The following is a 72,089-nucleotide window of genomic DNA, read 5'->3' on the forward strand; positions in this document are numbered from 1 at the left end:
AATAAGGCACAAATTTACAGAAAAAGTAGGCCTAAGCGGTCAATTCCTTGTCCCACTTCCACTGATAAACCTAAAAGAAACATTAGTAAACTTCATGGAAGTGTAATCTCCAGCTCCTTTAGGCTCCTCTGATACAAGAACTGGGTTTTCTAAAATCCAATGCTTTTCCATCAAAACACGTTTTTTTTTTATCGGATTCGAAAACAAAATTCAAATAGAAAAATGTTTGTCTTAAGAGATTCAACCTCAAAAAGACCTTTTAATTTCACAAAATATATTGATTGCATGAATGACAGATTCACATGGAATTAATCTAATCAAGATTTAGCAACAAGGCCCGTGCCAATCAATAACATATAATACAATATCAATAAATATACCAAGTATCATTATGCTTAAACGGTGAACTTACCACAAATTTTCTCTAATCTTCGATAGAACCCAAAGATACTCTAAACATGTTCAATTATGTATAATTTTAAATTACATAATATCATATGAAAAGTTTTTATTTCGATAAAACACAGTTGCCAAATGATCTTTTTAATTTGTGTGTGTGAATGGTGCAGTCGGAGGATGATGGAGCTGGAGGGAGAAGGAAGAGAAGGGATTCTTTAGATCAATGTACGAAACAGACTGATCATGATATGTTTTCGCCAACATTTGTTTTTCCTTGCCTTTGAAATTTTTCTGGATATTACTTGTTGCAATCGTTGTTTGATTCATTGACAAGTCAATCATCAAATGCTTTACCCCTTTTGGTGCATATCATATACCATAATAAACTAATTGAAAGAACTATTATCTAAAACATTGATTGAAACCATGTAAGTCCTTTGGTCGACCAAACTACTAGATTGTGGGATTCTTTTGCCAATTTAAATGACCGAAACCATGTGAAAGTACTTGGTCAATGTATTTGGAGGACTTTGTCTTTGTTGCAAACCATGTGTTCGACAAAATGCCTTCAAGAGTGTTGAAAGCTTGTTAAAATGCCTTAAAGTGTTAAATTAGATTGTGGGATTCTTGCATTATGTGTTTGATAAATTAGCATACTTGTTATTCTTTCTTTTTCCAAGTTTACTGTAGTTATTGTTTTCTTATTGTTTCTGTATAATCTTTGTAATTTCAGAAATTTGAGAAGGAGAATCTTGCACAAGAACTTATGACTAATCTATGGCTTACAATTAACTTGTGTATTTTCATTGTTATTTTTCAATTCTGTCTGCATGTTTCATATAAAAGAAAAATTAGGACAATCACCATTTGTTCACTGAGAAAGTATATCATGCCATTTCACAATTGGATGGTTCAAATATAGGCAATAAACTTTGGTGGTTGCTGAATGGAGAAAGAAAATAAAATGTTTTTTCTACTTGTTTTCGAAAGTTGAGAGAACATTTAGTCTATTCTGTCTAGACTCTTGGAGGAACTATTTCTAGTGCTTATAGATGTTGCAGAATCAAACCTTGAACATATGACATTCTCCTTTTCTAGAATTTAAATGGAATATGTGAGTGAAAATTATTCTTTTGACTCTAAGAAAAGGTCAATTTTCTTTCGTTTGTTGTATTACTAAATCCTTTTTGTTTGCTATCCTGAGAAGCCGTTATGCTTTTGTTTTGAAACAGTGGTTATGCATGGCTTGAGGTCCTTACAGGTGAGTGTTCGTCTTTTCTATTTTTGTTATATATGTATATATATATATCTTGGAACTCTGCATTTGGCGTATAAATGTAGTATCTGATTTGCTAGTTTGCTCTTATTAGTTCATACTTTTACTAGTTGTAGAAACAATTAAAAATCACTATTTCTTTTCCTCTAAAGTATATGAATCATTATGTTATCGTGGAAGGATTTCTATGCTTGATTTGCATATATGTCATACATGAAGCCTTTAATGGGCTATTACAGATGGTGCTCTTTTGTTTTATTGGCTTATTGCTTATATTGATGACAATGGATAGCAGTGTAATTTTTTTTTTTTTACTAATATCGCTCTTGGCCAAGTTCTCTCATTTATATTCTTTTCCATATATTTTTGAAGTAATATTAGCTTTGCTTGAAATATACATCTAGATTCTTATTGCTTTCGTATAACTATATTGCACCATAGGTTGATGCCAAAATATATAAATGGAAATGGAACACTCGTATTGTAATCCCAGATGTGGATGGGACAATTACAAGGTAATTCTTTATAGTATTAGTACCCTTCTAATTCTGTTTGAAAAATTCTAATACATCATATAATAAAATATAATGGATTATTTGGAGAAACCTATTACTTGATTAACTTCAAGTTCATACAGAGGCATGCAGAGTTAGAAAGTTAGTCTATCATCACCCTTTTTATCAATAAAAACTAGATTCCATTAGGCATTAGAAAGTCTGAAGGGATCTTAGCTTGGTACTCAGATCAGATGTCGCTGTTTCAGGAATCTTTTCTCCTTTTACCAATTATTGAAGGCCTTGTAAATCAAGTGTATGTTTAATCCTTGCATGAATCAGTTGCTGTTTATGTAATTCAAGTTTAAATGAAGCCATATTTTTCCTTCCATATTTCTAATGAACTCTCTATTTTGTTCTCATTCTATAATTAATTATATATATATATATATATATATATATCTTTTGGGTTGTCTTCCCTCAGTTATTAGAAGGACTCCTCATGAGTTCAAGATTTCATGCTTGGAGGTTGGCTTTTATTTGGTCCTATAACTTCTTATTTATTTATGTATTACAAGAATTATATATTTATTCATTTGATTTCTTCTAGTATTCTTATAGCTTGCGAGTCTTCGATTTTTGGCTGTCCCATGTTGATTTTGTGTATAGCGCTCTGAGGAGTTTTCAACTTTTTCTGCTGTTCCTTTAAACAAAAAAAAAAAGAGTGAAGATGATTACAAAAATGTCAGATGGTTTTATTGAAGTAACATAAAATCCAGAGTTTTCAGGAGTCATTTAATATATGTGAAAATATATTCAGTTGGAGGGAGAGAGAGTGCATGGAACCATTTGCTATAATCCAATTATGATTTTCCATTATGTCATATTTTATATATTTCTTTGGAGTAGAACCTGTTTTATGGTCTCTACAGAGATTTCTTTGTATTAACTAGAGTTTTCCAATTTTCTCAGGAAATCAAATCCTTGTTTCCTGCCTGTAGTAATCCTACTACACAAGACTCAACAATTTAAAGGTTGATCAAACACAAATTAAAGAAAAACACAAGCTGAAATCAAACATAATGCAACAACAGAAAAGCAAAAAACAAGAGAACAAAGAGAATTTATCCTGGTTCGGTCCTCAATTCAAGGCCTACTCCAGCTCTCCCCCAAGGAGTTTTCTCCACTATAATCAAGCTGATTACAATCTCCAATAGTTGTAGTGTACACCTCTTGAAACAACACAGAAAGAAATCCCCAAGAACTCTCACACCCGAGCTCACAAAGCCATACAATGGCTGTCACAATTTCTCTCTCTGTTTCACTCTCCCAAAAACACTACTCCTAATCTCTATATTTGTTCTAACCTTTATAATGAATAGGTTAGAGCCATAAATAGAGTTACAATATGAGCTAACTAACTGAAATGACAATCCCAAGGTGTACAACTACAAAAAACTGATTAGTAACTAACTTAACAGAAATTGACAAAAGCTGTTAAGTTATTATAACATATTTGATTTTCTTTGGATTACCAATCCTACAAATTCCACCTTAATCCAAAGAAAAACAAACTAGAGAACATCACAAGGGGGAGTGGACCACCATCTTCAACCTGGTCCAATGTTAAGCAGTTCCAAACAATGTTGGAATCTGCCTATGGAGAGAGCTTTGGTCCCTGCATCAGCAGGATTCTCTTCACTAGGTACCTTTTCAAGCTCTATTTCTCCTTCTTCTATCTTGTCTCTGATCCAAAACATTCTTATGTCAATATGTTTTGATCTTTCATGGTAGGCAGGGTTTTTGCTCAAGTGTATTGCAGATTGACTATCTGAATACACAGTTGCCTTGCCTTTCATCAAACTCAGTTCCTTCAGAATTCCTTTGATCCAAACAACTTCCTTGAATGCTATAAGAGGGATGACGAGTTACTCATCTTAAATATGAAAAAAACATCGAATTTGAAGAAAAATAAGACATGATCTCATCTTATAAGCAATTGTAAAAAAAAAAAAAAAGTATTGAAGAAAAGGAAGAGAAATACTTCATCAAAAAAATTAGAAGAAGAATTAACTATAATTTTAGTAACATAAGTAACCGGTTACCATAAAAACTTATAAATATACATATATATCAAAACATGGAGGTAACCAATTACCTATCACATATTTAAAGTTAAAAAAAAAGCATATCTAAAGAAAACAAACGGGATTTGATCTGCAACAAATCAAGAAGAAAACATATTTGTAACAATATAAGTAATCGTTTAGTATTAATAGAAAGGGTTTCAAAGAAGTGAAACGAGAGAACCAGTCAAGATAATCAACAAACACACCATCTTTAGAAGAAGAGAATGAAAGATCTAGATAGTGCAATTTGGTAAGATTTCCAAGCTCGGGAGGAATAGTTCCACTAATTGAATCACCTGATAAAAGGTTGAGTTGTGTAAGATATTTGAAAGAAGCAATAGACTTGGGAATTCGAGTAAAGTCATTCCCAACTAGACTCAAGTAATTCAAATACTACAACCAATGTCACCACTTCAGAAAAAATAGAGTGTTGAAATTTGCCCAACAATCAAGAAGGCTTCATGATAATTGATTATTGGACATGTCAAGAATTCTTGTTACCTCTTCTTTGCTTCACATAGAAAGTACATAATCATGGAAGAGATTGGAGTTGTTAGCAAATCAAATTGGAAACATGAATTTAGAAAACAATGTTGTTGAGGTGAAACCATCAGAAATGTTGTTTGTTAAGACTTCTCTGCCGGATGAACCTGAAGTTTATGGTAGAGAGAATGACATGGATGCTTTAATGAAGTCTTTGATATCAGATGATGTAGGCAGTAATCAAAAGATATATGATGTCATTCCCATAGTGGGAATGGGTGGGATTGGAAAAACTACCCTTGCTCAAACCCTTTTCAATGATGAAGAAGTGATGAAGAAGTTTGAACTTAAGGTGTGGGTGTACGTTTCTGATAAATTTGACGCCATGGCTATGACAAAAACCATTCTTCAACAAGTAGCTCCGGATGATGCTCGTAATGACATGGATTTGAATTCGCTTCAAGTCAATTTGGCAAAGAAGTTAATGGGAAAAAAGTTTTTGATTGTTCTAGACGATGCTTGGGCGAATGATTATGTTCAGTGGAAGGAAGTGATGAAGCCTTTCAATAATGGGGTAAAAGGCAGCAAAATAATAGTAACAACAAGAAACAAGACAGTTGCGGATAGCATTGGAACCGTTGATCCACACTATCTTAAACAATTATCAAAAGATGAGTGTTGGGAACTGTTTGCGAAACACGCCTCTCGTGGAAATCTTGATATGTTTATTGAGAATCCAAAACTAGAAAGTATCGGCAGAGAAGTTGCTAAGAAATGTAATGGCTTACCTTTAGCTGCTAAAGTTCTAGGAGGGCTCTTGAGATCGACGTGAATGCTGAGAGATGGGAACAAGTAGCAACGAGTAATATTTGGGAGATGACTGATAAAAGGAGCAAGGTTCTTCCTGCGGCCTTAGAAGTGAGCTACCGCTATCTTCCTGCACACTTGAAAAAGTGTTTTGCTTATTGTTCAATATTCCCAAAAGGCTGTGAATTTGAAAGACAGGAACTTGTCTTAATATGGATGGCAGAAAATCTTGTGATGCATTCGGAGGGGAGTAAGAGAATGGAAGAAGTTGGTGATGAGTATTTTGATGAATTAATATCTATGTCGTTTTTTCAACCGAGGACCAATTACAATAATAAGTCGTATTTTGTTATGCATGACCTTATAGTTGATTTGGCTAGAGTTGTTTCTGGAAAATATTGTTATTTGTTGGAGCATATTGAAGATATTGATAAGTTTGAGAAGAAGACTCGTCACCTTGGATGTGCCACGGAAGTCCTTTGTTATGGCGATAAGATATCTTCTTATGATTTTAAAGCTACTCGTTTGCGAACCCTTTTGTCAATAAGATATGGTGATTCATTGGTTCCTAAGGAAGTAGTGCACGATTTGCTGCCGAAGTTGAAGTGTTTGAAAGTTTTATCTTTTCGTGATTGTGGTATCACTGATTTGGATGATTCAATCGGTGATCTAAAATATCTTCTCTATTTAGACCTTTCTGGCACCGAGATTGTGATGTTGCCCTAATCTGTAACTGTATTGTACAATTTACAGACATTGAAATTGGAATATTGTGATCGACTTGAAACTCTGCCTAAAGATATGCATCATCTCATTAATTTGAGACATCTTATTATCAGCACAGCTAGGCTAGTAGAGATGCCAAGCCAAATAAGTAAATTGAGGAATCTCCAAATGTTGACAACATTCGCTGTGGGAAAGGATAGTGGTACTAAAATATAAGAGTTGGCAAAACTTTCAAGTCTACGCGGTGAAATTTCCATAGAGAAGTTAGAAAATGTGGCCAATATTACCAAAGCATCGGATCAAGTCAATGTACTGGATAAGAAGCTACTTGAGATATTGAGTTTGGAATGGACTGCTTATGTTGTTGTTGATCCAAAACATGGAGAGAGTGTGCTTGAAATGCTTTCACCTAACACAACGTTGAAGCAGATCGAGATTCTTGGTTATCCAGGCACTAAATTTCCAAATTGGATTGGGGATGATTCGTTCAACAACATTGTTGACATAAAGCTTAGTGTGAGTCGGCATTGCTCCAATTTACCAACACTTGGGCAACTGCCTTCACTAAAAATTCTTCACATTTCAAGTTTTGATTCAGTAACGACTGTGGGTGCTGAGTTTTACGGGAATAGTTCTGCGAAGAAGAAGCCATTTTCATCATTGGAAACCTTAAGCTTCAGCTTCATGTCATCATGGGTGCAATGGCATTCAATGCAAACTGAAGATGCAGCAACATTCAAAAAGCTCAAAACACTTGAGATTTCTAATTGTCCTAAGCTCATCGGGGAATTGCCTCACTTCCTTCCTTCATTAACAAATATTGAAATTGATGCAGATGAGCAGTGTGCTTTAAAAATCCCAAGATTACCTTGTATCACAGAAATGAGAATTAGAAAATTGGAAAATGTGGAATCATTGTACGAGGCAATAAAGGCAATGTATCCTTCTTCTTTGACTGGAAGTTTGCTTACCACTCGCACTCCTCTTCCGTCACTTACTTTGAGTTATTATGGGTCATCCTTTAGATCCTTCCATATGGATTTATTTCCCACTCTCCGAACTCTTGAAATAAACAACTGCCATTACTTTGAAGCCCTCTCAATGTCCGATGGTCAATGTCAGGAACTAACTTCTCTGTCTATCTCTTCTTTTCGTAGCTTTGTGTCTTTCCCAAATGGTGGACTTATTGCTCCCAAGCTGAGAGAATTTCGGATTTTTCTTTGCCCTGAATTGAAGTGGTTGCCAGAGAAGATGACTTCCCTCTCATCTTTGAAATCTTTGACAATCGAAAGTTGTTCATTGATAAAGACTATTCCTGAAGGGGGTCTGCCCATTAGTTTGTCTACACTTAGGATAAACTATCATCAACTTTTGAGGATGAAATGGAATCGGTAAACATTACCCAATCTCAGGAATGCTCCAGTTGAAGGAGATGAAGAAGATTTGGAATCATTTCCGGAGGAAGGACTACTGCCTGCCACTATCACCTCTCTTTCTATCCTTACATTTTCAAAACTTAGAGGTCTGGACAAAAATGGGCTGACTCAACTCACCTCCTTGCAACAACTTTACATCTCGTCGTGCCCTGAGTTGCAGACATTATCAGAAGAAGGGTTTTCAACATCCCTCAGCTCTTTGAGTATACTTAATTGTCCTCTGCTAAAGAAAATTTACGACACAAAGGACAGTGAAAATAAGGAGTACTGGAGAAAGATTAGTCATATACCCCATGTCGAATTTTGTTGAGCTTGCATTTACCATACGTCACATCCCAATCTTTCACACAACTACTCTGAATGTTAAATCAAATAATTGAGGTATGTATTTGCTCTTTTTAGGCAATCTCAATTAATTGATTGATCTCTTGGAAGGCATTGGGGGCATAACTTCAGGCCGAGGGCAACCACGATTCATCAATAACTAACGTAAGTTTTGCTATCTTGGTTGACACCTTTTGCCAAAACATGCTTTTCACTTTCAATTCATGTCAATTTTAATGTCTCTATGATGCAGGGAGGTTCTTCAGAAAGGCAGGAAGAAGATAGTTTTCTCAACATGAAACAAGCAATGTTCTGAGGGATCTAAGGACAGGTACATGAGAAACAAGCAATGTTCTGAGGACTCTAAGATAGTTTTCTCAACATGATCCATATTTGTTCCAAGTCTGGCTTACCACAATCCCAGGTTTGTTTTACGTCTTCGAATATTATTCAATTTTTATAAAAATATTTACTTATAATTGTATGGTAGGGACCTGTAGTAATTTGAGATTATTTTACATCTCTAAAGATGGTTTTTCTTCTTCTTTTCTTTTCAATTAAAGCTTCAGCTCAAGTGCACGCTTTTCTTCTATATGAGGTATTATAATATGAACTCAGTCCACTTTTTTGCATATTATTTTCAATATATATAGTTTGTTATGGTTGATATTCTTATTCATTGCTCACTTTGTTTTGACAGACTTTATGTACACTGAAAATCTGAGACTGGAATTGTTTAGAATTCTATATTTCTGAAAGAAGCTCTTGATTCCCAATTATGATGATGATGATGTGGCACAGTTGCAAAGAAAGCCTCTGTTTTGGAAGACTGACTGGAGTTTCATTAAATGCCCAGTTTCCACAAGTTTTATGCTCTACTAAATTCTTCAGGTGTGTTTAATTACTATTTACAGTTTGGGTTCACACTGGTAAATCACTTCTTATGTGTTTTTCTATATGTATTTTTCTCTCTAATGATCATGAAACTATAAATTATCTAATATGAGGGTCTTGTAACATTTTCTTGGAATACTTTATAAGATATCCAAATTATGCAAGATCTGTTAATTGTTGTGGATTATAAAATGTGTTATATAGCCTTATACTTTATAGCTTTTATGGCTTTCATCATTACACAGAAAAAAAAAAGCATATAATATAATACATATCATTGTACTGTCTTCTTTTTGAGAAACACAATACATTTTTTCACTGTATTATGATTTTGAAAGTTTCAATTCCATGTCCACATGCTGCATTATGTTTTTTATCTTCACTGTCTTTCTTATTTTGTTACCAATTTCCTTTTCTTCTATGTTTGTTTTTTTGCTTCAAAAATAATAAAAAAAATTGTTCACTTTGTTTTGACAGACCTTTTGTGTACTGAGAATCTAAGAGTGGAGTCATATGTGCATAGATTGTTCCAAAGAAATTATTCAGCAAATGGTGTGGAGTGCATAAGATACTTGAATCAGTTTTTACCATACACTGATTTATGTTCTCAAGTCTATGAGTTGAAATTCTTGAATCCCTTTTCGGAAAATCTGTATGATTGGGACAATCATTGAGGGCATCCTCTAATCATCATCAATGATTTAGGCAAATTTCACATCTTGGTTGACAACTTTTGCCAATACATACTTTTCACTTAAAGGCAATAAAGAGGTAGCTTTCGCAACAAGAAACAAGTAATGTTCATGTCAGATTGTAATTTGGTTATTTGGATTTTCGCGGGTTTAGGCTTGTTTAGATCGATTACTATTTTCAGAATCATCTTGTTTCTTCTTATTATTTTGATGTTTGAGTTGAGATGTTTTTTTATTTTATCTTTATGTAATTTTCTAGTGTCTTGTTTGTTACCACTGTTTTCCTCCGCCATAAGTGAGGGTTTTTAATAAATTTGGGAGGAAGTCACTCATGGACTGGTGACTTTCGTCTTTTTTTAAAATAAAATAAAAATGTTTTATGGTCTACGATGAAAGGCACTCGAAAAAGGAAATTTTTTATTTTTTTTAAACATTCTATTATATAAAATTAGTAATCTGCTGGTTAAATGGAGTTAGTTTTATGCTTTATAATAGTTCTCTATATGTTAATGAATTCTCATGTACTAATCACAGCATTTTGAATTTCATAATTAATTGGTAGTTCCAGCCTAAAGATTTAGAGAGGAAAACTTTAATAATTTTGATCAACTTCAATAAGAAATATACAGCTAGCTAGGATGTATATATATATATATATATATATAGATCAGAACATGGAAAGAACTATAAATACTCAAGTGTTGCACTTCAGTTTTTCTTTAATGATTTTGGTTTCCTGTTTTACTTAGATACTTTCTTTGGTTAGTGTTTGAGCATGTTGGTGATGATATTCTTGGCAAAATAATATCCTCACAAAGAAGTTGTTCTCCTAAGGAAGTCTGGGATTGAATATCATATTGATCCTTAAGCAGCCCAAACACAGGTGTTAGAGTCCATGTTTCTGCCTAATTACTCAAATGATAATTTCTATGAGTGTAAGTCTTTACTTTTCCATTGCAATTCACAATTTTATCAGTTTCTATCATTAATTCAAGAGATGGAAGGCACTGTGGGAAAAGATAATATCATTATCATTATCATTATCATCATCAATAATTTAACGGTCTTAGAGAGCAACTGTGAATTGGTCAACTTATTTTTACTGTTTTATTACAAATAGGGAGTAGAGTACAAAAGATTGAGAGACATTAAAAAGTTTCCTTGTAATTGTTTCAGAGCCATTTTGCTGAAGTGAGATACGATGTAGCAATGTCTAGAGAACAAAGTTAGGTGAAGAGTTGAGATTGAGTTTCAACCTTAGTTGCAAGCAATCCGATCTATATGAATTAGTAGCAATGTCTAGGAATGAAAGAAATAAATAAATTATATGGGTTGGTTCGGAAAGAGTTAAAAAAACCTTCTTTTTCTTAGCATGAAGATAAGACGGCAAGAGAAAAGGACAGCTCTATTCTTATTATTATTGTTATTTTAAGACCCAAAAGAATCCCACATTTAAGATTCTCTTGTTTCCACAGGCAAAGACAAGGTTGGCAGTGGCACTATAAGTAAGTTGCTCTTATAGCTAAGATGAGATCTATTGTTAAATCCAATAGAGACATCATCATGTGAGGAGCAATTGATTTGAGATACTTGATAGCTATGTTCTTTTGGCAGTTGGTTGATTTAACCTAAAAAAAAAAGTAAAAAAAAAAAGAAAAGATCAAAACTTTCCACCAACTCAGACTCATGTCCCCTTCTATTTGCAATTAGCAATTTATAATGTTTTCTCAAAAAGAAGAAGAAAATTGCATTGATTAATGAAAAAACAATGCAATATCCTATCTATCAGTCAAGCCACTAATCAAACTTTCTCTCAACAATTATGCGTCTAGTTTTATAAAACAAAAAACTCTCAAAGGAATCTCATTCCCAAATACCCTTTTACAACAAATACACTCAATGAATTTTAACTGATAAATTATCACTCTTAAACCTGCAGATTACTAATTTTAGCCATTCTATGGTGATATTTTGTAAGCCAGAAACTCTTACATTATAGAATGCTTAAAAGCTCCTCCCTTTGATTTTTCTTGTCTCTTTCATGTTGTGGATGCTATCTCTTTCCTGCCTTTCTAAACGACCTCCCTGCATCAGATTCATTCAGATAGACATTGGGAATAATTAAAACTGAAAAGCATGCATGATTTGGCAGAAGGTGTCAACCAAGATTGAAAAATTTACTTACCTTAATCATGGATGATGAAGTAGTAGTAATCACAAGGATAGGATGTTTCATATCAAATATTATTGATCCTCATATCTAATACAAACTAGTAAACATCAAACATAATAAAATTGCTAAATCCAACGAATTAAGTTGAGTAACATTAAAGAATGGAACTGACAAGATATGATAAATATTAAATTACTGGAATCAAACTATATTTGCTCTTAAGAACCATTTCATGGAACGGCATTGTACAGGGATTTCTTTGTAGAGGGAAGTGAGAATATTATAGAAGAGGGTGACACCATTGTTTTGTGCTACCATTACAGATTAGTGCAGAGGAGAAGAACCAGCTCTATATATCATCTTGGTGTTCGCATTCTATTATTGTTCGAATATTCTCTAGTTCAATACTGTTCGAATTTCTGGTTTGAACAAGTGCTGTCAGTTTGGCTTTCTTGGTTGTATGCATTGTCTATTGCAGGTTAGATTGAAGTCTAGAAGATGTGTACTAAAGAGAGGTAGGTGTGGTGTTTGATTGAGTGACTATATAGGGACCTTGTTGACTCTGCTGCCTTGGACGTAGGACCTGATTATTTGGTCTGAAACAAGTAAACTACTTCTCTTGTTCATCTTTTACAATATACTAAGTTGTACTTTTGTTAGATAACTAAGGACTCGAAAGCTTTCTCTTCCTGATTCTATCATCTTTACTGATATTTTGGTTTCTATGATAGTTTGCTAATTGCAAAGCTACCGTTCCTTTTTGTCGAACAGGGCTGTGACTTGGTTTTGCAGGAGTTTAGAGAGGAAAACTCTTAAGAATTTTGATTGATTATCGGAAAAGAAATATACAGCTAGCTATAGGATTTATATATATATAGACATGGAAACATATTGCCAATGTAATTAATTTTTGCTGCATGTTACTTATAGTGTGACTGCATACAATGTCGTAACGCTTTAAGATTGGTCCTCATAATATTTGTATCAGATGATTACGTAAAACTTTATATGTGATGGTTGAAGTAGGAGACAATGCAGCATACAAAGACTATGCAAATGATTAGTCTGTTCTTTCTCTCTCATTACTGATTATCGAACTCTTGTATAGCCATATTTGAACTTGAAACTACTTTATAGTTATTAGGTATAACAGATTATTGAATCTGTGGGGTAATCCTTGCAAACTAAGTAAATGACAACTTCAAGATTCAAGAAAGGGTAACTGTTTTAACGGTTTTAGAGGGTCTCAAGCGGATTGGTCTACTTACTTTTACTGTTTTATTATAAATAGAGAGTACAAAAGATTGGGAGACACATGAATAAGTGTCCTTGTAATTTTTTTCAGACAGAGTAATTTTTGGTGAAAGCGAACTTGTTGAGAGACTTGGAGAATTGTGTTGATGTTGTGTATTGAAGCAGAGCTAGTTTGCGAGTCAGCAAGTTCTGGTGCTAGGCAGGTAGCCTGTTGAAGTTGTATCGTCTTTGAGATTTAGTGGACGAGCTCGACTGGATGTAGGTCATTATCTTTGAGGCCGAACCAGTATAATTGTTCTGTGTTGATTTGTTTGTGTGTGTGTGTGTGTGCTATTTTTGTGATCTGTTTTTCTACTTGGTCTTCTGTTGTAGCTTATATTGTGAGTCTTGGTGTTGGATTGAAACCCAACAGAATCCTTGTATATTGAATCCTTGCTTTTGGACTTGCGCTGTATCCCCTGTAACTAATACAAAATACATTCAGGTTAGAAACCAGCTTTATCAACCAGAAGTAAGTTTAGTAAAACATTGGTAAATTTAGCTACTTCTTATTTATGTATATATGTATAGACACATGTTAAATTGCACTGGATTGCTGTATTGAGTATCTTGCTCAGTTTTTCATCATTCTAGTTTAATCTGCTATGCTAAAGAAGAACAGTGCTTTTTTTGTGTTGGTATTTCATCTTAATTAAGAAGCTAGTAAACTTCTGTGGTACATGATGAAACCTTATTAAATACAAATCAATTGATTCCACAAGAAATAGAGAACAGGATTGAAGTTGTGTAACGTCTAAATTAACTCAGTGTTGTCAGCAATGAAAACTACTACAACACAAAATTTATCACAAGGTTCGTACTTGATCATCGACACCACTCTCTCTGAGTTATTGTTGGTTAAGTCTTGGCAACATCTCAAACTTTATTGACACAACATTTGGTACAATTTCATATCAGATTCCACATATTTTGTTTCAAATTTGAATATGCAGAACCCGATATTAAATTACTTAATCACTTTATGCCGCTTCATGTGGTATAGAATGTCATATAGACTCAAGTAATTCAAATACTGCAGCCAATCTCACCACTTCAGAAAAAATAGAGTGTTGAAATTTGCCCAACAATCAGGAAGGCTTCATGATAATTGATTATTGGCATGTCAAGAATTCTTGTTACCACATCTTTGGCTTCACATAGAAAAGAGCTGCAACTAGTGAAATTATTATTGGAGAGATATAAATTGGTTGCATTGGAGAGAGAGAAGAGGGAATAGAACCATAGAATTGATTGAAACTCAATGGAAAATGTGGTAAAGTACTGCAAAGAAGATTGAAAGACATATTTCCAACTGAAATGAGGGAACCCAATTGGAGTTAATTTCAATCTCAAGCCTGAAGAGACATCTAAAGCCTCAAGATAAGAAAACTCACCAATACTCTCTCTTGAAGTACCATTCAACTTATTGTTATCTGAGTCATCTTCTTTCAAGTAGTTCCTTATTTCAATATGATTTCCAGAGAAACCAGGAATGTAGACAGCAAATAAAGGTATCAAGTCTAGAAGTTCTTCTCTAAAAATGCTTCAAAATCTACCACATGTACATATCTATTTATTAAGTGGATTTAGTGTGTTACCAGATGTTCTATGTGGTTTATTACAGATCAAACAGCAGAGGAGTCTATGGTGTCTATTAATTTGAAAAACTTTCCATCTCATTCTATTTAAGTAATTTAATTTGTATCAAATTTGTGTAATTAAGTGGTTAGAAAGAACTTAGGACATGATTGCAGATCCTTCCAATATAAGGTTTGTTTTAGATAAATGCTAAATGTGACATAATATGGCTCAATTAGATCAGTGGTGTTATAGTTCTTTATATTAGATCACCATCACCATTTTTCATCTCAGGTTTACAAGATTAGATGTTTTCTTTTGTTTTGGATAAGTCGTAGACTTAATAACAGCTTCAAACTCAATGCATCTCATACTAAGAAACTGCTCACAGCTTCAAACTTTAGGTCTAACAATATTTGTGAAGAAAGTCTTCATAACATTATAAGTGGTAATGAGTTATTTAGGACTCAGTTGAACATCAAAGTGTTTGAATCTCTGGTTTTGATAAAGACTATTAAGAGAAAGTTAATCTTTGTTTGGTAAGTGTAATTGTAGAAACAAAGTTTACAAACTTACTTAACAATAGTCAAAAGCATCAGCTACTAAAAACAGTATAGAGATTCAAATGCTTCAAGCTTGACCCTTTAATTCTGTTGCTTTTAAACTTTGAACTCTTAGAATCCTTGCAGCCACTAAGTCTGATCTTCATCACCAGAGGAATCTACTTAAAAAAGTAAACATGGAAGAAATAATATGAGAGAAAACATAATTTAGTTTAATTTTATACACTCCAAACTTACTTGGCCACTTGAAATACAAATTTTAAAGGCACTGACAAAACAAGAATTATTAAATAAGAAGGCCATTTTTTTTAATATATACATAAATATATAAAATGAATAACTTTTTTTAATATAAATGGTGGCCTGGCCAATATAGATTCATATATATTTAAATTTTTTATATGAAAGAAAACCTTGTATTAAAACGTTAAAGAACACCCCTATAGATTCATAAATATACTTTTCCTTCCAAATAAATCTATATTGCTGTTAAAAAAATAGAATTAAGTTGGACACTAATGAATTCAAGAATCTTTTATCTAATAATCTAGTCTTTTACAGGAAAATGCAATGTCTACCCCTATAGTGGCTATTGCCTTTTGGAACATTTCAGAAATAATATTTATATATAATTAAATTAGACTGAATTTTTGAACAAAATTATCATGTAATAATACTAACCTGTCAATTGCAGTAAGCTTTCTTCTCAGCGCAGTGCCTTTGATAGCACATTTCTTAGGCTATGCATGAAATGCTTTATCATCACTAAATTGACACAAACTCCACAAAATCCTATAGTGAATCCAACTCCAATTCCTTTATAAAACCATGACAACTCAAACCACGTTTCATCTTCTTTATCATGAGCTGAGGCCAAAGAACCTTCTTGCAAAGTTCCATCTTCATGACATGAACTTGTCAGAGGAGGTCCGCAGAGTCCATGGTTCATGGTATATGTAGAAGCATGGAAACTTTGTAGTTGAGTGCTTGTGGGAATTTTTCCTGACAATCGATTGTTTGACAAATCCAAATGATTCAGAAGAGACACTTGTGCCAGGCTGATGGGAATTGCACCAGAAAGCTTGTTATGGGACAGATCCAAAGACTCTAACTTAGTCAAGCTCCCAATCTCTTTAGGAATGTTTCTACTCAACTCGTTTCGTGATAGATTTAACTGAGTCAATTCCAAAAGACGAGTCATGTCAACAGGTATCTCTCCACCCAATTTATTACTCGATAGATCAATCAGTCTTAGCAAACCAAGAATACTCTTATATTCATACTCTATTCCTTTCCAAATAACCCGTGATGCAAGACTTTGATACTCTCCCATGTAGTCAGGACCATATGTTATCAAAATGTTGGGACTTGTAGCGCCAGTGTTCTGAACCATTGATGTGAAATTTGCAAAGCAAGAAGGAATAGCACCACTTAGATTATTTAAGGAGAGATCCAATATTTGGATATGAGAAAGATGACAGAGATTCAATGGTATGTTTCCTTGAAATTCATTTGATTTCAGATTGAGAAAAACCAATGAAGTAAATCTTTCACCAATCCATAATGGTATTATTCCTTCCAAACTATTCCATCCCAAATCCAAAACTTGTAGTCTAGTGCAGTTTTTCAGTGTAGAAGGCAAAGGTCCCAAGAAGTTATTGTGCTCCAACTGTAGAGATTGAAGTTTTGTCAAACTTCCAATGGAAATTGGGATCTTTCTTGAGAATTCATTGCTGTCCAACTTCAGAAAAAATAGAGTCCTATTGAAATTCCCCCAACAATCAGGAAGGCTCCCTGAAAATTGATTATTGGACATGTCAAGAATTCTTGTTACCACATCTTTGGCTTCACATAGAAAAGAGCTGCAACTAGTGAAATTATTATTGGAGAGATATAAATGGGTTGCATTGGAGAGAGAAGATGGAATAGAACCATTGAATTGATTGAAACTCAAATCAACTGTATAAGCACCCATCAATGGAAAATGTGGCAAGGTGCTATAGAGAAAATTGAAAGACATATTTAAGTACTCCAAATTGGATGATATATTACTGAACCAATCAGGAACAGCACTAGAAATGTCAGAATTTGAAATGTCAAGATAGGAGAGTTGTGATTGTGTTTGCAACCAACTAGGGAACTGTGGACCTAGCTTGCAAGATATGAGGAATATGGTTTCCAACTTAAATGGGGGAACCCAATTGGAGTTGAATTTCAATCTCAAGGCTGAGTTATAGGAAAAATACAGTCTCTTCAATTTGGGACACCTTAGGTTCACTCCAGAGATAACCCCATCAAGAGAGTTTGAAGAGACATCTAAAAATTCAAGATAAGAAAGCTCACCAATACTCTCTTTTGAAGTACCATTCAACTTATTGTTACTTGCTTTGAAATTTATCAAGTTTGGCATTGATGAAAGATCAGGCAATGGTCCTGTGAACTGGTTGTCATTCAACCATAAAATACGAAGACTTGGAAATCGACTTAAGCGGCTAGGAAAAGTACCTTCCAACCGATTATTATCAAGATATAGCTCTAGCATCGATGGGAATGTCTTCTCAACATCCTCAAGAATTAGTCCTCCAAGTTGGTTATAATTCAAATACAAAACCTCTAATGACTTCTTGGCAGATCCTGACAGATTTCCCAAAACACCATGCAAGGCTCCACTAAAGTTGTTTCGAGACAAATCTAAGACTTGCAGGTTGGTAAGATTCCCCAATGACTTTGGAACTCCATTTTCAACTTCATTTCGGGTCAAGTAAACGCTTGACAAAAACTTTTTTCCCCCAAAGGAATCTGGAAATGAACCATCTATGATGTTCTTTGATATGCTGAGTTTAAAAAGGTTACTACTAGAGTTTAAGAGCCAAGTAATTGCAGTGGGATGTATTGAATTATAAGAAAGTCGAAGATATTTGAGAAAATTCGACGAATAATTTGTAGAGTATGGAGATGAAAGATCTACCTTGGGAATTACAGAATTTGATATTTCGAAGTGTGATAAGAAAGGTGCCACTCTAAGTGATTGGAACACTGCTTTTGTCAAATTTGCATTCCTCAACACAAAGCTCTTCAAAGAAGTGAGACGAGAAAGCCAGTCAAGATTATCAACATATATGATGTTGTTATAAGAAGATGTTGAAAGAACAAAATACTGCAATTTGGTAAGATTACCAATCTCAGGAGGAATAGTTCCACTAACTGGATCAACTGAAAGATAGAGATGTGTGAGATGTTTGAAAGAACCAATACACTTGGGAATTCGATTCAAGTCATTCCCAGCTAGTTTCAAGAAATACAAATACTGCAACTCAACCAAGGAGCAACCGATCTCACCACCAACACCATAACCATAATAATCAATAGCAACAACATGATTGGTTTGGTTATCACAAGTGATTTCTTCCCAGTTACAACAGTTTTGGTTGGAACTATCAGTTGCCCAAGAAAGAAGGTTACCTGGATCAGCAACTCTCTTAAAGCTGAGGAGAGCCTCTTTCTCCTTCTCTATGCACTGACTGTCTTGTTGATCACCATCATCACACCGTACATGAGCAGCGGTGGTAAGCAAGAAAAGAAGCCACACTACTAATACTATCATTCTCGTGATTATGGAATAACAAGAATATACTGACACTAAGGAAAATGGAAATATATATATATAAACACATATGTATCTGTATATATATCTAAACTACAATCTTAGCTGCCAGCCTCAATCTTTATTTTCTAAAACAACGTGCCTCGAAAGAGCCCATTGTGAACACTTGGTCTCGGTCTTTGTCGCCACTTCACCTAATATTCATAATTGTCACTCTTTGTATTTGTTTTTTCTTTTATTTTATTTTTTAATTTTGCACTCTTAAATACTAATATTCTTTTTTAAATAGAATTTATTTAATGCAGCATATTAGAAAAATTATTTGAATCTCTTATCTTACATTATTTTTTTATTTTTTAATTTGTTGGATTTTTATTTTTAATATAGGGAGTACATAAAATATATGATACAGTATGTAAAAGAAAAAAAATAATGGACAATAATATAATAGGTAATTTAGTAATCTTTAAATTAAGTATGTACTGAATCACCATCTTCGTATATTTATGGTGATTTTTTTACTGTTTTTTTTTTATTTATATGGGAATTTAAAGTTTTCCACAAAATATGGTCACTAATTAAGTACCAATAAGTATTTTGTTTTTTTTTTAAAAAACCAATAAACATTTTTAAACATTTTTTTAGGGAATTTTTAAAAAATATGGCTTTTATACTATTAATGTGCAAAAATATGGAATTATATTTTTCTTAATTTGTATGAGAAATTTATTAAAGAAAAAGTTAAAGTATGAAAAACACAATTAGTAGCTAACTAAAATATGAAAATGTTATATTTTTTTATCATAGTTATGTTTTCTTTGATTTTAAAGATAATTTTATTTTTTTCTATCATTTTTTTCTTTTTTTTCTTCTTTTTCCTTACTTGTTTTTTCTTCCATTTTTTCCTTTTTCTTTTTTTTTTTCTACCAATTTTTTCCTTCATCTTTTTTTCTTTCAATTTTTTCATTCTACTTCTTCTTCTTTTAATTTTTATTTATTTATCTATTTTTTTTCTTTCATTTGTATTATTTTGTTTTTTTTCTTCATATTTTTTCAGTTTTTTTTCATTCTATTTTTTCTTCATTTTTGTATTTATTATTTTCTCTTTCCATTTCTTTTCTTTTTTTCACACATATGAGCTTTTTTTTCTTCTTCTATTTTTTCTACCAATTTTTTCATTCATATTTTTTTTTCTTTTCAGTTTTCCATTATTTTTCTTCTTCTTCTTTTCATTCTTATTTATTCATCTATTTTTTTCATTCATCATTTTTTTTGTTTTTTTTTATTTTTATTTTTGTTCTTATTCTTTTCTTTTTTCTTTTTTTTCACACATATATTTTAACATTACATAATTATTCTACTATTTTATTTATTTATTATATTTTATTGTTGTAATTTTTTTTATAGTTTTTTCCACTATATGTAAAAAAAAATCAAATCAAATTTTCAGCATTTTCTTTTTATTGTAACACTTATAGGAATACCAAAATTTGGAAAGAAAACTAATAAAAATATGAAAACGTGAATGGGTAACTGATTACCTTCACATTCTTTGTATGTATATTTCTAAGGGTAACTGGTTACTTTCACGTTCTGGTGTGTGTGTATTTATGGTTTCTTTATGGTAACTAGTTACTTATGTTACTAAAATCATAGTTACTTCTTCTTCCTTTTTTAATGAAGTGCTCTTCCTTTTTTTCCTTCAAATTTGATGTTTATTTTCATATTTAATATGAGTAACTCGTCACCCCTCTTAGGTAACTGGTTACCTCTCTTATGGCAGAAAGTTACTCATCTCAGGATAACTGGTTACCCCTCCTGGTGCATGTTATTTAACCTAGCTCTAGGATTTTTTTTTAAGATCAATCAAGTAACTGGTTACCCTACCCAGGATTTGAAAAAAAAAAACGTACAATCTTAAAAAAAAACATGTTTATAATAAATAAATAATAATTTTAAAAACAATTCATATTACAAAAAAAAATTTGCAAAACAACCAAAGAAAAATTTACTATAAAATTAGTCATATAAAAACAATATAAAAAAACAAATAACCTAAAAAAATAATAATCAAATTACAAACATACCCTTCCAAATTTGATTAAGAGTAAAACTATGGCATAAACCAACTTTTATACAAAAATATGGGAAAATAAACCCATAAAAGTAAAAATTCTTAAAAAAAGCCATAGATTAACTTTTTTTGAAAAAAAAAAGCCATATTTTTGCACACTCTATTAAAAATCTCATATAAAATGTAATTTCCTCTTTTTTTTATGGTATTTTAGTTCCAACATTCCCATACGGCTCAACAAAACAAAATAAAAAAAATTGAAACGTAAGTGAATTATCTATTAATAAATCAATTGGACATGGACCATTATAAGAAGATAATCAATTAACGTGGGCATACTAAGTCATTTACAATAATTAATAGAAATAAATTCGTACATAGACCTTAACTAAAAGTCTAATAAGGCACAAATTTACAAAATAGTAGGCCTAAGCAGCCAATTCCTTGCCCTGCTTCCACTGATAAACCACAAATAGGTAGGTTATGTAATTGGATCCGAAAAGAAACATTAGAAAACTTCATGGAAGTGTAATCTCCGGTTCCTTTAGGCTCTTCTAACACAAGAAATGAGTTTTCTAATATCCAAGGCTCTCCCATCAAAACACATCTTTTATCGGATTCAAAAACAAATCTAAATAGAAAAGTGTTTGTCTTAAGAGATTCAACATCAAAAGGACCTTTTAATTTCCCAAAATATATTGACTGCATGAATGACAGATTCACATGGAATTAATATAGTCAAGACAACACAACTGAAGTCACAGTTAGTATAACGCAAGTTTAGGTTCTTGATAAACCAACACTTACCACAAATTTTCTCTAATCTTCGATAGAACTCAAAGACGCTATAAACATGTTCAAATATGTCCTAGGACCCTTAGCTCATAATCTCCTAGGGTTACACTTCAAAAGTCATTAATAAAGGACCCAAAATCCCACTGCCAGCACGAATTGGTCGACCGCTTGCCTCAAACTGGTTGGCCAAAAGAGCCTATCTACCAAACCACAGGTTGGTCGACCGATTCAAGTTAGAGAGCTAAATCTCTGCGATTTTCAAAAACTCAAACCTATCCAAACTCGTCCCAACCTGTATGTAACTTAAAATTTATACACCAAAACAGTTATACAACACAAGCAAGTTAAACAAAAATATTTTTAATATAATATATGACATGAACATATTAAAAAAAAATTAAACAAAAACATTCTATAATTTTTCTTTTTTTAAAAAAATTACTTCATATATATTTCCATTTAAAATTAAATATTTAAATGCTAAAATATATATAATATATATTGATAATAGTACTTCTTAAACTTTTTTTTATATATTTAAAAATTATATATTCTTTTCAATATCATATAAATTTTAAATAAATAAAAATATCATATATTATACTAATATCATTATTAGCTATGCACATGCAGATAACATTATAATTTTATACTAATATTAAATAATTAATTGAACTATTAATTTATGGTTATATTTATAATATTAAATGTATAAATTATAAAATATAATTGTATGAATATCATGTGAGTAACAGTTTTTTTTTTTTTTTTTTGCAGCAATATCATAGACAAGTTGAATACAAATATTCCAGTAATCAAAATAAAACACAAAAATAAAAATTATAGACACCACAACTTTGAAAGTAAAAGAGAGTGGCTACCTTGTGTATGGATTAATCCAAAAATTTATCTAACTCCAAAGACTTTTTTTGACAGAAGCCATAATATATTTGTAGATGGGTTTATACATTTTTAGACCATGTGTTTTGACTCATTACCTGTTTAGACTTGTGTTTTGATAAATTATTTTTTGGACCCTGTGTTTTGTAAAATGATTCAAATAGGCCCCTAAACCTGATTTTGCTAAACAAAAAATTGAATATAACAACACAGTGTTTAAGCAGAATGACTGTATTTTTGTTATGAGTTGTTAGTTTAATGAATTATTTGTGATTTTAGTTAAAAAAAAAACTTTGATCAAAATCAGGTTTAGGAGTCTATTTGAACTATTTTAGAAAATACAAGATCCAAAAAATAATTTGTCAAAACACAGAGTCCAAACAAATAATAAACCAAAATACAGAGTCTAAAAAAATATAAATTATTTGTAGATTTATTGTCATAATTTTTCTTGGTCGGGAAAAATCACCCTCAAATGTATACTTGTTTGGGCTTTTAGAGAGTCAATACAATTTGGCATGCAATTGCAAAACACTTATTTTATGTTTAATGTCTTATTTATTTGTAATTTGTTTTTTTATTATTATTTTATCTTTTTGACATTGAGTCAGTTTATAAGTTAATTATCACTATGTGTAAATGTAAAGTTTTGACTAAATGTGATAGAATTACAATTCTATTTTTTTTCATTATAATTTTAACTAAATGTGACAGAATCACATCTCCTTTTTTTTCTTTATAATATTTACTAAATGTGATTGAATCAAGGTGTTGCATACACAATTATATTATTTATAAATTTCTTTAATTACTAAAATTTGAATTTAAGGACCCAACAAAAAAAATAATTGAATTTAAGGTTGCATACACATTTATTTTCTTTTTAAATTATGTACAAATACTAAGCATATATTTTATTTTTCTTTAGATTATTATGATTAATATTTACAAATATTTGGTTTGGTGACATACAATTTGATTAGTCTAAATTAAAGGTTACCTACTTTTGTGCTATTAGTGGAAAACCCAAAACTCTAGATTTGTTTTCTTACTAAAAAACAGAGTAGGAAAAAATCAACTCTAGATTCTTTCCCTTAATCACATATAATATCATTAAGCTTCAAAAAAAAAATTAAACAACTTGTGGCACTAAATGACAATTTTTTTAAAACTTCAAATAACTACTTTTGGCACTAAAATGACAAAATAAGCTAACCAAAATTGAAGAGAAGAACTAGTTGTTTTATAGATATTTACAGATTAATAGATACTCTAATCCTTTCTCCCCTGGCCGCCTCAATCTTTATTTTCTATGGATGCCAAGTACACCATCAAAATGACCAAATTACCCTCCCAGATATTGTAATTTGTATATTACATCCAACTATCATGTGTTGACCAAACCACCCTCCCATAATTGCCATGCAAGATATTAGATAATTTATTTGTACCTCATATCTTAAACCATTTTTAATACATAAATACATTTGGTAGTAGATAGGGGTGTTCACAAAATACCAAATCCAAATTAATGTACACTTAAAAGTGTTAAATGTTAATCACTATTTTTTTTAATATAAGTTAGGTACAAAAAAAAGAAACTAGTAAATAAAATAAAATTTTAAGAAAATAATACAATTAGAAATCAAGAATGAAGAATTCTAGGTCTTTAATTTCCCCCTATGTTCTTCCACAAACATATTTCATCATCTTTAATTTAATGTTCTAATTGCTAGTCTAAGGTTCCTAAATATTCAAAAGGTTTTCCCAAATCACAAGTGAATCTAACTAATAAATTAATTACAGTATTCCTATAAATAATTTAAATTTATCAATAGCATTAAGTTTAGCCCTAATTTGACTACCTTGGGTGATTAGGTATTGTAACGACCCACTAATCTAGACTACTTGGACCATTAACGAATCTATACATAAAACTTACATTTTTGCGGAAATACCATAATTTTATTGAAAACTTATGGAAACAAAGGTTACTTTCATAAAATAAGTAGGATATGGGTACCCATTGTCTTTAAAACAAAAAAAACAAAAAATACTTAAAGTAAAAAGGGTTACATAGAAAATGCGGAAAAATACATTTAAAAACCATAAAAACATAAATAAGACTACATCCTCGAATCGAATAACGCTCGGCCCCTTGACTCCATTCACCATCGATACACATCCTCTAAGCGTCACGAATCTTTCCGCCTCTAAAGCTTATTTCCTGCACATAAACAGAAAGGAATGAGCCTAATGCCCAGCAAGGAAAAATCTAACACATAGTCATAAACATAAACATAATTTCATAATAACGTAAAGACATATCATAACACATAATTCACTTATTATAATGGTCATTATTACTTGGGGTCCCATAGACTAAACAAGCTTATGCCCGTGAGATTAGTGGGGTCCTACCAGCTAAATAGGCTTATGCCCACAATCTTTTTGGGGTCTTGTTAGTCAAATAGGGCATATGCCCAAGCCTACAACATACACATGCACAACATATTCATAACATACCCATATCATATCATAACACAAAAGATAACATAAACATAAACATATATATTCTAGCCTATTTTCCTTACCAAAGTTACCGGGATTATGGACTGAGTTGGGACTTTTGGAACACTCCTAAAACCATAAGAAAGAGGCAAAAATGTAAGTTTTATGTATAGATTCGTTAATGGTCCAAATAGTCTAGATTAGTGGGTCGTTACAGGTATATTTCTATCGTAAACACAAATCAACATAAACTACATGTCAATCCAAGGTTATATTGATTAGATCTAATTTAGATTTATACTTTCAAATTCTACCTTAATTTCTAATTCAATTTCAAAATTGATCACTCTTTGAAAAGCATTAAGCATAAACCAATATAAACAATCAATATGAACAAAATACAAAATTAAAAAGAAAACTTATTTACAACACAGTGTTTGTAGGACTAAAAAGTGGTACGTAAGCAAGAGGTCAAACTCAAAGAAATTGCGTAAAATTCAAGAAAAACCTACTTATTCTAAATTGTTTTAATTCTAACCTAGTTCCAATAATGATGAGATTTTTTGTAACAAACTAAACATTTTAAGATATGAAAATAACCAACTTAAAGATTATTTTAAAAATTTGAGTAAGAATTATTAAGATTCCAGATTCTACCTAAATATAAATAATAAGATTTATTGATATATTGATTCTCATAATTAATTAGATATCAATCTAAATGTTTTTCTATAAAATAGATTTTCCTTTGCTTCAAAATTATAACTTCTAAGTATTAAATATGAGACAATTTAATTAAACTACACATAATCAATATATATATATATATTCTTAGTAAAATATAAAATCAAGCTTTAATAATTTCTAACTATAAAAATACTTGATATTAAAAATAAAAAAATTATTGAGAGAAGCAAAAATCATTAATATTGGTGTTGTTTGGTAACACTTAAAAAAATAGTTTTTTATTTAATTAATTAAAAATTAAAAAATTAAACATAAAATGTGTTTGGTAACTCTATTTTTATTTATTATTTTTTTAAATTTTAATTAAAATTTATTAAATTTTGAAAATATAATTTTTTCACTTTCAATTTTTTTTTAAACAGTTTTCAATTTTTCTTTTCTTTTTTTCTTCTCTTTTTCAAATCAACACATTATATTGTTAAACAAAAAATAAAAATAAAAGTTATCAAACACGTTTATTATTTTTTGTTTTTAAAAACAAAAAACAAAAATAGTTACCAAACATATTTTTATTTTTTAAAAATAAAGATACAAAAATAAAATTATATTTATATTTTTGTGTTTAAAAAATTCAAAAACAAAAATTTTACCAATCGGGCCCATTATATTAAACTATTAAAAATTAATACAAAAATAAATACCTAATTAAGTATACTAAGCTTCATCATCTATCTTAATAATAAGAAAACTTAGGGCCTGATTGGTTCGCGATTAGAAAACTGTATTTTTGAAAAGTGAGATTCTAAAATGAAAATCTGAATTTAGTGACTAAAATCATGTTTCTGAAAATGTGATTGGTTCAATGTCAGTAAACTGTTTTTGAGTTTTAAAAAAATGAATTTGTGATTGGTATTAAATTTGAAAATATAACATAAACTGAATATGTGATTGGAACAGCTGAATTTGAATATTATTTTAATTTTATATATTTTATATACATAGGTTGTATAATATTAAATTTTGATTTATCAATAGATTTAATTAAGTAAAATTTAATTATATTGATAAATTAAAATTTAATAATAATTATTGATTAAATTTATAACAATATTGCATTGTCATCTATAAAAATACCAGCACAACTTATTTTTGAATTGTGCATAAATATCATAAAATGTTCCATAAACACCTTATTACTAGTGAGAACATACTCAAGTCATAAAAATTGGCAAAAAAAATACAAGCAATAATACAAATGATAAGAGTAGAGAGAACAAACAAATCCTGATTTTGATTTTAAGTTTTTGGAGAAAAAATCACAAAACAGAGAAAACGCAAAATTGATGTATTCTAAATTACAACACAAAATTAGAATTCTGATTAAGATATAGTTTTAAAAAAACAATCTACCAATCAAATATTTTTGTAAGTCCCACAAATTTTAAATTTTCAAAATCATAAAATCATTTCCAAATCAACTACCAATCACACCCTTAGAATCCCATAACAAAAAATAAATAAAAAAGATATCTATGGGCGAGGAGAGTATTTTCTCTAGATTTCTTTGTTTGAAACTGTATATATTTTCTAAAAACGTAAAAGGACTAAAATTGAAATAAAATCTACTACAAATTGCATTGGGTAATTTTGTAATTTAAAAATATTAAATTCGAAGTGAACACGTGGCAGCTTGTCATTAGTTCAAATGGGCTCAACTTGCACGTGGCGGAAGAGAGAAGAGGGAAAAAAAGTACTTCTGGACAGTTGCTTTGGACGGTGGAGACAAAGACCAGTCGCAGAAAGGGCGTGTGATTTAAACACTTGGCTGGTGGCAAGCACGTGCTTCACACACGCGCGTTGGACGAGTGAGCACCAGGGGACAGGCGGGTCCCAGCGGCTGGCATGCGCAGTACACGACACGTGGCACTAGGGGGAGTTTGGGTCTTGGGCCGTGTGGGCCTGTTGTGGTTTTGGGCCTTCTCTTCTTTGCAAAAATACCAATTTCTTTGTTTTTGGGCCTCAATTTTGTCATTCTTTAATTCCTTTTCAAATTTGCCATAAATGTTATTTTTTTTCTTCAAACAAATATCAAATTACATCTAAATAAAAATATATCATATTAATTCAATGAAAATATTAATTAAAATTTATTTTATTTTGATTTTTTAAAACAATAACTATGCATTTTTGAGTATTTATCAGCGTTCAATTAAAGCCCTGGATAAAAAATTTAGTTCATCATCTCAAAACAAAATATCAAACAACAATAACAATTCATGGTCTAAAATTCAAAAGAATAAGATAAACTAAAGAAGAGGAAAAGATGAAACTAGTGTGTAATCCAATCCATCTTCAATATTCAAAATTCTCCTTTCTCTTGTGTTTTTCTCTCCAAGAACTTGCTCTCCTCTTTCAAATCTAATCTCTAATGATAACTCTAATGAAAATTATTATTTCCTCCTTACATCAGCTTCAAAAATGCTTTAAATTAAGCCCTAATCACACGTTCAATTATAATCTCTAATGATAATTTAATAAAAATTATGATTTTCTCCTTATATAGGCGTCAAAAAAGCTTTAAATTAAGCCTTAATCGCGACTCCCCGTGTCCATGTAGAAAATTCACGTGCCCACATAAAGTTTGTTGTCCAAAGTATTTTTCCTGATTCAATCTTTCTCAGCAAAGCAGACATAACTTTCACATTCAAATTCCAAATGATTTAAAAAGCTGAAAAAGAGATCTACAACTTTTATTTCACGAAGTTTTCTCAGAAAATGACGAGAACATGGTAAAAAATAGCGTTGAATTTTCAGCTTTCCGCAACACGTACCGAACCAATACAAGACTTGAACAAAAAATGTATGCTCGACTCCAAACTTCATACATTTTCCTAAGATTTACAATCATAAACACTAAATTAACTATAAACAATTAAACATATAGAAAATAAACCTAAAACATGCTATACTAATCAAAATCTTTAGTAAAAGTATTAAAAAATAATTTTATTTCATAAAGTTAACAATGTAGGTTAATATTATAGTATGTTTGTAGTGTGATCGAATAATGCTATAATTTTTTAGATAAGTATTATAACACCCTATTATGTTTTGTTTGCATGTCTATTGTGTGTTTTACGTCTTTAATGGATCTGTGGGCCCTCTTAACAGGTCAGGCCCATCCTGAGCCCAATGGACTGGAAAGGAGGAAATCCTGGCAGCCTTACACACTATCGAGCCCAACAACATTCAATGGGCGCGAGCATAATGAAGGAACCGGGGCTGAGATGCAAGCCCAACTCATCTTCTTGACCACGACCAACCTACACCATCCGGGATGCTAATTAAGGTGGCAGACTATCCGTTCACTAGAGACGGACCTTATCAAGAATCCAGGGGAGATCTACAGTGTTACGGTGTCCACCTTGGCAAATGAACCCGAGTCCTGGTGAACGAACCAGGACTTCGGTAAATGAACTGGGACATTAGTAAACGAACCAAGACCAGACGTCCAGATAAGGCAAGCCTAGTTTTCCCCGATGCTGACCTGTCCCCACGAAATCCAGCTGTTGGTCTCATCAAATAACCTACAGAAGAGGGCACGCACGGAACGTACACTGTTCCCAGGAACAGCACTGCCACTACTCTGACAGATCTTGTCCCCAGGATCCCCTTAGAAGCTCATGCGGACCAGTCCGTGCCAACGTACAATGGGCAGCTGAAAGGCTTGGCCATGCCTAAGCTGGCCTAATGGGACAAGATTAACAACATCTAATTATGTTACATTCTTTGTATTATGGTTCCATTAGCGAGCAAACTGTAATTACATCCCTATTGGGCCCGGATTAGACCGGCCCAAGGTGCTTGACTGCCTATAAATAGGGTCAGTTGCGCACTGTAACAGGGATCCCAAAATTTCTCTTGTAAGCAAAAACTCTGCTAAAACTTGTAGAAAAACTCCATTGTCAAATCTCTCTAAAGCCTAATACTAGTGACTCGTGGACTAAGGCTCATTAACACCCCAACCATGTAAAAGATGTGATTGTCTATCTTGTATCCTTTCTTTCCAACTATTACTTCATAACATATTTATAGTTTCTGAAAAACTCGGTAAACAACTATATATATAATAATTATATTAACATAAATTCAAATTCAAACGTTATAAAATATCATTATTATAATAATATATAATAGAAAACTAGATATTTAATAATTATATTAATATAAATTTAAATGTTATAAAATATTATTATGATAATAATATATAATCCTAATTTTTTACTAATTATATTAATTAATATGAATTCAAATATTATAAAATATTATTATTATAATAATATTTTCAAGACTTGATATTTATTACACATATTAATATAAATTTAAATATTATAAAGTATCATTATAATAATAATATATAATACATAATCTTAATTTTTCTTTTTAATATGTTTATGTCATTTTTTTATATATAATATTGTTTATTTATTTAAAACTGTTGACGTCGTTTTTCATCAACTTAAATTTAAAGAGCACTAAATACAAAATTAAGAAAATAAATAAGAATAATTGGAATTTTACGTGGTTCAGCAGTTAAAATCTGCCTAGTCCACGAGTCAATATCATTGAGTGGTGGTAGTCTCTTAGAGCTTTTACAAAACAATTTAGTAGAGTATTCACAGTACCAAATTGTGTCTATCCACAAATGAAATTCTCCAGCCTATTTATAGGCTGGTTAACAAAATATATTTCCTTTTATTTTGGGAAGTTACAATTCAAATTTGAAATACATATAATTAAATATATTAATCATGTAATATCCCATGATAATCAGGATTTATTATCAATTACAACAAATTCTTAAGGAATAGGGAGTTCCTAACAGCAACTACGTTTAAACTGGACTATCGACCTCGAACATACAATTTACACACTTTCGAGATCGACCAACATCACGAGCTCGTCATTCTGATTAGCCTCATCCTTAACCAGTGATTTCATCGAGCCTAACCATCGGAGATCAACCTCTTCGAGCTTGCAATGAAGGTTCAAATTGCACTCAGACTTCGGAGAAGATCCATCCTTTCGAGCTTGATGCCTAAGCTCGAACCTCCTTAATTGGTGTTCGGTCGCCGATTGGAACAAATCAGGAAACATATTAATTTATACAAGTGTTGAACCTTTACTCAACATTTTCGAGCTTATACTTTACGAGCCTATATTTCGAGGCTCATTTATGATGATTTCAAAATTTGGGTGTAATATAAATTTATATGACAATGATAAAAATTTAGTAAAAATAAATAATAAATTTTATAAATAAAACTAAGTAAACGAACATTACGCGTTACTTGCATCTAGTACATATAAAATGATGGCCTTAGCAAGTATGCATAAATAAATATATATATATATATATATTAATATATTAATTGGAAGTGGAAATGGAAATGGAAATGAAAATGAAAATGGAACGATGGTTAGTCTTTTGGTGAGCAATTGTAAAATAAAAATTAAATATTTGCAGGGATATACTAAAACACCTAATCTCATTTATTATAATTCAAAATCAATTAAATTCAACAACCATGAAATAATATATCCAACAACCATGAAATAATATATCCTTCCGTCCGGTTAAGCATTATTGTTTAGAAAGGAAATTTGAGTATTTATGCTTAACGAGGGATTCTAAGTCAAAAAAAAAAAAATGATAGACATTTAAATCATTTAAAAAAAAGTCAATTATTTTGACAATACCCAAAATACTCTTCCTATAATTTTTCTCATTCACTTCTTCTTCTCTCTTTCCTCTCTCTCCCTCAACCCATTCCTCTAAACTCCCTCTCTAGAGAAAAAAATTCATGGGTAAGGTAAGATATAAGAGAAATCAATGTAATGGTAAGTATTCCTCACTTAGGACACTAAAATATTGCATTTCGAACAAATCTGGGCATGATTTTTGGGATTTTTTGCAATTTTTTTAGATTTTAAACTTTGAAATCTACAAAAAATTGACGTGTTTCGATGGTGCTCAATGCCAACTAGATGGGACCTTCAAAATCAAGATTTTCATGAAAAAATTGATGTTGCTCGATGGTAGTTCGATGGTGCTCGATGCGATTCTTGCAAAATACATAATTTTTCACTCGGGTGTCCGTTTTGGGTGATTTTTTTTTATTTTAGGCATTTTTTCAAAATCTACACGTTTGAGATATGTATATACATATTTGGGAAATGTAAATCTTGAAAAAAAAAATACAAAATGCAAAGCATACCTCATGTTCGACATATGTTTTGGTATGTTTTTAAGTTCTAAACTTTAAAAATGTGTATGTGAACATCTAATATGTGTAAATCTCAAAAAAATACCCAAAATCAAAAAATAAATCACCCAAAATGGACACCCGAGTGAAAAATTATGTCTCTTACAACAATTGCATCGAACCATCATCGAGCAACTATCGAACCACCAACGAGCAATGTCGATTTTTTTCATGAAAATCTTGATTTTGAAGGCCCCATCGAGCTGGTATCGAGCACTATCGAGAAAAGTCTATTTTCTACAGATTTCAGAGTTTCAGATCTAAAAAATAACTCAAAAATCATGCCCCAACTCAATGGTTGCTTGATGGTGTTCGATGTCAACTCGATGGGGCCTTCAAAATCAAGATTTTCATGAAAAAGTTGACGTTGCTCGATGGTGGTTCGATGTAATTATTGTAAGAGACATAATTTTTCACTTGGGTATCCGTTTGGGGTGATGTTTTTTAATTTTAGGTATTTTTTTAAGATCTACACGTTTTAGATGTTCACATACACATTTTCAAAGTTTAGAACTTGAAAACATACCAAAACATATCTAGAACATAAGGTATGTTTGTTGGAAAAACATTCAGAGCACGTAGCGAAACTTGCATGGTGGGCCCATTGTCAATGGAACAACAACAATAAAAAAAATTCATTAATCATATAAACAATTTATATGATCAAGAAAACAATCCAGAAACATTAACATACAATATTATTAATCATGCAATAAATATATAAATATACAATATATTTATATATAACATATAAACACAAAAATTCAAGAACATAAACTATTACCTCTTGAAGCCTATCAAGTGTCCTTGAGTCTTTTCATATATTTATTGATCTTCCTTTCCAAAGTTTTAAGCACTCAAACAACGATCTTCCATAGTGTTCTTTACACCTCAAGATGTGTATAGGCGCATAGAGAACATGAGTTTGTATTTTAGGAATCACAAGTATTTCTCAACACATGAGAACTTGGATTATAGTCTAAGAATAGCTAAAATAAAGAAGAAGAAAGAGAGAGTTTTATCTAACAAAAACTCTGAGAACTATTTTGAATTGTGTATTGTGTTGTCTTTTTTTTTTATGTGTGTTTTTATTGTATTTCTCTTATTCTTCTATATCATACATATAGAGATTTATATTACCTTATTATTCCTAATAATAATAGTAATATAGTAAAATATCATAATGATAATACAATTTGATTTAAGTAAATATCTAACTTACCAAATTTTAAAAAACTATTTTCAAATTATTAAATATATTAAATAAATTAAATAAAAACTACACTATACAATATCAGCATATTGATACACGCATAGCACAGTCATTAGATTGTGTCATGCGTGTATTGCTATATCATTTTTCATGGATATTGCATTTTTCTTTTATTTAATTATTTAACTAAAATCAATCTCCCACAAAATAAAGTATTAACATTTTTAAGGAAAAAATGATAACCATATTTCAAATTTTAAATTCTAAATTCTAAATTCTAAATTCAAATTGATGATCATCATTATCATTATCTTTTAAAATTAAATAAGTCAAAATTTATTTTTGACTTACCAATTTTATTTTTTTCCACTCAAATAAAATAATTAATTTCAAAAATTAATTAATTTATTTATATATATGAAATTCAAAATTTACATATTTAAATTAATAAATATATTTTTCGAAAATTAATTATCAAATAATTGTATACTTGACCCGAATAATAAAATTCTTATCAAATTCTCACATTACAGTTTATACCCTTGTATCAACTTTTACATTGATATGGTATTGATAGAGCCACCCTGGGGACCTATGGACTTATAATGTCAAGCTCCAATAAACATTAGATTATTAATCAAAGATCTTTAATTAAATAATCATATTTATTAATCTCATGATTACTCCATTATAAATATGAGATTGAACTCTTGAGAATTATAGACATATATTTACAGAGTACTTTATTAAAGAATAAAGTGTCCATTGATATAATCATTACATACAATTTTAATCCTCTATTAATGGTTCATAATTAAAAGAGAATAAAATTATTGTTTTACCCTTTTAGCTATATATTGTTCCTAGTGTACCATTGACTTTACTAGTGAAGGTTGTGTCACAACAAGTTTGCAATGTGAGCACTCATAACCTTTTCAGTTCCAAAAGTCAACCCAATAGGGAACCATTATTCAATCTATAATAATGTATATATTCCTGTTAAACTACGTCCCCAGTCATATACATCATTTAGTCCCCAAAACAATTGTTCTTAGCCTGATCATTCTGACAAACCTTAACGTATGAATCAAATGATCAGATGACATATATATGAGTTCATAGCAACCTCAAGATTAAGATCATCGTGTATATGATCATCATTTGATGTGTTTGATTAATACTATCAAATTGTGTTTAAACAAGTATTAACAAATCACATCTGGTCCGGTTCTACATACTCTCAGGATGCAAAGTACCTCCACTAAAGTGTCCTACTACACTAGTAACTTGAATCTAGGTCACATGTATTCATAATACTAGTGGACCGTACTAGCAGTAATTAATCTAAAGATTTCATAACTTTATTTTACTGCGAACTGTTTTAAGTTTATTATCTTAATCTTGATCCTCTCATACTAATATGAGAATAAGACTACATAGATAAACTTTGGAATTTTTTGATATTCACTTAATATTATCATATAATATCGGGCATAGTCTATATTTATAATAATTCAATTCAATTATTTATTTCGTTTAAAACATTTGTCAACTACAATTGCTTTAATGGCACTATTTCCAACAATGTTTTGCATTTTGCATTTTTTTTTCAAGATTTACATTTTCCAAATGTGTATATACACATCTCAAATATGTAGATCTTGAAAAAATACCAAAAAAAAAAAAATTCACCCCAAACGGACATCCGAGTGAAAAATTACGTATCTTGCAAGAATCGCATCGAGCACCATCAAATCACCAGCAAGCAACATCGATTTTTTCATGAAAATCTTGATTTTAAAGGCCCCATCGAGCTTACATCGAGTACCATCGAACCACGTCAATTTTCTGTAGATTTCAAAGTTTTAGATCTGAAAAAGAATAAAAAAAAACTCAAAAATCATGCCCAGATTTGTCGAAATACAGTATTTTAGTGTCCTAAGTGAGGAATATTTGTCATTACATTGAGTTTTCTTATATTTTACCTTACCCGGGGATTTTTTTTTCTAGAGAGAGAGTTGAGAGGAATGGGTTGAGGGAAGAGAGAAGAGGAAGTAGATGGGAAAAATTATGGGAGGGGTATTTTGGGTATTGTCAAAAGAATATGTATTTTTTTTTTTAAATGATTTAAATGTTCAACATTTTTTTGACTTAGAACCCATCATTAAGCATAAAATCTAAAATTTGCCTTTAGAAAAATAACAACTCAATACTTAGTAGGAATTTAGAGGCAATTTGTCAACACATATGTGCTACACACAAAAACAAAAACAAAAACAAAATGAAGCTTAGCTAGACAAAATGAATTAAAGGAGGGTAGGTGCCCATTTGGTATCCTGTATTTTTTCAAAGTATCAATTTAGTACCTTCTAATATGAATAATTCTCACTTGGTACTCTCATTTTTTTTTTAAATCAGATAAAAATAGTACCTCATACTCAGATTTGGTCAACAAATTTTACATATTGACTAGACTGCCCTTCGTTACACTAAGTTAATTGGTATAAAATTAAAATTACAAAAAACTAAAACTTAAATAAAAATTGAAATTAAGATTTTATTTTTATTTTTTCTCTCTCTCCTCCCCTTATCTCTTTATTCTTCTCTTTCCCAACATCGAAGCCCCTATCTCTTTCTTTAAAAAAAGTCCTAAAATTTTCCAATTTGTTTTCCTATCTCTTCATCTTCTTCCTTTCACATTCTTTTATGATATTGCAGGCTGTAGACGCCGGCTGTAACACTCCACGTCACTATGACTGCTTCTTGGAATGACGACTAGCCTTGCAAACCAACACAAGTATTTCCAGCGTGTTTTGTCCTTACTCGCACGCTTCCTGGGAAAACTTCCCAGGAGGTCACCCATCATGATACTACTCAAGGTCAAGCACGCTTAACTTTGGAGTTCTTAAATGATAGGCTACCGAAAAGAAGATGCATCTTGTTGGCATAGGTAGTACCCATCAATCCCATCTTCAACGGTTTAGTCCCATACCTATACAGTCTTAGAATCATCATACTTGACCTTCCCCAGGTGATGTGGGATTGTACATCTTTTACCTGGTGTTTCCCCATGCAGATCACGGTATTCTGACTATCACATCAGCGAAAGGCGCATCTGGGTTCGTGACTGAGGCTCCGAGGTAGGGGCTATATGGTTTTTAAGATGGGTGTGCTTGGCCACGGGATGGGTTCACGACAAGATGTACTCCAAGAAGGGTTAGTGAGGGGGATGGGCTCTGAGATGGTGGCGACGATATGAATCAAAGATGGGTTCGCATAACTTCAATCCCAAAAGCTTCACCATTTCTCACCGCCCCCACCTCTTGTCTACCATCTCAGTCCACCGCAGATCAAGGATGCACAAATCTCATTGTCGACTGTTGTTGTTGGTGAAGCTCCATGCTTAGACCTCCGCCATTCTCTGTGTTTGCAAATACCTCACTGTTGTTGTTGGCCCATACCTCATCGTTGCTGTTGATGAATCCCCATGCCCAGACCTTATGAGTCTTTCTAATTTTTGGGTTCTAGTTTTTTTTTTTGTTCTCGGTTTGCATATTGGGGTAGTGATATATTTGTAGCTTGATATTATAAGCATAGATTTGATATTGATAATGAACTATTCTTTTTTTATATTGTTATTTTGGGTTTGATTTTTTAGAATGGATATTGATATTCTGACCATAGATCTGGTATATATTTTTTGTATGTTCTTGATGTTGGATTTGGATATCAACATTTAGGTTTTTTTTAGGTTGAATTGAATGGTTCAAAATTTTGTTGTGATTGATATTTTGCAGTGTTCTTTTTGCTTTATTGATTTTGCAAGTTGTGTTCATAATAGGGTTTGGTCTACGTCGATTTTGTAAGTTTCTGGTGTTAATTTTGGAATGAAGTCTAGAAAAGATGATGATGATGATGATGATGATTTAAAAAGTGGTTGTTCGTGATATTTTTCTTAGGTTTGAGTTTAAGCTAATTTTGTTAGAACTCATTATCATCGTCATCTTTGATTTGTCTAGGTTTGAGTTTGTAGAGGGACTAGAAGAAGGAATGGAAAGAAAAAAGGAAAGTTATTTAATTTCTTTTGTTTTAATTACTTTTATAATTTTTTTAAAAAAAAAATCACTTAATTCATTAAAACTAAGGGTAATTTCGTCATTGTGAAAAATTGGTTGACCAAATTCGATCAAAATGTACTTTTTTAACCCTTTTTACAATTATATGGTACCGGTTGAGAATTATTCATATTAAAGAGTACCAAAATAATAGTTTGCAAAAACAAAGGGTATCAAATGGTTAATTTCCCGTTAAAGGAAGAAACTTTTGTCCAAGACAGAATCTGATGAGTTTTTGGCCAAAACAGGAAAACTTACTGCGTGACTTGCGACGACAGAGCTGCTACCGCTCTCCTCCAGTTTGTAGGTCCAAACAAACCAGGGTGTTTGGTATGACGGTTTGGTTTGGTGGGAATAGAAATGTAAAATATAATCCATGTTTGTTAAATTTATTTTTAATGGTTTGGGTATTTGTGTTTCCTAGTAGGTCTCATTTTTTAGCTAGATTTGAGTGTAATCTTAATCACTTTAAACACTTGAGTTTCACATTCACTTAATCTAAACCCCTAACTCTACTCCCACAAACTCAAACCTAGTACCACACACAAAACTTCATTTAAACAGAAAATGTCATTGTTGAAAATAAGCCTTGTTTTATGTTGTTGGGTAAACGGATCATGGGAGATCTTATTGGACCTTCGGACCCAATTAGCCTGACCCACCACAAGTTACACTCTTATTAAGCCGAACTAAATTGTCCAATCTCAGCATTTGAATAACTGAAAAAGTGGGTTTAACTCTCTCTCTCTCTCTCTGAGCTCGTAGTGTAGCTTCTCACATCGATCGGTGTTCCTCTACCTCAACTCAAGGTATCTCTCTCTCTCATGCTACGCTCTGTATAATAGATTGAATAAATTTGTCAGAACCTGTCAATGGTCTCATTTGCTACTCTATTAGTAATACTGAAACTTCCATCGCTCGATTTTGTTTGCTCCCTTATAAAAATGTGTTCTTTTTCCTTTCTTTTAGTAAAAGTTTAGTAATTTGGGCAAAATTAAAGTGCTTAATTCCCTTACTATACCAAGAGTCATGTGCAGCCACGCCCACATGGATTAAATGTAAGGAATGTGCAAGAGTTTAAATTTAATGACTTGAAATTCAAATTGTTATGGAAGGAAGTTAATTTTATTACAATTGAATGAATAATGAAACAAACATGGATACAATAAATCATAACATTTCAATGGTTTACTCTCAATCTCAGGATTATGATCCTTATCACTGTATATTTTCACTATAATGTGAAAGAAGAAGATTACATGAAAATCTCTTGAACTTGTTAGACTTTTCTCTTTTTTTTTTTTTTATGAAAATTCAATTTTGAAAATAGAGAAAGTAATTGAATGAATTTTTTTTTAGTCTCGACCATGCTCTCGCAGTGCTTCTCTCAGACGGCCACCACAGCCAGATACTTCCCCAGCAGTTCATTTCCACCCTCCATTCCCATTTCCAGAGCTTCAGCTCTCAATTTCACCGATATTAGGGGAGGCTGCCATTCTCTCTCACTCACTTGCCGACCCAACATTTCCATGGCCTGTAACTCAAAGCTCTCGAATGGAATCGAATCTCTTTCCCAGGGTCTCAATGTCGATCGCATTGCTGAGGTCGCTAATGAGGCTGCTGATGCCTCTGGAGTTGTACTTCGAAAATACTTCCGTAGCAAGTTTGAGATTCTCGATAAGGAAGATTTGAGTAAGTCTTTTTTTTTTGTTTTTCTTTTGGGTGTGTGTTTAAATCTGTTTGGTTGCTGAGAAAACATTTCACATAATGTGGGAATCATATATTGATGAATGGTCAAAAGGGTCTAGTATTTCTTATCATTTGAAAAAAAATGTGTGGTACAAAAAGGAGAGTTTTATTGAATTAGTGGAAAAAGATTAGCTTTTCGGTGGAAGAAAATCCTTTTTTGTCTTTTGTAGGCTCTGTTTGGTTACTGAGAAAGTATAATGTGGACTTTCGTATGGATGGTCTGATGGAGGAATGGAAAATTTTCTTGAGTTTTTGAATAAAGAGAGCTTTTGTTGAGTTAGTAGGAAATTTGAGATTTGAATAAAGAGAAAGCTTAATTGAGTGATTTCGAAGTTTCCATATTGTTGAGGTTGAAAGAGTTGGTTACTCTGTCATAAAGAAAAGAGTGAACTGAGTTGTCTTGTTCTAGTTCTTTATTTCGATTTGACTTCCCGAGAAACCAGGAATATAGAGAGCATATATAGTGTCTAGTTGGTTACTCTAGAAGTTCTGCCCTAAAAATGCTTCAAAATGAACTACATTTACATAACCTAAATATTATATCTATTTAGTGCCTTACTAGATGTTCTATTTGGTTTATTACAGGCCCTGTAACTATTGCAGATCAAACAGCAGAGGAATCTATGGTATCTATTATTTTGAAAAACTTTCCATCTCATGCTATGTAAGTTATTTAGTTCGCATCAAATTGGTGCAATGAAGTGGTTAGATTAGGACATGATTGCAGATCCTTCATATTTAAGGTTGTTTTAGATAGATGCTAATTGTGACATAATATGGCTATATTAGATCAGTGGTGTTGTTTAAGTGCTTTTGTCTTTATCGTACTAGTTGTGATTTTGGGGCCAATTTTCTTTCTAGATTTCCCATTGCATCAACATTATAAACAAGTGAAATATTGAGTTGTAATTGTTGTTGCTAAAATTATTGATAGTGGAGTTGTAATTGTAGTTATGGAGAAGAGAAGGGGTGGAGGTGCAAAGAGAAGGATTCAGAGTACGTCTGGGTTTTAGATCCAATAGATGGGACAAAAAGTTTTATAACTGGTATATACATACTGTGTTTATTAATTAAATAAAAAAAAACACTGGCTAATTAAATTGTTCATACTGGTCTTAAGCTCTATTAAATTTTAACTAATTGACACTTTTAATTGCTTCAGGAAAACCTGTCTTTGGTACTCTCATTGCTCTGCTACACAAGGGCAAACCAGTAAGAATCATCTACAACTTGCTTGCATACACAAACTGAGAAATAATGTAATCCATTTTGTTGATTGAAGGGATTGTTTTAACAGAAATTAGACTTCACAAATGGATTTTTCTTTTTATTATTAAAACTTTATGTAATAAAAGAAGATTAATACAACTTTAGTTAGTTAGCAGTATCTACTATCTTTTCATGTACGTGTGTGCCATGCTATCAGTTATGATTAGTTAGTTCTCTTTTTCACCATTTCAGAAGTAAAAAAATATAACCTTGACCTTCATCTTTATTAGAGGAAATTAGCAATTGAAGTTTAATAAGTTTGAATAGCTGCATAAACTATCTTTTTTTGAGATAATTTGTTTTTCCCCTCCAGATTCTTGGCATAATTGATCAGCCTGTTTTAAGAGAAAGATGGATTGGGATGAGTGGAAGGAAAACTATACTAAATGGAGAAGAAGTGTCAACACGCTCTTGTGCAAATATTTCACAAGCCTATATGTATGTTTTGCTCTTTTTCACTCCTACTATCTTACCCTTTAAACTAGAGGTTTTATTCCAGAAATTAAATCACGTTGTTCATACTTCTGCTTCCTTATGGAAAGAATTGAACTGCTGACATATGACTCCGGTGAGTCACAGATCTCTAACTTGTTTCTCGTTCTGATTATAGGTACACTACAAGTCCTCATCTGTTCAACGAAGAAGCAAAAGAAGCATTTGTTCGTGTCAGAGACAAGGTCTGTGTTCATTTGCTGTTTGAAGGGAGAATTTAATGCCCGCAAAATTATACGTGACTCGGCAAATTAGTCCTTGAACTATAACATGTAGCAATTAAGTCCCTGAATTCATTTAAATGTAGCAATTAAGTCACAGATCTCTATTTTGTTTTTCGTTCTGATTATAGGAACTTAATTGGTATTGTTTAATGAATTCAGGAACTTAATTGCTACATTTTATAGTCTAAGAACTAATTTGCAAAATCTTGTAAATCTATATATATAGAGAGAGATTTTAAGCTGTTTTCTGTACTCAATCCTTCTTTGTCATTACTGCTTTTACAGGTGAAAGTACCATTATATGGGTGTGACTGCTATGCTTATGCTCTTTTGTCATCTGGGCATGTGGATCTTGTTGTTGAATCCGGTCTCCAGGTAAGATGGTGTAATTCTTTTGCTTTCTTGATATGACAAACATGTATCCACTTTCTCCTAGATATCTTTGCCTATTAAACTAGCTTCCACCCCACAGGAATGATTGGCATGCATGGCTTAAATTTCAGTTTTGCATGTATTTTATTACTGGTAGATTTGCCTATATTGGATGTATGTTTACTTAGTAATTGGTAGATTTGCTTCAAAGATAACAGGCAAAAAACAGAACCCTGGTTTTGCTTTTACCACACTTGTATACCTTTGGGCTGCAATGGATAGAATAATGTGTAGAAGAGAGCTTCATTGTATAACCAAATAATACCTTTTCTTCTTATCAGCCATACGATATTCTTGCACTCATACCTGTGATAGAAGGTGCTGGAGGTGTCATAACTGGTTGGAAAGGAGAAGAACTTAGTTGGGAAGCTTCCCCAAATTCACATGCAACAAGTATTTTTTCTTGAAAGTCAACTTTATTTAATTCTACATTAATTGACTTCATCAACTATTGTACCGTTTGGTATTACATTTTAATTGACTTTAATCACCTTGTTGTTACAGAATTTAATGTAGTTGCAGCTGGGGATAAACAGATTCACCAGCAAGCTCTGGAGTTACTACAATGGCAATGAGGTTTAGATTGGCAATGCTTCAAATACATTTGTAGAGAACTTAGCAGAAGCCTGGGTTGATTCTGAATAAATGAGTTTAGTTGCAAAAGATAAATTGGAAATGGGTGAGAGCACAAATTATCTTTTTAAGATGTACATCAAGAAACAATTTGCAAAGACATTTATCTTGACACCCTAATAAAACCTTTGGCGAAAGAAAAAAAATTCTCATGAGTCATAACTTCCGTTCTTGATATTGCTGCATTTATTTTCATATCTGAATACAACCACATATCACACCGATCGTAATTGTTGCTTCTATAAGAGAGGACTTCATCAGATTTTGCAATTGTAAGTATTGTTATACTCTAAAAGTCACTATATAAAATATAAAAAATGTATTTTGGTAATATAGTTTAAAGATGTGGAATGAAAAGTTTTTAAAAATGCTCTTCAATAGCCAAAATGGCAATGGTAGTGGTAGCTTCATATCATTCCCAAGTAGATCTTTTACCCAAAAAAATGGTCATGTTCATTTAAACATTGAAAATTCTAAAATCGTCACTTTGGATGTGTAAAAAAATTTAAATTTAATAATGTACTAAGTCTCAGTGGCGGATAACGTTCAACCTAACACTATGAGCATGATCATCAACCCTATCGGATTGAAGAATCATGGTTTTTTTTTTTTAACTAGAAATAAGAAAACACACAACTGGGAGCTTGGCAATTATATAGCTGAACTACAAATGATAATTTGAAGGAGAACATTGTCAATCAACTGTTTATCCGTAAACCAAACCAGATTTCGGTGGCACATTTGTGGAAGAAAATGTAATGCGTTACCATCTGCGTCTTCTGGCTATGAAGAAAGAATGGAAAATCCAACTGCCAAACTGATTTAAGTTCCACTTTTTTGTTCAATTTTTCAGCAGATTAAATTTCAGTTTCATTCTTTCCCGAAATCGGCATTGTAGTGGGAGCTTGATTCAAGTTTCTTTGCTTCATTCAATTTCCGCACAGCCTGAAATATCAACCACAAGCAATAATTAAAGATTGAATCATATCGATGCAACAATTGAAAAGAATAACACGCATGGAAAGAGATTTGCAATTGCACAAACAAACAGGGCCCAGCACAACATTTATCCGGTGTGAAGAAATTGTGAAAAACCAGGTAAGGGTAAGAAGAAGGGAGCTGGGGTTAGCATACATATATATTGATTGTTGATTCATTTAGATGATTCTTCAACTTGTCTGCTAAAAATAATAAATAGCAACTACAGACAACATCAATGATCCAATGGCAGTCGCCCAGAAAAAAATGTCATGCAAATCAGAATCATCCTTGCAAATTCGCTACTAATACATTTATTAGATGATAACGTATCGGCAAAATCAGAAAGAAAAAAAAATGTACATACTAACTTCTGCATGCAGCACTACTCCCAAATATCTAGGCAAAATCTGACAAACTAATAGCCCATGCCAACAATTTTAGAAAGATAATCCATAGAACTGACTGTTCAGAAAAGTTGAATAGAAGTTAACCATGTCAATTACTCTACCTTAGCGTGGGCTATGTGACTAATAAAAAATTAAGTTAATTTGGAATTGTGGAATATTTATGTGGGCTATTTGGCTGGAGAGGAATGGCGTGATTTTTTAAGAAAAGGAGAATCAGTTGGAGCACCCCTTGGGAAGGGTTTACTTCGGACTGCTATATGGCTAAAGAGTGTCAAAGAATTTGTTTTATTCTCTTTTCAGATAAGTTAAGGGTCTGGGAATGTGTGTAGTTATTAATAAAATAGTTCTTGTTTCTTAAAAAAAGTTTTTCTACCTTCATGAAATCCTCGTGGATGACGTAGTCCCTTTCAGCACGAATTGCAGACATCCCAGCTTCAGTGCAAACATTTCGAAGATCGGCCCCATTAAATCCCTGGAACAAAGACATAAATACAATCAGTCAAACAATTTAAATCACTGCTCACCATTAGAAAAGCACCTCACACTCAGCTAACCTCAGCAAGCTTGACAACTGCTTCATAGTCGATTTCTCCATGTTTGGCAATGCCAGCAGCATGTATTTTCAAAATTTCCATTCTTGACTGTTCATTAGGTAATGGAATCTCTATCTTGCGGTCAAGCCTCCCGGGACGAAGAAGTGCAGGATCCAGAACATCAGGTCTGTTCGTTGCCATGATCATTTTAACCTAAGACACCCAATTTAAGATAAGACAACTAAGCAAAAAAAAAAAAAAATAGCATGATATATCAAGTATAACCTTTAAAAAAATGTGTGAAAGTTGGGATGAAAAAAAATAAAAAATGAAGTTTGATTAAATGAAAAGGAAAAATCCAGCATACCTTCCCAAGCTGGTCAAAACCATCTAGTTGATTAAGCAACTCCATGAGTGTTCTTTGAATTTCACGATCTGCACTAGTCCCTTCACTGAATCGGCGCCCACCAATAGCATCGATCTCATCCATAAAAATGATACAAGGCTATACAAGGAGGAGAAGAAATAATTCTACAAATGTATCTAAATGAAGATACACAACAAAGTCAAAAGGCTCAACATAAAGAGGCTCTTACCTGGTGATCCCGAGCATAGCCAAACATTTCTCTAATCAATCGTGCACTTTCACCAATATACTTATCAATGATGGCACTGGATACAACCTAGAGGCCCATATAGTAAATTTGGCACATTAATATTCCATGGAAGAAAACAAAACAACTACAAAATATAATCTCCATTAAGAGAAGCAAAGAACCAAACCAACCTTTAAAAAGTTAGCATCAATATTGCTAGCAATTGCTCTGGCTAGTAATGTTTTCCCCGTTCCAGGAGGTCCGTATAGAAGAACACCCTAAACCCATAAAAAAAGCCTGTTATCAACAAGATACTCTTTCTCTAATCTTCTAATGAAGGAAGAGTAATATTTCTGATTGTGGTGTGAGATTCAGCGAGATCGTGATTGAAATTTACCTTTGGAGGTTTGATTCCAACTCTGACAAAGAGCTCAGGATTCATAAGAGGAAGCTCTATAGATTCCCTAAGCTCTCGAATCTGATCTCCTAGCCCTCCCACAGCAGAATAGCTAACATTACCAGGATCTTCGTGAAGCATATTGTATACAACCGGATCAACCTGTGGAACAAAGTTGAAACCCACAAGTCAAATGAGAAACCCTTTGACAAACATGTTAAACCATTAAACACAGTTCTTCATCATAATAGAACACACAATTATTCAAACAGATATCCAATAAGTATCTAAACACAAATTACACAAGGGGCAAGACATTACTTCACGTGGAAGAGCCCGCATGATAGTCAATGTAGTCATATCAAGGACAACTCGAGTTCCTGCCGTTAGCTTCTCCTTATCCACTTTATTGCGGCAGCCAACGACATACCTAGGACCACTACTTGCCTTCACAATCACTGTACCAATTCAAGTAAAAACTCGCAATTAGTTCCCATTTCCAAAAATTCTCAAAACAACATCACCATCAAAGGCCCAGCAAACACAATTGTAAAAAAACACAGGAAATTCCCTGCCCTGAACCACAAAATACACACATATAGAGAAAGAGAGAGAGATAACTTACAGCGTTCATTATCAAGAGGCCTGAGAACTTCACCAATGATCTGCCCAACGCTCTGAAGCGACTTGAGGTCATCTTCGGTTTTAGCAAATTCCTTCTTGGCAGTCCGCAACTTCTCCCGCACTGCATTTTCACAAACCCCATCATCATCATCCCAAATTCCCATTTTGCCAAAATTCTCAATACTACCTTTCTATAAATATATATAAATTTCGATACTCTCTACCAATGAGTTAGCAAAGATCTCAAATCAGATACCCTACGATCCAAACGAGATCAAAAAAGAAAGCTTGGAAAAAAAAAAAGATTAGGGTTTGAGTTGAGGGCAAAAGGGGTTTTCGAAATCTGACCTGCGCGAACACGGGAATCGAGCTCCTTATGCTGGAGAAGCTTCTTCCGGTAATCAGTGGTGACCGTGCGACGTCGGACAACGTCTTCCGATTCCGTCGACATCGGAGTTTGGCCGGAATTGGAGATTGGAGAAAAAGAAAGGAAGAATTGGGGAGTGAGTGAGGGAGGAGAACAAGCAAAAGAAAGCTGAGCAGAGTAGAGGGCAAGGCAAGCCCATCTATAATAATTATTAATAAATAGAAATTATCATTTTAGTCCTTTAATTTAGCGAAATAAAAGTTAGAGCCCTTCTTTTTTTAAAAATTTTAAAACTACCCATATCTATTTTACAAAATTTACTACAATAAATCCTACATTCTTTTTTTGTCCTTTTTTTTTTCTCTAAGCATGATTGTATTGTCCTTGTGTCATGTTTGCTCGATGGAAATGGGAGTTACTTGCATGTTAATGCTTCCATTTCATGTATTATGCTTCTTAATATACCTTAATAAAAACTATGCCTAACTCATCCCAAAAATAAAATATTTTGTAAAAATTAGACTATATTGTCTCTTTCATAAACAATTCATCTATCTCTCTACTACTACGATGGCACCATCACCACCATCTCCACACGACAGAAGAGCACCACCTCCCCACGCTGCCACTACCATTAACATCGCCCTCACCATTAATCTCGCCACATCCTACCACCATTGAAGCTCTCTTTTAATTTTTTTGAAGTGTTATCCAAAATTTAAACCAAGAAAATATGACTTAAGACACTAATTTATAGGTTTTCGAACACTTATGAACAAGATTTGTTTGGTGTTGTTTGCATTTTTTCAGATCTAAAACTCTAAAAATTGTATAAAAACAATGTCTAATGATACATTTGCAGTGGGCCTTAAAAAAATGGTTTTTGTGCGAAAAATGATATTTAACGATGCATGCGCAATACCATTAAGACGGTGCCTTGAAAACATGATTTTTAGGCCCAAAAAAATATGCTCAACGATGCCTAGCGATGCCTTTGTGATGCACTGCAATGGTTTGCGATGAAATTTGATAAAAACGTTGGTAATGTGTAACTTTTCACTCTAATGTCAATTTTAGGTATTTTTTTTAAAGTTTGGTAACTTTTTGAGATCTGCACGTTTAAAATATGTAGAGTACAAATTTTAAGTGGATTATGTAGAACACAAATTTTTTTAATTTAGAATGTGTAAAACCTAATGAACTTTTTAAGACTTAATAATTAAGAACACAATTCGCTTAAATTTTATACTTATACATATTTTAGATATGTAGATCTCGAAAAAAATATCAAACTTAAAAAAAAATCACCTCAAACTGGCATTCGAGTTAAAAATTATGTGTCACCAAAGTTTTTGTCAAATTTCATTACACACCATCGCAAATGCATCGCAATTGTATCATTAAGCATCGTTTTTTTAGCCTAAAAACCATGTTTTCAAGGTACCATCACAACTGCATCGTAGGCATTATTTTTTTCCTAAAAATCATGTTTTCAAGAAACCATCGAAACTGCATCGCATATGCGTCGTTAAGCATCATTTTTTTGGTCAAAAACCATGTTTTCAAGACACCATCAAATCTGCATTATTACACATCATTAAGCATCGTTTTTTTTTTTTGGCTAAAAACTATATTTTCGAGGCACCATTGCATATGCATCGTTAGACATCATTTTTTTTTTTGCATAAAAATCATGTTCTGAAGGCACCATCGTAAATGCATTGTTTTTCTGCAATTTTTAGAATTTTAGATCTGAGAATGCATTTTAAAATATATATACCACCTATACTATAAAAATTTATGAATATATTTTATTCATTTTTTAAATTATATCTTATAATAAATGGAAAAATAATATATATTCTTTTTAAAATGGTAATTTAGTCAATCTTAGCATTTTAATTCCATTTCTTGATTATATAAACAAAATAAAATGATTCGCCTTCCCTTTCTAGTCAATTTTAATAGATGACTTAATAAAATGATGATTCTAATTCTAATATATTTTATTCTCATTCATTTATTTTGATTCCGATTATAGTTTAGTAAACATGTCATTATTTCAATATCCTTACAACATGTTGACCCAAGGTGAATGTGATTTATTTATGTGGTAATGATGTTCATTCACACATTTACTAAAATAAGAAATAGAATGAGATAGGTGAGGCCCTAGACAAATAAAGAAAAAATAATAATATTTTTCTAATTTTTACGCATAAAATGATATTTTTCTAAAATTTGGAAACTTTTTTGTACGAACAAATTTATATTTTTCTACAATTTGGGGGCATTTTAGGGTAGGGCCCTAGGTGTGGGCCTAGCCCGCCTATACTCGGGCACTATCTTGATAAGAGGAAAAATAATGAGAATACTTCTCCTTCCAATCACTTAAGGAATGCATATAATGACTTTTATTTTATTTTATTTAAAATGAAGAATCAAAAGACAATTTTCTCCAATCAAAATATATCTCACTAAAATACTATTTTATATTTTTTTTATCAAAAATATTTTGATTACGTTTCTTAATTATGTAAACAAAATAAAATGATTATAATTATTTTTCCAGTCACTTTTAGTAAACAACATAATATAAATAATGATTTTGATTATTACATATTTATTTCTTTATTGATTTATACATATTCCGATTACAATTTAGTAAATGTGTTAATGTAATAAAAACTTATTTAACTGATTTTATTTTTAGAAAGTGGCATGTATGTATATCATGAATATTTAATGATTAAAAAAATATATTTTTTAAAATTAAAATATAATAAATTAATTTTTTGTAGAAAAAATATAATAAGTCAATTTTAATTTTACTAGGAATATTAAAAAAAAGAGTAATATACAGTCATTATTTAAAAATATATATTAGATAATGAAACAAATATAAGATTTATTTGGATCATTTTTTTAAATATATATTTATGAAGATAGTTTAGGTCTTTCTTAAAAAAATATCAAGACTAATATCTAGCTAAAATATTAAAGTCTAAATATCAATTCATCATAATTAATTACTAATTTAATTACTTTTTCTTCTTAAATTTACATGTAACTTCCAATATTAGTCTTATTTTTTTATTCTCCCTCCTCCACCTTTTCTCACTCGTGTTTTTTCTTAGGGATGGCAAAAAAACTCGGCAGATCGGGGCGAGTCGGAGCCCCAACCCGACGGGACGCTCCTGATCCGAATATAACCAGGGCAATAACGGGGTGGGTCGAGATTCGACCCGACCCGCTAGCAATTGAAGCGAGTAGGATCACCACTTTGTTAAGAGTAGTTGTCATCAAAGAAGAACACAAGATCAATCATGGAAAAATAAAGAAAAACAATAAACAATAGACATAAATTCATTTAGTATTGCTGTAACACCCTCACTTATTTTAGTTAAAAACCATATTTGAGGTGTTACGTTTTAAAACTATATCATAATTTATTTCTGCGGAAGTCTGGACATTTTTTTTTTTTTTTTTTTTTTTTTTTAAAACTTGAAAACTTATTTCACCTTATTTACATTAAACATAAAGTGTGTCTCAAACATATTATACATAAGTATTAAATAACCCAATTTATTTTCAAAACATAACTTCACACTTTATTACAAACATCTCACTGATAACTGAAATAACCCACAAAAAGGTCGATGTGTTCATATGTACAAATCAGGGTCAGGACCATGCTTCAGTTCTCCTCATATCATTCACATATTTCTTTCTCTACCTGCAACACAAGACAACTGTGAGCCTAAAGCTCAGTAAGCAAAGTAATGCATGCAATGCTAATGATTACCCAATATCAATGGACATATACAACTTCTTTTTAAATTTTGGGCCCCTTAATATTGTGCACACTGTTTGAATTGGTCAATGCCTGCAGGGCTTGTTACACATATAATACAAAATCCCATGGGTTCTCCTCCGGCTAGCCTTCACCACAGTAGGGCACATTAAAAACCTTATTCCATCGTTGCCCCGTCAGGCTCAAGAGTTAAGGCGGCCACACACTGTGGTGTCAATACATATAACAATAACTCATATGGAGGAGAAATAAAAACGGAAATATGGCAAACAATATAATTGGTTCACTAAACCTAGCCCAGATTATTGGGCAGCCACTATAAGCCTACTATAGGCCTCCGTTTACACTTATTAACACTTTCATTTGCCTTTTCAAAACAGTGGCACTGAACTTAAACTTCTTATTACAACTTTCTTTTATGTTGCACAAAACTTGCAAAGGCATCATATAATTAATCATCATAATATCATGCATGGTCTTATATCATATAATAATTTACCATATCACTATTATGCCATGCATACAAATTTATGATGAAGTGTCACTGTATGTTAATACCACTTACTCACAAAATATTCATATAATGCATACTTTCACATAACACATAATTCTTGTGTTGCAGTTGAGTACTTTACTTACCTTTTGTCCACAATATATTTCACCGTGTAACAAGTGATGTCTTAGGTATTGATGTGCTTATCCTGACAATAGCATGGATTTCTCATCATAATGATGGCAGTAATACATTGAACTCTCATTTAAAAAATACCCATAAGACTTCATATCAAATTTCATACCCAAAACATGTCTAAAATGCCTTAAACCACCTAGATCGAGCATTAGATTTATCTTAGACATTTTGGGAAATTTTGACAGAGTTTCCCCTTAATTTTAGCTATCCTCAAATATCAAAATACACCAATAATCAACATCAATTAACCTGCCATAACCATATATCCCAAATACCAACATGATTCATCATAAAGTTATCATATACCGATTTTGATAAAATTCTTATCTCCTAGATCATCACCCAAATTAAATGAGTCTCCACATATATTCAAACATTTATAAACATATATACTCTCTTATAAACTCAATCAAATAACCAAAAATCATCTTGTACTCCAAGAACCCCAAAAACCTCATAAAACACAAAATTTCACTTACCGAGCAACTTTTCGGCGAAAACAATCTCTTCAAGCTTTTCTAAACCTCAAACCACTTGGAAACCCCAAGAAATATCTTAAAAAGGATAAAACACCATATATAAGTTCTCAGAAAAATTCAAAAACATAGTTTAACTTCCAAGTACAAGAACTTACCATAAAAATGCTAGAACTAAGCTTAATCTACTTCTTTGGCTTTGCTTTCACTTGGATCTCCTTAGAATTTCTTCAAACCAGCCAAGAAATGGTTTTTGGTTTTCTTTTCTCTCTGTTTTTCAGAATAATGGTCGTGCAAAGTGATAAGGTTTGATGAAAATTCCTTATTTTCAATGATTTAGCCTTATTGTCAAAAGTTGACACCTTTCATCTCATCATTTCACCTTTTGACTTATGAAAACCTTATCACTTCAATAATTTCGACTTAATCATCTGCTAGGCCTATTATCCTTATGTGTAAAACACTCATACCAAACCTTAGGTCCATATGACTTCATACCCAATAGTTATGCTTACCCGATCGAGCGTAGCGCACTTATGCTAAGCTCGTTTTGACTTTGCATCAATACCACTGATTATTTATACCTCCCATCAAGAATTGATCTAATGGTTCTAAAACCATTTTTACATCATCAATGAGACCTTAATCATACCTCGATTACATTTGGTAAATCCATAAATACTCAATTTTACACCGAAATACTAGTAATCGACATTGTACTATTTTCCACTACTTAACCTATTTTGCCTTCTATATCTCACTTTCAACACTTAATTCCATGCCTTGTCCATATTTTTCATACTTTCTTATATCTTGAGCACATCAAACACCCATAAAAGACAACTCAAATGCCACAAGGTTAATAATATTGAGCATACATATAGACATCACATACACAACTTTTATACTTATACATGAAAACACTTATAAGAATATGCATATGCTCAAATTATACATATTGTATGATATGTAATGCAATGCAATCATGTGATTATTGGCTATATATATCAAAATAATGTGGGTGCTACAATTGCTCTATGACATAAAAATGTGACAAATTATATCATTTATTATAATAATGGGAGCAAAACTTAACGTGAAAAGATTGAGAAAAAAATAGCACCCAAAAGTAACATTTAATTACACATCGATCACAATTTAATAATTTAATAAGGCCAAATGCACGAAAAATATCATGGCCACCACACAATATTGTCTTCATTTTACAAGTAGAGCAACCTTAGCTAAAGCATATGGATAGATGTTGTTATAGCTGAAACTTCGGCAAAATCTCATACTTTGGAAAATAGCCATGGCCTTAGTGACCCTTGGAATTAATAAGTAGCTCTAACAAGCCACGTCGCATAGGTTAGGACTTGAACTAGGACCAACCCTTAATCTCGAGGAGTTCTATACAAAATATGATGTTTTTACAAAAATTTATACATAAAATAGTATATTTAAAATTTGGGCCCTTAAAAAAGTGGTATTTTTATGAAATTCAAAATCCGTTCAAGTGAGAGCGCTAGACACAAGTTTAGCTCGCTTATGTTGAAGATCGGACATGGCTGGATGTGACCTTAATCATTACGAAGAAGAGCACCAAAACCCAACTTGTTGTGTATTTTATCAATGATCGTGTCTGTTTTAACCTTAACGATCCCACGAGTAGGGACACTCGTAGTAAACGTGGCTTTGCTTAATTATCCCATTATTCATTCTCTAATAGTTCTCTACATAATTAAGAGTTCAGTTAACAGCCAACTCCTGTTGAGTTAGGCATCCTCAATCAATTTTTTTATTTCTGAATGTTGTTATTTAGCATTTTAAGGTGTACAACATCACATGGTGACAACCTATAGTTTGTTAGCGGGATCTCATAATTCTTATTAAATTCAAATGTGTGAAACACAAAATTAGATTACACTAATAATGTCCCTTATCATAAAACCTGAAAAACTGAGAGATTTTGCTTCATCTCCACACTAGACAAAGGATTAAGTAAATCCATTAAAAACTTATACAGATAAGTTACTTAACTCATTAATAACTTTTAAATTTCTCAATTTTTCTTTTAAAAAATTAACACAAAGCTACTACTCCATATTCCAACTCATATGTCCGGTAATATTATGTAATGGGGAAACAAAAAACTGAACAAGAAATAATAAGGTTAACCAGAAAAAAATAATAATTTTGACGAGTAAATTATCGAGCATTATAATAATATCATCAATTTTATTTTATAATTAATTAAATTACTGATTTGTTTAAAAGTTAAGCCTTATTTATTATTATAATCTCTATTAGTGATTATTACTCTTAACCCCTTATTGTCTTCAATTAAATATAGCAATAAAGATTAAGAAATTAAAGGGCAAGCAAGAGAGGTTTAATGGTTCTTATTAAAAAAGACTCCGACCGTTATGTCCGTTAATTCCAGGGCATTACTAAATAAAGAATATCAACACTAAACAGATCATACATCATTTGAAGCCCTTGATCCAATAAACAAATAAAACAAACTAATTTAAAAAAATAAAAATAAAAAACCAAAAACTCCTTATTATAGAACAACAACATAGAAGATCCAATAACCAAATAAGAAAAACAAATATTAAAAATCATTTGCTTAAAAAAAACAAGTCTTTTTTCTGCTCAAACCTCCTCTCCCAGGAGGAAGGAATGGAGATAGAAAAGAGACCAACAAAAAACCATAAACATGCCATTAACAATCTTTTTCTATCTTCCTCGCCATCATTCTCATTCTCATTACCATTCTCGAATAATTGTTATAGTTATCCAAACTTCTTGATGGCTTTCCTCCTGGTCCTGATCCTCCTACCCTTTCACTTTCTCGTCCCCGCAGTTTCAGCTGCGGCGGCCACCGCTGCTTTTGCCCCACAAGACAACTTCCTCATTGATTGTGGGGCAACTGCTGTGGTCACCTCGCCGGATGGAAGACTTTTCAAGTCGGAATCACAAGCCGCTCAGTTCATACAAGCGGCCGACGACTTCAAGATCTCCGTCCCCAGCGCCGATGTGCCTTCTCCTATCTATCTAACGGCCAGGATCTTCATCCAGGAAGCTTCTTATTCATTTCATCTGACCCGACCCGGATGGCATTGGGTTCGGATTCATCTCTTCCCCATGAACAACACCATTTTCGATCTTCAAAAAGCCACTTTCACCGTCACCACCGATAAGTACGTCCTTCTCCATAGCTTCAACGTCAACAACACTAACCAAGCTTTTGTTAAGGAGTACTTGGTCAACGCTACCGACCCACGTTTCACAATCAAGTTCTCTCCCCAGAAAAACTCCGCCGCCTTCGTCAACGCCATTGAGGTCGTTTCGGCCCCTGACGACATCATAAACGACGTCGCATCGAACCTTTTACCGGTCGGAAACTACCCTGGTTTATCCAACTACGCTTTCCAACCGGTTTACCGGCTCAACGTCGGAGGACCACTCATAACATCGTCGAACGATACTCTTGGCCGGACATGGACGAGAGACGACGTTTATCTCAAATCAACAAACTTAGCCAAAAACGTTGTCGTTTCAGCAACCGCCGTTAAATACCCTCAAGGCGGTGCCCTAACGCCGCTAATAGCTCCTCAAATGGTTTACGCCTCCGCCGTTGAAATGGCTGACGCCGGCGTCAACAATCCTAAATTCAACGTGACGTGGAACTTTAACGTAGACGGCGCTTTCACTTACCTTCTCCGTCTACACTTCTGTGACATCGTTAGTAAAGCGTTAAACAATCTTTATTTCAACGTTTACATTAACGGTCAAACGGCGATATCCGACTTGGACTTGTCCCATACGTTGGGGGCTTTGGCAGTTCCGTACTTCAAGGACATTGTGGTAAATTCCTCGTTTGTATCTAACGGAGTACTAACGGTCCAAATTGGTCCGTCAAATTTAGGGTCGGGAGACCTTAATGCAATATTGAATGGTTTGGAGGTTATGAAGATGAGCAACACGGTGGAGAGTTTGGACGGAGAATTTGGGGTGGACGGGCGGCAAGAGATGTCGGGTTCGCGGCGGGGGACGGTGGCGGCGGTCGGGTTTGCGATGATGTTCGGAGCTTTTGTAGGGTTGGGGGCAATGGTGATAAAGTGGCATAAGAGGCCTCAAGATTGGCAAAAGAGGAATAGCTTCTCTTCTTGGCTTCTTCCGGTTCATGCTGGTGATACTAGCTTTATGTCTAGTAAAAACTCAGGTTCTCACAAGACAGCAAATTTCTATTCTTCCACTCTTGGCCTTGGAAGGTATTTAATTATATTAATTTTAAAAAATTAGATTAATTTGGTTAATTATTTTATTAATTGTCCTTGATCAAAGCTAGTTAGGTTATAAATGGATTTATTGGCCATGCATAATGCATTTAGGTTATTATGTTTTAATTAGGCGAAATTGAACCGAGTTAGTGTAGTAATGACTGATTTAAAATATATAAGAGAAAAATGAACCTATTATTTTGTGTTAATAGAGACATATATTAATTAGACTCAAAATTTACACACATATAATAGATTTGTAAATATGTAACATTTTTTTTAATGAGTTACAAATTTAATGGATGGTTAATAATTTAGTGATTTGCATATATGAAATATGGATATAAAAATTTGTGCATGTGTGTACTAATTATTTTTTTTAAAGTATTAATTGTTTAATTTCGTACAATTATCTGTCCATGTTGGAATTATATGTTGATTGGGATAAAAAATATTATGTATATATATTGATTAATAATAAGTTAGTATAAAGTTTATACACTGTGAGAGTTAATATATAAACGAATAGCTCACTTTATTAGTTAATTATTTACATTATAATTAACTGATGTAAAATGAGTAAAAGAATATATAACTAAGTAATATATATGTATGACATGTTGAAATTTCTTTCATGCATGGCTACTATACGTAATTAAATAAGTTCTGTAAATCTATTTATGTATATATATACGTTATTTGTAACAGATACTTCTCCTTCGCCGAGCTCCAAGAAGCCACCAAGAACTTCGACGCAAACGCCATAATCGGCGTCGGAGGGTTCGGAAACGTCTACATCGCCGAGATCGACGACGGAACAAAAGTCGCCGTCAAAAGAGGAAACCCTCAATCGGAGCAAGGCATAACGGAGTTCCAGACCGAAATCCAGATGCTTTCCAAGCTCCGCCACCGCCACCTCGTCTCCCTCATCGGCTACTGCGACGAGAACTCTGAGATGATCCTCGTCTACGAGTTCATGTCCAACGGCCCCTTCCGCGACCACCTCTACGGCAAGTCCCTCCAGTCTCCGCTGACCTGGAAACAGCGACTCGAAATCTGCATCGGGGCGGCGCGTGGCCTCCACTACCTCCACACCGGAACGGCCCAGGGAATCATTCACCGCGACGTGAAGACCACCAACATTCTCTTGGACGATAACTTCACCGCCAAGGTCGCGGATTTCGGGCTCTCCAAAGACGTGGCACTGGGACAGGGCCACGTCAGCACCGCCGTGAAGGGTAGTTTCGGGTATTTGGATCCGGAGTACTTCCGGCGTCAGCAGCTGACGGACAAGTCCGACGTGTACTCATTCGGCGTCGTTTTGCTCGAAGCTCTGTGCGCTAGGCCGGCCATAAACCCTCAGCTGCCGAGAGAGCAAGTCAACTTGGCCGACTGGGCCATGCAGTGGAAGAGAAAAGGGTTGCTTGACAAGATTATAGACCCGCTTTTGGTCGGAGCTATCAACCCGGAATCGATGAAGAAGTTCGCCGAGGCGGCGGAGAAGTGCCTCGCCGAGCACGGCGTCGATAGGCCCACCATGGGAGATGTGTTGTGGAACTTGGAGTATGCTTTGCAGCTCCAAGAGGCGTTTAATCAAGGAAAAGCCAATGAGGCCGAGCAAGGAGGTGAGAGTGCTCCGGCTCCGGCGACGGATAACCGGCCGGTAACATTGCCGGAGGAGAGTAATAAGAGTCCGGCGGAAGTTCAGGCTTCCATTGATGAACACTCTGGAACTGCCATGTTTGCTCAGTTTGCTAATCTCAATGGTAGGTGATGATGAAAAAAAAGGAAAAATGAATATTCAAAAGTTATTAATTATTACTCCAAAATGATTTTTTTTTCTTAATTTCTTAATGGGGTTATATATTTGCTATATATATATATAAATAGTTGATTAGGGTTTCAAAATATAACATTGTTGGGCTCTAGGGTTCATACTCTAGTTTGTTTTCCCTCTTTGAAGAACTATCATAAGATCTTATCATGTGTGTGTTTTGGGTTTTCTGGTCTTTAAATGAAAACATATAATAATAATAATTATATATATATAATTATTATATGTACATTGGTGTTTATTTGATGTAATAATTTTGTATGTAGAAGAGATTAATGCAAGTTAGAGAGAGATGAACAATGAGCAATATTAAACTCCAAAAGAAAATATTTTGCTAGTTTAAATTATTATTATTATATTAGCTTCTCTTATATCATTTATAATTATATAAGTGATCATCTCAATCATCTTTGGGTGTACTCTCAAATTTCTTTGAAAAATAAAATTAAAAAGAACCAAACAATGCAACACTTACACTGTATTAAAAGAAAATATATTTATAATATACTACTTCTTCATATTGAACTCTAGCTAATTAACCTTTTTTTCTTTTTTTGAAATTCCAAAAGAATATGTATATATATATATATAATAGTTTAAATCATCAGCTTCTCTATCATTAATAATTATATAAGTGATCAATGATCTTTGAGGTACTCTCATATTTCTTTTTTTTTTTAAAAATAAATTAATAAAAAATCCAACAATACACACTACATATATTAAAAGAATATATATATGTTATACTAATTAATTAATTCTTTATATAAAAAAGAAATGCAAATTAAAAAAAAAAAAAAAGAAGAAGAAGGGCACTTAATTTCCTGTGAAAAAATGCTGAAATTAATAGTCTACAATGGAAGATGTGGAATTTGGCTGCCATAGAACTAATCAAAGAATTTTTTATGTGGAAAAATTTCAACACAATAATCTATAAAATTTAGATTTTTAGCGATGGATATAAGATACTTGGAATCTTATTTCTTGTACTTCCTAATTAACATCAATTAATTAGTTTACATGATAGTAATCTATATATAATTATGATTTGATGATTTATATATACATGACAAAGAAAAAGAAAAAAAAAATTATATAAAAACATAGTGAAAAAAAATAGATCAACGAAGACTAGTAAGCGTCTTAGGGGCAACTCTATACAAGCACCTGTAAATGTTGAGCAAATCACCTCAACCAATCATTAAGAGCATCCCAAAGCAAAGCATGTAGCACAGAGGTGGCTTGAGCATATTTGTCAATGCTAAGTGAGAATTCTATTTGTTGTAGCAAGAAATGTTGCTATTTTCAGACAATGTTACCTATTCTTTTTTTTTTTAAATTAATAATATTTTAAAGGTTGCTTCTCATGATCTAACGTTGCCACACTGCTGAGTAGTTTTGATAGGCAAAATGATAAATTAACATTACTTAGGGACCCACTTAAAGTAGCTTATTGGGTAGTACATTGACTATTTGTTTATTTTTAAGTATTGGAGAGCTTTAATATTTAAGTACTGTTTGTCTCTATAAGACAATATTGGATTTTTTTTAATTGTACACATATAAATATAACTTTTTGGGTGGTTTAACATTAGAGTATTTTTATAAAAAAAGTTGTCAAAAATGATATGGATGAGAAAGAAAATAAAAAATTATATTTTTGGATGATTTGGAGATGTTAAGCTACAAATAGAGTAGCCACTATTGGAATTGTTCTTAAGAGCATTTCCAATGAGAGTTGCCTTATATGTAGCTGCTTACTGACAAGTGAGTCCCTATGTAGACATTTAGTAGCTTTTTAACAAAGATTGTCAAGCAAAGTTGCCACTGCTTGGCAACGTTGCTTATTGTTTAAAAAAAAAAAATTATAATTGACTACTTTTAATATATAATTTTGAGAGGCAACTTCCACAGTTGCCTCCCTTGCATATGCTCTCTAAATGAAAGACAATTGCAATGACAAAGTGTATTGCAAATAGTACTGTTATATATACATTATTTTTTTTACAAATTTATATAATATACAACTTCTCAGTATATATAATTAATTATATATATAATTTTATTTTATTCAACTTTTTATTTCAGGCCAATACATTCCAAGGTTTAGGGTTCATAACTACTACAAAAATTATCAATATAATTTAGTGTGGTTTGTTTGGTTTGGGGTTTTATTAATGTAGGAATGAGAATTGTGTGATTGGTTCGCGATTGGAAAACTGTATTTTTGAAAAGTGGATTCTGAAATGAAAATCTGAATTTAGTGACTAAAATCATGTTTTTGAAAATGTGATTGGTTCAATGTCAGTAAATTGTTTTTGAGTTTTAAAAAATTAAATCTGTGATTGGTATTAAATTTAAAAATATAACAGAAACTAAAATATGTGGTATTTTGAAAAATAATTTTACAAAACTGAGAAAATAAGTTTTTCTCATTTTCTAAATTATAACACAATATTAAAATTCTGATTAGGATACAATTTTCAAAAACACCATACAAATCATATATTTTAGTAAGCCTGATTTATAGCTATTTTGTGGGCCCCGTATGTTATTTTAGAGGGTGATTTCAACTACTTTAAGTTGTTGATTTTGATACTAAGAGCACTCCCATTCGGTGCTCTACTTCATCCTTTAAAATACCTCCTCAAACCACACATTTTTCTATTTTACCTCTAAGTTTTACATTTTACCGTACATCAGATTCTCTATTTTTTTCTCTATATCATTTAAATATTATATTTTCAAACATTTTTTATTCATTTAAAATATTTTTTATAACTATCAATAATATCCTAATATATTTTAATATTATAATATTGGGTTAAAGGATGAATAGTGTACATTAAATATAGCTTTGTACTGTAGCTATATCTAAAAATATTTGTAAAATACATCATCTAATGTATCCCCATTTTTGTTAGTTTTAGCTATTTTTTACATATTTTGGTAATATAACTCACCCAATGTGAGTGCTCTAAGGGAGTGATTTTAGATACAACTTTAACTTTTTGAAAATTAAAATATAAATAGGCTAACGTAAATTTTAATTAGTAGGTTATTTCTAAAATTAAATTCAAAATAATTTTTTGAAAATAAATAACAATTACACAGAAATAAAAAATAACAATTTTTCGTTTTCTACGAATTCTCAAAATTTAGACTAAATTAAATAAGTCGCACAACTAGTTAAAATACAATATCACAAACTAATCAATAATTACAAAAGCTGAAATATTATTTTCAAATATTTCTTTTTAAATCAAATTCAAAATCCAATTATTTTATTTTCAAATCATAAACCAATCACACCTTAATCCTTTTTATAAATTCTAAAGTCACTCAAAGCTTTATACCAAACACACTCAAGAAGCTATTCATCTTAATTATATTGTTTTTATATTTATTACTACAGTCCAATATATAACATGCTCATTTATTAGCATTTTATATATTACCAAGTAATATCTAGGCCATTATGATTTGGACTAAAATTTTGAGGAAAATAAAAAAAATTATGGACATTTTACATTAAGATCATACTTGCATTTTTTTTAGTAGGGTTTATACTTTTTTTAGACTCTATGTTTTGTCACATAATTTGTTTAGACCCTGTATTTTAACAAATTATTTTTTGGACCCTATATTTTGTAAAATAGTTAAAATAAAACCCTAAACTCAATTTTGATGAAGAAAAAATTGAATATAACAACACAATTTTTAAGCAGAATGATTTTATTTTTGTTTGGAATTGTTAGTTTGATAAATTATTTGTAATTTTAGTTGAAAAAACATTGATCAAAATCCGGTTTAGAGTTCTATTTTAACAATTTTACAAAATATAAAATCTAAAAAATAATATGTCAAAACATAAGATCCAAAAAAGTATAAACATTTTTAGTATTATTGTTTGAACTTCATCAAATTTATGGTTGCTATTAGAGATGGTAATTGTAAAAATTATTATTTTTAATATATGCATGTTAAAAAAATTTATGACGTTCTTATTATCTTGATAGACGTTGCTTTCGAAATCACAAATAGCGAAAAGAATCTAGTTTAAAAAATTACGAGAAAACTCATTTTTATAATAGTGTTTGCTGATATTGTTTTTTTATTAGTAAAGTTATAATTTTTTTCTCTAAAAAATATATATTTTAACATTTTTTGTTTGACAAATAACACGTTTTTATAGAAAGTGATAATGACTTGTCATATTAGTCGACAAATAATAATAAAAAAGGTATAAAGTGATTAATATCCCTAACATTATTCGAACAAGCATAGTCACATGTTTTGGATCGATTCTCTTGTTTTCCCTGTAGATTAGATATATAGTTCCAATTATTTTTCATCTCTATATATTAATCTACTGAATTATCTAAAAAAAGTGCTTTTTTATATTTGAAAATTATATATTTGGAAACTACATTGAGAATAATATAGATCTCAACTAAAAAGAAAGCTAGCATAATATTTTTGGCATTATTCCCTCTTCTATGCCATTAGTGTCTTGAAGAAAAAAAACAACTCAAATATGAGGGTTTAAAAAGTACCTTATTCTCTGTTATATATCGTATCAATATAGAATTTGTATCAACTATATCCTACAATCACAAACCAACCAAAGATACTTGAATGATATATAGTTTAATAATTAATTAGTATCCAAAACTAATTAAAACAAGAATATTATCTTAAGCACATTTGGTGCTAGTTGTGTTAGTGTTGTAAGCAGTACATGTAAGTGTTTTCTTGATCAATCTAACTTCATAATATTTTGTTGAGTAGTTTTTTAATCTATCCAACTTCATATATATTTGTTTATGAGAAAATCTCAACTGTCAATTTGTTTATGGGTTTTTCATTGCATGAGAAGTTTTTGTTAATCTATCCAACTATGCATGATATAAGTTAATTTAGGTTATTCATTGCTCATACATGGGATTCTAAGTGCTTACATATTTTTTCCTAACCATTCATGTCATATGTATACACAAATATCTTTGTATTTATATAGCTTGGATGATCTTGCCATATGCTTATCCTTGTTTTCCTTATAGTTAGGATCAACAACCAAGATCGGACATCCTTCCTTGTTGAGATGATCGATCTTCCCACTTTATGTATTACTCTGATACAAAAATATATTTATTGCAATAGAAACCAAATACAATTCTAGACAAAATATTACAAAAGATAAGATGATTGATAAAAGAAGTATTACAACATAATTGTAAAACATACAAGTAAATAAAAAAGATGATGATAAATAGAAAGAAAATATAGAACTCAAAACAAAATAGTACAAGTACGAACAAAAAGAAGAATAAAGCATAAACAACAAGAATACTCGTACACTCACACATCCTTAAGTGTAGAGTAGTGGGGATCATCAACTTGACCAAGGTTCAAGACCTTTGTCAAAAAACTTTTTTTCCCTATTTTCTAAGCACTAAGAAAACTCTCAAATGGAAATAGCTATATGGAATTATCAAGTTTTTTGATGAATTTCTAGATAAGTGCTCTAGAGCATAGAAATTGTGTGTCTTACAAGTGAGCACTAGACTCCTATTTATAGAGTTTTGAGTCACATTTTGAATTCAAATTCCACAAACCCCCTTGGTTGTTACTTAGGGTTGAACATTTGACCCGCAAAACCCGTCCGACCCACAACTCAAAAACCCATTTTTTGGCAAAACTTGCGGATTCGGGTTAAATCCAGCCCGAACCCGACATGAGTAGGGTCGGGTTTGGGTTTTAAAATTTGCTTGTCATGGGTTCGAGTTTAGACCCGAAACCTAATTAAAAGCTTAATTTTTTTTAAAACTTTTTTTTTACATTCATCATCTTCATATCATTCAAAGAACCCTAAGACTCTAAGTAACCCCCTGACCCTCCTTTCTCTCTCTCGGCCTGCCTGCCCTCCACCGTTGCACTTCCGCAGCTAAAGCCCACCGACCAACCACCACATGCAAGCCCTCCCCCGCCCAAGCTCAGCCAGTCAGCTCGTCAGCGAGCCCGACCCCTCTCGGCACTCAGACTCCGCTCAGCACCACACACGGCCGTAGGTTCCCTCTGCCCGTCAGCGAGCTAGTCAGCTCCGCCCCAACCTCGCCAGAAGCCAAGTGTCCCCGACCCCGACCCTTCTCGGCTCTCAGGCTCCTCTCAACAAGCAGAAATCTCCTCTCCTCCGGTTACGGTTCGGTTAATGTTTTCCTTTTCTCTTTTTTTTTTATTAATATATAATTATATATTATACTATATATAATAATAATTATATATTATACTATATATAATTATATGTAACATAATTATACATGTGATTTATTATACAATTGTGAATTGTATTAATATGTGTTGAGGACATAGCTTTTTTATGTGTTTTCCTAATATTTTTTTATGTGATTTATTATACAATTTTATTAATATGTTATTCATTAAAATGTTAATCAACATTACATAATTAATCATACTAATATTCTTTTTTGTGATATCCAATTCATGTCTATTTGTTTGTTAATATTAAATTAGGTTGACAATTCATGTCTATTTTATAGAGTTTGATCTTAATTTTGTTAGAAATTTATCTAAGAGTTATTGAGAAATTGACAATTTTTTTTTGTTGATTTACAGATTAGAGAGAAATCATACTAGTATAAAGTAAAGTCAGTATTTCTACTTTGAAACTTGAGGTAAATCTATTATCTTTGTTATATTTGATTATAATATAAATATATAGGCTTGTCTGAATGTGTGCTCCCTGTTGTAGTGGATATTAGGTTTGTGTGTGCTGCTCTTTTGTAGTGGATTATAAGTTTAAATTGATTAAATTAATTCAACAAAGTAGATATGACATGTAGAGGTAAATTATAGGGTATAATGATGATTTTGTGGTGAAAATGTGTGCAAAAATTTGGTAAAATTTGGCATTTTAAGGACCCGGGGACAACACAGGTTCAAGAGGAGAGGAGCGTGGCTTGTTGGGTGGCTGGGCCAGGTGTTCAAGCGGCTGGGAGGCTGCTGGGCAGCTAGGCTTGGTTGGGCAGGGGCAGAATTGGGCCAGGCGGGCTTGGAGGGAGCTGGGCCGAAAGGGTTGGCTGGCATGGAACAGGTTGCTGGTGGGGTGCATCAGGCGGGTGGACTAATGGAGCTGCTGGGGCAGGCCCACGGTGTAGGGCAGAGGCTAGCTAGGCCACGGGCTTGGACCTGGGGAGGTTGGCGTTGGGTCTGGAGTTGGCTGGAGGTTGTGACGTCCCTAAGGTAGGGTACGTCTGCCACATACTCGTAATTGCAGGGTTTACGAGTATGTTAGGCACTTGACCAAATAAATTAAATAAAATGATACTAAGAAATACATAAAAATTTAAAACTTTTATATAAACTTATTAATAGAAATTATTACACGCATGAATACTTTAAGTTTAATGTAGCAATATGAAAAACCCTAAACCACTATTGCATTGCTACTGAGTCCGTGCTCCACAAATTGCTCAACATCTATAGCCACACCTAGAAAAATGTTGGAAAATAACATAATGAGCTAACGCTCAGTAAGCAAATCTCATGCATACACATACACATGAATGTCGTGAGTTTGAAGTACACATATACTAATATGCTGATTTATATACTTATGCATTACCTTTATTGCTCATGCACTTTCAAACTTTACTTTAATGCTCTTTCTTTCACTCACATTTTTATGGGCCCAATTTCACTAGTGCACACTGTTTGATTCGGCCAATGCCTGCAGGGCTTGTTACACATATCATATAGAATCCCATGGGTTATCCTCCGGCTAGTCATCATCGCAGCTAGGCTCATCATAACACTCACTTCATCATTGCCATAGCTACCATACTTATTACACATATGGAGGAGAAAGACGAGAACATGACAAACATATCTGAATGGTCAACTCTGACCTAGCCCACACTAGTGGTGTAACGCCCTGGATAGCCAAGACCGTTACACTATGTGTTTATAAAGTCCTAGACTTGCTAATCAAGTCATTTAATTAAAAACGTGTTACTGAAACTAGAAAAGTACTAGGGTTAAAATGTTTTGGTCTCAAAAGTCACATTTTTCATAAAGAAATATTTCTTGTTTACACGGGATCCCAAAAATGTTAAGTTTGAAACTGTTTACAAAAGATTCAAGGACTAAATACAGTATTAGCCATATTAAGGCAAAACAGACAATTAGACAATCTCTGTCCTGATCCACTCCTCAGTCATGGCGACCGAACAGCTAGCTATGCACATTCCACCCCGCAGCCCTCCATCTCAGGATTGGTCCAACTTTCCTTTGCCCTTACCTGCACCATGTAGCACCCGTGAGCCAAGGCCCAGCAAGAAAACACAACAACAGAGCATAAGCAATTAACAGACAAATCAATATCTCATATTGCATCACATATTCTTAACCATATCAACATTCAGAATAGTCAAGTATTCAGCATACTAAACATATCAATTTATAGCATACACCAAATCACATATGATAACTAGGGTTAGCGCCCTTAGGCCGCACCCTCCGTTATCCCACTGACTCCAGCCCGCTTAAACCGAGCTCAGTGAATATTAAGCTGTCCTCGGATACCAGTGGCCAAGCCGCGCCCTGTGTGCAAATATTGTGTACGGCACCCTTAGGCCGCTAACACATGTCCCATGGCATAATACCATCATTGACATAATACAAATATCGGGAGCACTTAGTCCCATCACAAACATATAACCGGGTGCAGTTTTCTTACCTTTCGATTCGCTAGCTTTGATCACTTGACTCCTTGAGCACGATCCCTCTCGAGCCCTAGCGCTCACCTAATCACAACCAAAGGTCAAAGTCATCACCAAACCTCAAGTCCAAAACCTAGCCTCGGGACCCATCCCGAGCCCCCGGGAAGTCCTAGTTTCACCAAACAAGGTGGTGGAATCGAACCCCGAACCCTTGGTCAAAAACCCTTGGAAATAACCCTAAAATACCTTTCTGGAAACAGGGCAACGCTACAACGCTCTTAGGAAGGCGCTACAGCGCTACAAGCAGAACCAAAATCCCCCAGAAAGCATGGCCTAGCACTACAGCGCCCAAAGGCTAGCGCTAGTCACAGACAGTCAACCTCCCAATTTTCCTTCCTGCGATTTCCTCGAACCAAACTCAACCAAAACTTCTCCAAACCTTCACCAAACTCAAAAACAAGCTTATTATCACATTCCACTCATCCCAAGCACCCCAAATACTCAAAACCCAAGCACATGCATCCCTAATCTCAAAATCCACCATAGCCATTTCTAGACTTCAAAACTCAGCAGAAACCAGTCAAAACATCAAAGTTAAAAGCTCAGAGTTTATACCTTTGATGGAAATTCGACCTCAAGTTGCCTCTAGGCCTCCTTAGCTTGCTCTTCCTCAACCCTTGGCTCCAACTTCCCTAGAATTCCCCATCAACTCAGCTTAGATACCTTAGTTAAAAACTAAAACCAGAACTGAAAGAACTACAGAGTTTTACCTCAAGTAAATGGCTTATCCTTGCTAAACTCTTGCCAAATCTTCAAGCTTAGCTCAGAAACGTTATGACTTAGTTGACCTAGCTCTCCTCTGAATTTTGCTCCAAGAAGAATGAAGAAAAAAATGGTGAGAGAACCACAAACCGACCCTAGGAAAACTACTATGTTTTTCCTTCCTTTCTTTTTCTTTCTTTCCTCAGACTTCTATATTATTCTACCATTTCCACTAAGTATAAAGCCTCAACATACTTATCTCTGAGAAGCCAATTGACCAAAATGCCCTCCGTATTAATTCTAAACCCTTTAATCCACTTAGGGGCATTTTAGTCATTTTACCCAATTCCCGCTAATTCCTCGAGTATCTCTAATATTTTCCGCTTACCTCCCGATACCTAATTAATCACCAATTATATTCCTCAATGTCAAAATAGACTCCATTATACTCACTAAATTCCCATTTATACCCCCAGGCTCGCCCCGTGCCGGGTATAAATCCCCGCCGTGACTTTTCCGCTAAACCGCTCACTAGGATCGTCTCGAGTCACAGATCATAGATATATCCACATAATAATGTGGTCTCAACAACTATCACATATATCAATACAGTTATGCTCATAATGGCCAAAATTATGATTATGCCCTTCTAACCTAATCAGGGCCTACATGCATACTAATACACATAGTCATGCATCTCAAATATTCAATTAGTCATATAACATGCTTTAAATCATAATCATGCATTTTACTCATTAAAGTCACACATAATTCTCATTATGCCCTCCAGGCACACTAATCAAGGTCCTTAAGCCCTATTAGCGAATTTGGGTCGTTACAAGTGGGCAGCCACTATAAGTCTTATAGATCTCCGTCTTCTTTACTGAACTTACTTAATTGCTTCATCGAAACAGTGGCACCCTTTTTAAACATCTTATTATCACTTTGCTTAAGCTTTGTTGTCATTAAAATGTTCAACTTTACATAAGATCTTTAAAGGCATCTCATAACTTTTCTCATATTCATATGATGGTCTTATATCACATAATAATGTATCACATAACTGTACATGCCATGCATACATGCTGATGCTGAAATGCCAATGTTCATGATTCATGTTTGATGGTATTCAATCAAGGCATTGTATCACATCTCATATAACTCAAAACATCTTTAGTCATAATACATGAAGCTTTGGGTTGGTGGCGTTGTTATACCTTAACGTAGAGCTATGGCTCAGGTCTAAGGTTTCCAGCCTAAAAACTTAAATACTTCATATATCATAACATATAACAAAATCATGAACATAAAAGTAATCCACATATTCATCAACATAAGAATACATACTTACACATAATTCATATCAATCTTAACCAAGTAAGACAACTTTCACATATCACAAAATTCATCAATTATATATCACACAACACCATTATGATATTCATATAACCATTCTTCACATACTTATCATATCAATCATCATCATCCCATACTTAACTCATCAGATATACACAATCAATGTAGTCATGCATCTTACACTTAAGCACAAAATGTGAGATTTACTTACCTTAGGTCCTTAGCTTATTTTAAAACTGCTCACCAAGAGTCAATCAATCAAATCCATACAAATCCTATTCAAGGCACATCATTTATTAAATTCTATCAAAATCGTAAATATACACTATTGATAGTGTATATTAGCAATACCATAAACTATATAAATGGTAATAATAATTATTATCAACGTAATGCAAATAACTCTTCATATAAAACCATGTTTTAAACCTTGCTCATAAAATAATGTACTCTTATGATTATAATAATAATAAGAAGAAGAAGAACAACAACAACAACAATAATAATTATCATCTATAAATAAACTTATTTCAATATTAATAGCAAAACACCTCAATAACAATATGTATGTGAATGTATATATTCAAATAGTCATTTTATAAAAGAAATCATATTTTTAACATAAAATTGTAATAATCGATTAATAATATAAATATAAATATTTATATTATTATTAATTAGTCATAATATCAATCCCAGTGATATAATAAATATACTTTATCCAAAATTCACAGGTCTTACAAATATCAATAACTGTAAGAAACTAATATTTGATATCATTTTAATATTCAAATATTAACAAAAATATTAATATACAATAATAATTTTTAAATAATAAGTTTACTATAAATCACACTTTTCATATATATATATATATATATATATGAAATTGTATTATTGATTTACTTAACAAAACAATAACAATAATAATTAAAATTAATTAATCATAATAATTTCCATATTAATAGAAAATCAATTAAATATGTATTTTTATGATTTATTTAATATCTAATATTTTCTAGAAAATTGGACAGCACAACGGCTATAAAATGGACAATCCCAAAATCAAAACCTGTATCAGAAATACATATAATCTCAGACAGCCAGTATAATTACAGAAAAATATTCAATATATCAAGAATATATAATTATATACTATAAATACACATAATAACAATTACTCTAATCAATAACAACATAGGTCAAAGAATTTATACCACAATGATCGGGTTCCACAACAAGTCAAACGATGATTTTCTGAAACTCAAAATGAACTTCGAAACCTCTAACACTAAGTTTCGACCGTCGATCTACGGTGGATCGCGGTGGCTCGTGGTGGGCTCACCACCCAACTATGGTAGATGTAGGAACAATTTATTGGGTTTTGAAGCCCGCAACACGAGGAACACGTTGGTGGTGACAGATCGGCAAACGGATGGCCGAGGTGGTCGAATCGCAACTTTGAAGTCGCGGGGTGGCTGAACTTAAATCGACCGGCTGAGGTGTTTAATCGGCGAGTGAGCTCTAGATTCCCATGCGGTCGATAGTTCGGAGGCCTCTGAATCCAAAGGTCCGGCGCGTGGCTATATGTGGCAGCCGGAAAGTGGTCGTTCGTCGTCGGCAACAATAACACACAAAGAGGAAAAAGAGAGAGAAAGAAAGAGGAAGAGAAGGAGAGAGAAATAGAAGAATTTTTTTTTTCAGAGGAGAGAGAGAGAGAGAGAGGCCACGGGTAAAAGGCTTAAGCTTTTTTTTTTAAATTACAATTGGACCCGAAATATTAAAATTCTTTTCAAATAAGTCATTTAGCAAAACTTTCTTAATTTTATAAAAATCCCCAATTAAAATTATATGACATTTGGGTCCAATACTTGACTACTCAAGTTTCTCTCTTTTTAATCTCGTTAATAACATAAAATTATATTTTAAACACTATTTTTCCATTACTATTTCTTAAATTTTTAAACTTGTACATTTTATGTATTGAAACTCTGATTTATAATAAAAAAAAGGGTTTTTTAGCACTATTGCCCCCTGAGTTAATCATCATTTGTCAATTTAGTCCCCGAGTTTTTATTTTGGGCAATTACATCCCTAAGTTTTTTAAATAGTGTCAATTCACCCCAATTCACTTAACATCTGTTAAATTTTAACAGAGATACACCAATTGACTACCATGTGACTCTCACATGATTAATACTATGGGCAAATTCGTCTTTACATTAGCTCACTATATTAGTGATGTCCTAAAACAGAGCACATAAAATTGATTTGAGTATAGTAAAGTACGAGTGAGAACATAAATTTTAAAATATTGTGCAAATGTCAATTTTGATTTATCCCTAATATATGAGATCAATCTGCACTTCAAAAATATACGATAGTGCAGATTTGTATACCTACAAGTATACCCAAAATTTACCCAATATACCCAAAATATATCCAAACCACACCAAATGTTCTAAGTTAATAGTTTCTTTATCAAAAGCAAAAAACTAATAACAAAGTATTTCACCAGCAGCTCACTATATGACATTCTCTTTGTTTTTTTCCTTTTCATTGCCTTCCCCCTTCTCTTTGCTTGTTCCAGTATGTTTGTCAAGAACCTTGATTCCAATATCTCTTCTCATCTACATTAATTTAAAATTTTAGTTACTAAAATAAATATGAACAAGGGATAAAAATATTTCAAATTATGTTACCTGTAATTTTTCTTTTTTCTTTGTTGTCAGCTTCTTCTTTGCCTTATCTTTTTTATTTTCCTTCTTCTTCTTTATAGTTGTAATTGATTTGCTTTCAATTGGTGGTTGTTGTTCTCTCTTGGGGCATCCCTTCTTGTTATGGTTTTGTTTACCACAAATGCTACATGTTTTAACCTCTTGTACCCTCCTCATCTTTACAGTTCTACCTCCTGGAACTTCAACTTCACCTGGCTCCATTGTTCTTAGCTTCTTTGGTCTTCCAGGTAGTGTTCTAAATGGAGGAGCTCGTGGGGGGTCAAGACTTGTTTTTCTCCAAGCCTCAGGACCATTTAATGGATTTACAACATAACCATATATTTTTAAATAAGTGGTCTTGTTGTAACACTCGTGGACTAACAACTCAGGGTTAATGTCTCTATCCTCCATGCAACTTATACCATGAGAACATGGTATTCCAGTGAGTTGCCATCTTCTACAGCTGCATGTCTTAGTATTTAAATCAACGCAATATCTATCACCAAAATAACATCTCACCTCAAATTTTCCATCACCGCAATACTCAGGTATACATTGCAAGGCATGAGACTTGTTATTCTCTAGTATCTTGAAAATTCTTGGTGCAATGTCATGATTCCATTTAGAAATACTTTCCTTCTTCATAACTAATCTCACCATTATATACCTTCTAATAGTTTCTAGTAGAGTAAGAATTGGCTTATCTCTAGCCTCCAGTATTGCTGAATTGAAAGACTCACACATGTTGTTAAGTAACATGTCACAAATTGGATTAGGTTGAAAATGTGATCTGGTCCATGTTTTTGGATCTTTAGCATCCAACCACTTATATGCATCAACATTTAGACCCTTCAACTTCTCCATTTCAGCCTCAAACCTGTGATAAAAAAAAACTCAAAGAAAACTAAAAAACAAAAGTAAATGAAAAAGACAATGAAGTTTAAGATGAAGAGATTTTACCTATGAATAGTTGTAGCTCTTGCTGCCCTCCACACAACTTGCTTAAGAACCAACCCTTTAAACTCTTTTTTGAAATTATTATATAGATGTCTCACACAAAATCTATGGGCTGAGCCCTCAAAACATATTTTAATCGCTTCAATTAGTCCTTTTTGTTTATCAGACATCCAAAATATCCTTGAATTGTCTTGAATGTTCAAGTCATCCTTTAAAAAACCTAAAAACCAATTCCAAGAGTCCTTGTTTTCAGATT

General features: G+C 32.4%; 5 protein-coding genes, 1 long non-coding RNA gene and 1 pseudogene across 9 annotated transcripts; 4 read left to right on the plus strand and 3 right to left on the minus strand.

Annotated features, from left to right (window-relative positions):
• The first annotated feature begins 4,843 nt into the window (after positions 1 to 4,843).
• LOC133781769 (putative disease resistance protein RGA3) lies at positions 4,844 to 6,034 on the plus strand. Its single transcript, XM_062220837.1, has one exon. It carries the CDS (start codon positions 4,873 to 4,875, stop codon positions 5,611 to 5,613), a length of 741 nt encoding a protein of 246 aa, XP_062076821.1. The 5' UTR covers positions 4,844 to 4,872; the 3' UTR covers positions 5,614 to 6,034.
• LOC133784784 (putative disease resistance protein At3g14460) lies at positions 5,658 to 8,174 on the plus strand (annotated as a pseudogene).
• A 7,044-nt stretch (positions 8,175 to 15,218) lies between these two features.
• On the minus strand, positions 15,219 to 19,217 carry LOC133781770 (receptor-like protein EIX2). Of its 2 annotated transcripts, none has more exons than XM_062220839.1 (2): positions 15,949 to 19,217; positions 15,219 to 15,428 (listed from the first exon to the last, which is right to left on the minus strand). In XM_062220839.1, the coding sequence occupies exon 1, from the start codon at positions 18,869 to 18,871 to the stop codon at positions 15,974 to 15,976; it is 2,898 nt and encodes a 965-aa protein (XP_062076823.1). In that variant the 5' UTR covers positions 18,872 to 19,217; the 3' UTR covers positions 15,219 to 15,428; positions 15,949 to 15,973. The 2 variants fall into 2 exon arrangements, with proteins under 2 accessions (XP_062076823.1, XP_062076822.1); XM_062220838.1 differs by having other exon boundaries at positions 15,219 to 15,425; positions 15,949 to 19,216.
• Positions 19,218 to 38,195: 18,978 nt separating this feature from the next.
• LOC133781771 (bifunctional phosphatase IMPL2, chloroplastic) lies at positions 38,196 to 42,453 on the plus strand. Of its 3 annotated transcripts, none has more exons than XM_062220840.1 (10): positions 38,196 to 38,301; positions 38,852 to 39,184; positions 39,827 to 39,905; positions 40,193 to 40,287; positions 40,404 to 40,453; positions 40,824 to 40,948; positions 41,121 to 41,187; positions 41,512 to 41,601; positions 41,940 to 42,051; positions 42,163 to 42,453. In XM_062220840.1, the coding sequence occupies exons 2-10, from the start codon at positions 38,860 to 38,862 to the stop codon at positions 42,231 to 42,233; spliced, it is 1,014 nt and encodes a 337-aa protein (XP_062076824.1). In that variant the 5' UTR covers positions 38,196 to 38,301; positions 38,852 to 38,859; the 3' UTR covers positions 42,234 to 42,453. The 3 variants fall into 3 exon arrangements, with proteins under 3 accessions (XP_062076824.1, XP_062076825.1, XP_062076826.1); XM_062220841.1 differs by having other exon boundaries at positions 39,827 to 39,867; positions 40,176 to 40,287; XM_062220842.1 differs by having other exon boundaries at positions 38,213 to 38,301; positions 38,872 to 39,184.
• Positions 42,454 to 42,777: 324 nt separating this feature from the next.
• Positions 42,778 to 46,377, minus strand: LOC133781772 (26S proteasome regulatory subunit S10B homolog B-like). The gene is made up of 10 exons (XM_062220843.1): positions 46,178 to 46,377; positions 45,831 to 45,950; positions 45,527 to 45,663; positions 45,206 to 45,367; positions 45,000 to 45,086; positions 44,809 to 44,895; positions 44,580 to 44,717; positions 44,234 to 44,425; positions 44,053 to 44,151; positions 42,778 to 43,236 (listed from the first exon to the last, which is right to left on the minus strand). Exons 1-10 carry the CDS (start codon positions 46,278 to 46,280, stop codon positions 43,162 to 43,164), a joined length of 1,200 nt encoding a protein of 399 aa, XP_062076827.1. The 5' UTR covers positions 46,281 to 46,377; the 3' UTR covers positions 42,778 to 43,161.
• Positions 46,378 to 49,583: 3,206 nt separating this feature from the next.
• Positions 49,584 to 51,974, minus strand: LOC133783861 (uncharacterized). Its single transcript, XR_009870994.1, has 3 exons — positions 51,336 to 51,974; positions 51,181 to 51,255; positions 49,584 to 49,932 (listed from the first exon to the last, which is right to left on the minus strand). It is a non-coding gene; the product is annotated as an uncharacterized LOC133783861 (long non-coding RNA).
• Positions 51,975 to 53,448: 1,474 nt separating this feature from the next.
• Positions 53,449 to 57,240, plus strand: LOC133783862 (probable receptor-like protein kinase At2g21480). Its single transcript, XM_062223472.1, has 2 exons — positions 53,449 to 55,457; positions 56,175 to 57,240. The coding sequence occupies exons 1-2, from the start codon at positions 53,863 to 53,865 to the stop codon at positions 57,238 to 57,240; spliced, it is 2,661 nt and encodes an 886-aa protein (XP_062079456.1). The 5' UTR covers positions 53,449 to 53,862.
• The last annotated feature ends 14,849 nt before the right edge of the window (positions 57,241 to 72,089 follow it).

The sequence above is a fragment of the Humulus lupulus genome, chromosome 6 (assembly GCF_963169125.1).
Source record: "Humulus lupulus chromosome 6, drHumLupu1.1, whole genome shotgun sequence".
Classification (NCBI taxonomy): domain Eukaryota; kingdom Viridiplantae; phylum Streptophyta; class Magnoliopsida; order Rosales; family Cannabaceae; genus Humulus; species Humulus lupulus.

Coding starts and splice junctions, on each gene's coding strand:
- LOC133781769 (XM_062220837.1), top strand. CDS start 4,873: ATGAATTTAGAAAACAATGTTGTTGAGGTGAAACCATCAGAAATGTTG.
- LOC133781770 (XM_062220839.1), bottom strand. CDS start 18,871: ATGATAGTATTAGTAGTGTGGCTTCTTTTCTTGCTTACCACCGCTGCT.
- LOC133781771 (XM_062220840.1), top strand. CDS start 38,860: ATGCTCTCGCAGTGCTTCTCTCAGACGGCCACCACAGCCAGATACTTC. Junction 39,906..40,192: donor AACTTTCCATCTCATGCTAT/GTAAGTTATTTA, acceptor TTGTAATTGTAG/TTATGGAGAAGAGAAGGGGT. Junction 40,454..40,823: donor TGCTACACAAGGGCAAACCA/GTAAGAATCATC, acceptor TTTCCCCTCCAG/ATTCTTGGCATAATTGATCA.
- LOC133781772 (XM_062220843.1), bottom strand. CDS start 46,280: ATGTCGACGGAATCGGAAGACGTTGTCCGACGTCGCACGGTCACCACT. Junction 45,087..45,205: donor TTGGAATCAAACCTCCAAAG/GTAAATTTCAAT, acceptor TTATGGGTTTAG/GGTGTTCTTCTATACGGACC. Junction 44,152..44,233: donor CAGTTGTCAAGCTTGCTGAG/GTTAGCTGAGTG, acceptor TCTTTGTTCCAG/GGATTTAATGGGGCCGATCT.
- LOC133783862 (XM_062223472.1), top strand. CDS start 53,863: ATGGAGATAGAAAAGAGACCAACAAAAAACCATAAACATGCCATTAAC. Junction 55,458..56,174: donor TCCACTCTTGGCCTTGGAAG/GTATTTAATTAT, acceptor TATTTGTAACAG/ATACTTCTCCTTCGCCGAGC.